General features: G+C 37.4%; 2 protein-coding genes across 4 annotated transcripts; one reads left to right on the top strand and one right to left on the bottom strand.

Annotated features, from left to right (window-relative positions):
* Nucleotides 1-26,160: 26,160 nt before the first annotated feature.
* Nucleotides 26,161-45,253, top strand: LOC121295021 (PC4 and SFRS1-interacting protein-like). Of its 2 annotated transcripts, XM_041219298.1 has the most exons (17): nt 26,161-26,360; nt 26,672-26,677; nt 27,281-27,375; nt 31,306-31,382; nt 31,701-31,839; nt 32,229-32,345; nt 36,637-36,699; nt 37,897-37,963; nt 38,186-38,279; nt 38,772-38,991; nt 39,481-39,590; nt 39,849-39,904; nt 40,284-40,354; nt 40,679-40,780; nt 41,107-41,308; nt 41,565-41,661; nt 43,439-45,253. In XM_041219298.1, the coding sequence occupies exons 3-17, from the start codon at nt 27,304-27,306 to the stop codon at nt 43,509-43,511; spliced, it is 1,560 nt and encodes a 519-aa protein (XP_041075232.1). In that variant the 5' UTR covers nt 26,161-26,360; nt 26,672-26,677; nt 27,281-27,303; the 3' UTR covers nt 43,512-45,253. The 2 variants fall into 2 exon arrangements, with proteins under 2 accessions (XP_041075232.1, XP_041075239.1); XM_041219305.1 differs by lacking the exon at nt 26,672-26,677 and having other exon boundaries at nt 26,162-26,360.
* Nucleotides 45,254-48,919: 3,666 nt separating this feature from the next.
* Nucleotides 48,920-70,829, bottom strand: snapc3 (small nuclear RNA activating complex, polypeptide 3). 2 transcript variants are annotated; one of them, XM_041219278.1, is made up of 9 exons: nt 70,488-70,829; nt 68,119-68,202; nt 63,770-63,854; nt 61,831-61,935; nt 61,059-61,208; nt 57,183-57,265; nt 55,446-55,610; nt 50,614-50,721; nt 48,920-49,509 (listed from the first exon to the last, which is right to left on the bottom strand). In XM_041219278.1, exons 1-9 carry the CDS (start codon nt 70,736-70,738, stop codon nt 49,362-49,364), a joined length of 1,179 nt encoding a protein of 392 aa, XP_041075212.1. In that variant the 5' UTR covers nt 70,739-70,829; the 3' UTR covers nt 48,920-49,361. The 2 variants fall into 2 exon arrangements, with proteins under 2 accessions (XP_041075212.1, XP_041075219.1); XM_041219285.1 differs by lacking the exon at nt 68,119-68,202 and having other exon boundaries at nt 70,488-70,828.
* Between the last annotated feature and the right edge of the window lie 1,260 nt (nt 70,830-72,089).

Here is a 72,089-nt window from a genome sequence, read left to right as displayed (position 1 = left end):
CCATATATTCTGAGAAGCAGTTCTCTAGATGTAAAACATACAGTCTCATACTCACCACTATACTCCCAACATTTTTAAAGTATTCAGTGAACACCCCTTGATTTTTAAAACACTTTCAGTTGCTGCCTTGGTCCACTACATGTTTTTTTGAAAATAACTATTTTTTAGTTATTTTCCCCATGTCCTGAGCTGTTAAAGACATTGAAGCTAGTAAAATATGTCACACATCATCATTATTATTATTACACCGTGTAACAATATTATTTTTATTTTTTTTTGGTTCCTGGGTACTAAGTGTTATTTCCTAATTGCTTATGCCTCAGAAGTATAGAAAATGGCTATTATTCCCCACAAACTTTGCTTTTGTGACCAGGACAGTGATATTTTGAAATGTACCTATTTCCAATGAGAAAACGAGCGAATTTGTGTCTTTTTGTTCACATAAAGTCAGAAAAAAACAACATATGAATCCAAATTAACATGTATTTATACTAAAGTAATATAAAGATGACTACAAAAGATTTAGAAGTGAGTAGTTTTTCGAGATTTACGATTGTACTGTAAATTTACAGTATAATCTTTTGTAGTCATCTTTGTATTACTTTAGTATAAATATATGTTAATTTGGATTCATATGTTGTTTTGTTTCTGACTTTATGTGAACGAAAAGACACAAATTCGCCCATGAGCAAGTAAAGAATGTGAAAAAAAGAACGGATGCCTTTTTCTATATTAGTTTTGCTATTTTACAAACAAAATTGCATTTTCTTTGTCTTTTTTTTACTTGCAATTTTATTATTTTTTTTTGTTTTAGACTCTTAATTTTTGAATTTCTACAAACTAGCTTTTTATCTTAGTTTTTCAAATTTTACAATTAAAACTACATTTTATACCACTTAATTTCAAATTCTGTATTAGATTGTTTTTAATTGAATAGTTTAATTGTTTGTGTGTGTGTGTGTGTGAAGCCCTTTGGGATCCTTGTGATGAAAGGCGCTATGTGAATCGTTGTTGTTGATGATTAAAATGAACAGATTTCCAAATGTGGATCTATAAAAAGTGTGATTAGTGGTGGTAGCCTCACTAAGAGGGAGTTTCATAGAAATAGACATCACAAAACCAAAACTGCAGTTATCAAAACAATCAATCTACCACAAGCATAAAATGCATCACATAACTTCTGTTGGAATAATTGTCAAACACAACTTCCCAAATGGTTGGCATAAGGTTTTAATATCATTACAGGAGACAAATGATAAACACTGTAAATCAAATACTTCCCTTAATTCAAAAAGGAATTTCAGCTTTTCCATTCAAATCCCTCTTAACAAGCTGAGTGAGTGCCAAAAGTAAAAGGGGAAAGATGCCAATTGACAGGGTCTCCATTAGAAGCACAACTGCCAGGCTCAGCCTGAACCCTCCCAGCTGCTGAAGGACACCATCACTCATTGAACCGTGGGAAGGTGCCCTTCACTGAATTTCAAGAACCGATAAGCCTTAATGAGGCAATCATTCCCACAGTACATGTACTTCAGGGAGCGAAGCAATGTGCCTCACTGAACCGGAGCTACCACTGTCTGCATAGGAGAAATTTTCACTGCAAGCATTCTTAAAGAAGTGTTTTCTTTCACTCTTCCAAGGTATATGGAAATGTACAGTCAACATAATAATCATTATCAAATTCTCAGTGAGAATGTCAACACTAAACTAATTGTATCTTTTGCTCTGTTAAAAAAAATGCAACATAACAAAAGTTAAAGGATCTTGAATCTGTCTTTCCTGTCCATTGCTAATAACAAAAAGTTGTGACATACGTTTGCCAGAGTGCCTGCTACAGCTTCTTTTTTTAATGTATGTTACAGGTGGCTAATAATTCAGCAGTTACAAAAAATAGACCATGTTTTGTAAAGCTTTAAAGTGGAATCTCCTTTGGGCTTAAATCAGTGTACAACATATCCAGCTGAAATCATAGATAAAATAGGTGAAATATGTGTAATTTGCCCAAACATCAATATTTTTCAACAAAACTTTCAGGAAGTTTTTATAAGGTCACTAAGGTGTATTGTATACATGTATCTCTAAGTAGAATACATAATAAATAGACAATACTTAACTTTAAAAAAAATAATAATAACCTGAACTGCCAGGCATTATTACGGCTCCCAAGCCCCAGTATCAGTACCTGTCTAAGCGTGTTTAGTTCTCAGTGTGCCAAGTTTAAAATCAGCAACTTCAACAGTTCCACAGAAGAAGATTTTGAAAGTTTTTTTTTTTTTTCAAAAATGCGTCAGGCAGCCATCTTGTTTAAAGCGAGTTTCTTAAAAGTCAGTTGTATTGATACAGTATCCGGGAAGATGCTTGTGAAGTTTGGAGTTAGTCAAGTAAATCATTTGTCAACTGATGTAGGTTTAAATTTCAAATGTAAACGTATAACTGGCAGCCAAGTTTGGAGTTTGTTGAACAAACGGTTTTCAAACAGCAGCAGTTTGTTGTTAGGGGCACGTTTCGATAAGATTTGTGGCAGCCATTTTGACATTAAAATTTATCACAGCAACTTCTGCTTTTGTAAACTTGATTCAGGTTTGGATGCTGATGATATATGTCAATTGTTAGATCAATCACTTGACCGGTTCCCAAGAAAATTATTTCAAAAGGTTTTATCGAAAAATGCGTCACGGCGTCAACTGCAAGGACGCAGCAGCAAAATTTATTCAACATCTGACAGCCAATGTATCCAGCTTGCTACCTGCCAAGTCAGAAACTGATCAGTCACACAGCCTTGAAGCAGCAGCAGTTTAAAGTTTTGGGAAGAAAAGAAAAGAAAACTTTAACAATAATAGGCTTCCCAGCCTTTGGCTTGGAAGCCTAACACATTGTGTTGAAAAAAAAGACAAAGCGAAAAATTTGTATGGTTTCTAAAGTACTTTATAATGTTCCCCAGCATGCTAAGTAAAAGGATAACATTTCCAAGATGTACAAATGAAGATTTTTAGTGAATTTTTATAGCAAGAGTCAAAGACAACCAAAAAAACGTCTGGTCCTGGGGAGCATCCCACTGAAAAATGCTTGATCCTGAAAGGGTTAAAATGCTGAATTATTTACAAATGCAGTAAATGTAATAAATATTTGCAAGTAAAAAATCCTTATTTGGTTAATTATGAATATTTTAAAATCTGAATTACATTAATTTGTTCTCTAGGTTGCCTCATTGCCCTCAAGGATAATCAAGTTATATTACCAAAACTCACATTGTGCTCACTAAGCTGTGCTTTTAGAGATGTCATATTTTGAATCAGACTGCAAACAAAGTTCTTGTCTGCTCTACAATGGACATTAATGACCCTGTTGTGTTAGCCATGCTGTCTTGGCTAAACTCCAACTAACAGGTCAAACACTCTGGTCTGACAAAATTAGTTACAAAAACCTTCAGTTCCCCACCAACATCAAAGGGGCCATAGCATTTCTCTCAGTGGAGATATTAGAAGTGTTTGTGCAAACAACCACTGGAGCGCAACTGTTATTTAGAGCCCAGTTATATTGTTCAATTTGTTTCTATAAAATCTGCTTTATTATTATTATTATTTATACATTGAACACAAGAGCTATAAGAAATGCATCAAATTATTTCAATTGGCTCCATAAAGGATATCCTGCTCAATATAAGTTTTAAGTCAATTGTTTCTTTTGAATATTATTAGGTAATTGGCTGCACCTGCAAAATGCCTTTTATCATATCTGGCTAAACTCATAGGGATGTACCTGATTTATATTTTACACATAATGATCTAGAAATGTTTGTGTCACACAACACCTGCCCATTACAGTATAAACCAGGTATCAACACCACAGCAAGGGCAATAATACCTCACAAGTCACTTTACATTGGGCAAGCCTTTCACTGGAAACTGGGCCACATTTTAAAGCACACGCAAGGGCAAATTGTCAGAGAAGAATTTTTTTTAATGGAAATGAATGTATCTTCTCCTTTTTGCAACCAAGTTATTTCAGTTTTACACTGTAAAAATTGTGCCCATACATTCCAATAGTTAATCGCGTGTCTTTAAAAGGTAGTGTAGGTCATCTTGACCTATATATAAATTAGGTAAGATAGCCCATGTTTCAGTTCAATCCATTCAGCCACAGAACGACCGGGCAAATCACACTGTTCCAAGTTTAGATGAGTTGCTATCAGAGGCGGAGATTGATCTACGGAAAGTAATTCTCACAAACCACCTGTTAAATATATGTAATGCTGTTAAATAAAGGTTTAAAGAGGATATCCTTATTCATGGAATAACTACCGTATTCTATGAACTATGATGGTTTATACTTTATGCCCAAGCAAAGTCAACATAACTATTTCCGCCTCCACTATATCACATGTGATGTGGTTCCTGCGTTGGCAAAAAGGAATCTGTAACAGCTTAGGTGTTTAAGATAAGGCTGGAAACTGGCTGTATAATTGTATGTTAAAGCAAGTTTAAAAATTATAGCAAGTTCCTGACCCCAGTATGATTTTGGCTTTCAGTGGGAAAAACAGCATCAGAAGAAAGGAGCACAGACTGGCAGTATTATTTTTATTTTTTCTTAAGAGATGGTTTGATGGTGACATCACAATGAAGAGTTTAAACAATATTGCAATTAATGGATTGAGGTGATGTTTCTTTATACAACACCCATCACAAGGCTCTTCATACGTTTATATAATACTGTAGTTTTATGCTAAAACATCATTTCCATTCTTTACAAAAGGCTTGTTGTATTTTAAAACAATCAATTTCTAATTTAAATCTATTTTAATATGTTTCATTTCCCTTGGACTACATTGATGCCAATTCTTTCTGCTACCAAATTGGCATACTAAGCCAATCTCAGAGACTGCAATAATACTCCAAAAAAATAATGAAACAAGATTTTTTTAACATCACATGTGTCAGTGCCTGTCACAAAGACTGCCGCAGTGGGTGACAACAGACCAGAAACAGGAACTGACTCAGAACACAGGTTTTGGAATGGTGAAGGTGCTGATGCGCAGTTTAATAATTAAACAGACAGAAAATAAAAGGTTTGTAACAAAAACAGCACACAGCACGTAAGGCCAAAATAAATAGACAAACAAAACGAATAGACACTGACAAAAAACAGAGTGGACGAACGCTACACAAAACAATTGATATTTATAATTATGCTTCTCTCTCTCTCTCTTCCCCATTCTCCACTCCCGAACACACAACCCCAAGTATGTGAAAACATGCTGCTTTTATACAGCTGTACCGAGACTCGACTGCTAATCAATCATTCAACTGGAGTCGCGGTACAACTGCACGTGAATTAATAAAGTGCAATTCCCCGTACTCACATATTACATTTTACTTGCACGTGAAGTGCTGTGCAATCCTCGTGCCTAAATACAAATATACATTTTAAACACTCATGTTACACAGACCTGTTTTTATCCTGTGTACTAATGACTATACACCAACATTTACCACACCACACGCAACATATAACAGAAAATATAGACGGGAAGGGCACTTCGTCACAGTGCCTTATCCACAGCATGCAGAATACCATGTCCTATCAAAAGCCAATGCATCAAAATATCACAATCTGTTTCCAAACCTCGAGGACAGTACCATGAAAAAAGTGACAGTGACCAACACTCAAGACATGGGACAACTTTCATAACTCTAGGGCCAGAGGATTGCGATGGAAAGAAGGCTGCCACTTTTTATGTGCAACCATTCCAGGTTTTACTGAGCTTGATTAGACAGGCATACACTTAGAAATATACTTTGAGGTTCATCAGCTCTTAAGTAAGACTTATAGTGACTCAGCCTGATGTCAATTGGACAGATTTGAGATAAGAACAGTTTCATCAGAACTCTATAAGTGAATTAACAATATCATGGTTGCCAGGGAATAATAAAAGGAGCTGGACTATTTAAAATACTAAATTGATTAAACATTTAGTTATTTTTGTCACCCATTACCAAGACATGAAATATCATTTTATTATTTCTGCTCTCTGAATCTGAACAGATCTCCACACATTGTTTTTTTTTTTTTTATGTTATAAATATTTTATATTAAATACAATATGCTGTTCCCAACGTGTTTTTTAAAACATTACCAGTTTTTTTGTTTTGTTTTGTTTTGTTTTTTTCTGTAAATATCTTCAGTAATCAATATCAAAATTGAAATCCACTTTTAAAAAATGTTCCTCCTTCTAAGTTTAACCTTCCACTGTTGCATGTAGTAACAGGGGTTACAAGAATTATGAATTTGCCTGTATTAACATCCAGTGCTGTTTGGTTCATATCTATGAATGTTGTAACAGACACAAATGAATTTTATTTCAGTGGTAAATTGAACAGGATTGTTGCTGCTTTATATCCATGGATATTTCTGGTATTCTAATCTAGAGGGTCATATAAAACATGTAAAATGTTATGTTTATTTTGAAAAGCTGCAAGACGTCTTAGTCAGCCCCACACATGCACCAAAAAAGAAATAAATAAGACACTTGCAATACTAACCATCTCAAGTTCGGCTGATTTTCTTTCTCATGGCTCTGGCCCATGGCAAGTCCACAAATACTTTATTGTACTCTTCTATTTCTTGGCTCATTTCTGTTTTTAAAGATGAACTGTCATTTTCAAACCAGGAAAAGAACAAATACATTCCTAGTTTGTTTTTAATAAACTGTAATATTAGTTTTGTGTACTTATATGCTTACCTTTTACCAGGTGTAATAATAAAATGTAAATGTTGAACAAAATGTAGTTTCCTTTAAGCCTATGTTGAAATTATTGTAGCACAAACAAGTGGAGCGGCCATTTTCATGGCTGGCTATGGCCCTGAATACCAATTTAAATATAAAAATACCAGTTTTTGACTCTATTAAGTGTTTAAAGGTGCAATTGATTTCCTGTTAGCAGCACCTTGAATAAGCAGCAGAATTCACCACTGAGTGTGTAGATTTTGGTGACCCAACAAATACAAAAGGTTTTAATCAGGAAGTGTATAGGAGAACAAAAGATGTGGCAGCAAAAATTTCGGTCTGGCTAGCAGCCTTGATACTGAATAAATTGAGAACGGTGCGTAAACAAGACAAAACAAAGAAGGACATATCTCTAGAATGCTCAGTGCAGTATTCGTACTAAAGTGTGTGCTTCCCTTTGTAGTTTTTCTATGGATTGTTGGGTCTTTTCTTTCTCTTGCTTGTATGCTTTCTCCACCTCCCTGGACTGTTCTTTAATCATTTCGAAACTGGACACAGCTTCAGCCTGGCTTGATTGTTCAACCTGCAGTGCAGCTTCAAGGTCACAGATTAGAAATAATAACCAGAGTATTTTTAATCAACATCTCTAGAAATCAATAAACTTTGTGGACAGATCTTGTCATTTGACACTAATAAAAACAGCAGGCTGGAAAGGCTGATGCATTTTTTGCACATATTTTCTCTATTTAATTCAGTAGAATGCAAACTCAACATTCCTACTTTAAAGGAAATGGCGGTTTTAAATTTGAATGTATTCATATTAAAGGGATAATAAGGCTTCAAAAACATTTTGTCAGCTATCGTTAGCATTAACACTTGCTTATAAAATTGCTTATTTTGCCACAGTTTTTCACACATTGACCCTTGTGAAGATTATTTAGCTTGCCATCCCATTAGATTTACTGTGCAACAAGTAGGATCCCATCTGAAACATTAATTTCTAGGCTCACTTCTTTTATTACATTTATAGCACTGTGAAGTTCTATAACAGAAGTTGAGCTGAAGGCAAAATGTGGGAAGGTCATTATTTATGAAAATATAAAGAAAATTTGAACTCTTGGTACACCTTTCGGACTTACTGACATGTAAATAGTTTTAAAAAATTGAGAAAGGCTGATTCAGCTACCATTTCTAGGTGTATCTAATTAATTTGGTTTTGATCTCCTGACTAAATTTGCATAGACATTGATTACGTAAACAAATATGTGTCATCTTATATAATAGCCAAAACAGCAAGAAAACTAAAGGGAAAAAAGCCAAATGTCTTAAAATAAATATCCCTGATCCAGAATTTTGGGTAAATGACATGCCTGCTGGAATAATCTGTAAACATGAAGATAAGATACAGCCAGTGGTTAAAACAATGTGGCTTTGAAACATTTAATTCTTACGTGACATAAGTAAATGGGTGCCTTTAGATCAGGGCTTCTCAGATTCAGTCCTGGGGTCCCCTGTGTCTGCTGGTTTACATTCCAACCAAGCCCTTAATTGCTTAACTATACCCTGAATTGAACTGATAATTTGCTTAATTAGACCTTTTTACATGTTTTCAGCTCTTAAACAGCTGCAGGTTTCTAGTTAGCTATAACATTTTATAAGTAACTTAAACCAACTGTTTAAGAGCTGAAAACAAGTAATAAAGGTCTAATGATTAGTTCAATTAAGGGTCTAGTTATGTGATTGAGAGCTTGGTTGGAATGAAAACCAGCAGACACAGGGGGTCCCCGGGACCAAGTTTGAGAAGCCCTGCTTTAGATGTTGCTCGAGTAGTTTGCATCTGAAATCGTTTGAGATATTAGCAGTTGAAGTCGTGCAGGTAGAGGTATGGCAATTGCATTTAATCTTCTCACAGGGATGCTTAATTAAACCTGGTAGAGGACATAGAGTTTACCTGAATGATTTCAGAGTTGAATTTAGATTCTAAGTGGGCTGCTCTTTCCAACATAGTAGTTTCATCCACGTTCTTCACCCTCTGCAAAGCTGTCTGAATACCAAATATGCAGCTTTTTTTAGTTTACAGAATCAACCAGAATGTTACTTTTATAATCTACAGTAGATTATTACAAATATATTGTATTTTGCATCATCATTCCTCGTTATTAAAAAAATAAGCAAGAATTAAGTTTACCATAAATTCCTGTCATGGTCTTCCATTGACAATGTAAGTCTCACATGTGCAATCATGAATACATATTTGCTGTAACACGTGAAATGGAGAATTGAAGACAGAAATCAGGCCTCTGTGGTATACTTTCAAAATACTTATACACAATCTACACAGGCTTAGTAATTGCATTACTCCTTCATCCCACAAGAGGGCACGAATGCACATAAAATCAGTTGAATAACATTTGATGTCATAGCAGCATTTCTCTCTGAAGGGCACTGCACTGGAAGTTCATATTAATTCTCTGTGATTAATTCTAAGTCTTTCTTTGATCTCTCCTGGCATTCAGCACTGTACTCCAGCTCGCTTGTTTGACGTCTCAGTGCAACTGCATCTTTGTTTCGCTCCATTGCCAGCTCTGTCAGCTTTTTATGTACGTCCATGAATGTATCTTCCTGGCCCTATTAAATGATTGTTATAGAGACCTCTTTATTACTGATTTCACATCTCCACCATGTGGCCAAATATATACATTTGTGGACTTAATATCATACCATGCTCCCAGAGCCAGACTGCAAATATAGTGTTCCCTAGAACCAGACACAGCTATGAAGTAAATTTAAAGGTGATTGTTCATCGGTGTATATTTTAGGATACCAAGTGATGATCAGCACTTTCATTGTCCTGGAAAAGGTGTTGGGCCAACTCTGCTGGTTTGTGAACCCCCGAAAATGGGTTTCTGCAGTGTGACTGCCAAGACTGACAATTTGAAGTAAATGGATAATATCTGTGGCACCACTGGATTTTGATGTCTTGCTTATTTGAGGGGACCATTATTTATTCATGCATGTGTCTATGTTGTGTAAAAAGGGCAACAAATACAGTACCTCACCACAAACCAGCAGGGGTACACAACATTTTTTCTAGGACATAAAAAAAAAAAAGAAATTGCCTTGCATGTAACCAAATTAGCGACTGGAATTCTCAAGCATAAAATCCAAATTGTTGAAATGAGCTATATATGCCAGTATAGTAATTATATTAGGAATTCTGCACATGAATGCTTAAGACTGCCATATACATAGCACACAAACTCCAAAGCCATTCTGCATACCTCTTAGGTTTGGTACCCCTGCTAATTACATAAAATTACATAATATAAACACGGGTTTACAAACATAACCTTTTTCAAATACTGTATTTACGCTATTTTAAAGACAAGGCACTATATCTTTAGTGGAATTGGGCTCAAAATGCAGAATTACTGTTAAAAAAAAAATGTATTCATACATGACAAATATAATTTATAATCAGTTAAAAAAAACAGGTTATATATCTGATCTAAAAAAAAAAAAAATTCTATTAAATAAACCTGCTGAACAAAGTGTTTAACTTTAGTATTCTTCTACATTAACTAATTTTGACTTATGCGAGCATTACTGTTTTTAATATCATCTAGCATGCACACATTAATCTTCAGGAGCTCAATATTGAAACGTTTTGCATTCTAACATTTCAGTTTGGCGAGAATAGTTTTTTTGTGCTTCTCAAGATCTACAAAATGCAGTGTATGTTTACACAAGATATATATATACATATAGATCTATATATATATATATATATATATATATATATATATATATATATATATATTATATATATAAATATATATATATATATTAGCAATTCCTCCATAGCCCAGCAGAGGTCAGGCTTGCATTAGGGATATAATTTGAATTCTTAAACCAAAAATTGTTTGTCACATTCTATACTTTGACATAATTATACACACTTACAGGCACACACACACACACACACACACACACACACACACATACTATATTTTTAAAAACCATTCATATAAATCAATGTGTGTAAGAAAAGTGTTCCTTTGATTTTAGCATCACAAAGCTCTAGCAGTAAATAACTAAACAAGCAGTAAATAAGTATTCAAAGCTACAACTGATCAAAGCTTTTTAGATCCAGAATCATCCTCTAGAAGATTTCTTATGGAATACTCCCAAAGGGGTTAACACTGGCGAATTCAACTACCAGTTGTCCCTGAATGATATACAGCATATTAATGATTTGTGAGTGTGGAAATGAATGTAGAGATACAGCAGACTTCATTTTAAAATATTTTTTCAGGGAGCAACCAGGATTTGCCTGTGGACCACAAGTGAGTCCAGAAAACAGGTCAGAAACCTTGGTTATAAACTCCACTCCTCATTAGAAATTGGTAATGCAACAAAAAAGATCTAAACAGAAACCAAGAGAGTTTATAGTTATAAAAACAGTCAGACAACTATCAGAAGCTATCCTTTTAACTGGAGGGTGACAAAATCTCTATAGAATTCTATTGAGTTTTATGGAGGTTGAGGAAATCTATGGAGCATAATATAATTTCTATGTTCTATAGAGAATGGCAAGATTATCTCCACAAACATCTCTTTGGATATGTATAGATTGTAATTGGGTTAAAAGTTAATGAAAGGAGGTTTTGACGACATTCACAAAAGTAGGGAATACGAGTACGGTGGCTTGCAGGCTAAACCCTTGTAGGATATTGAAGTGTTGGGGGAAGGGGGGCACAGTTATTTTTTATTTTTATTTATTTTATTTTTTGGGGAGGGGAGCTTGTTTCTGACCGGAAACGTTCTGTCCTATTGAGCTCGCCACTTAACTCCTCTAATTAGGGGTGCCCGCTATTTCTAAGCAAAGCCTCGACCGACCTCTTACAAATTAAGAGTAACCATAAAATCAAAAAAAAGTGGGCGACTGTCAGAAATTGAAGGTCTGTAATATTTTTAAATGCTGCCAAAGACGTTGCTAAATTGTCTAATTAAATGCAAGGGCGTACTGATGAGAGGGATACATATACATATAGCACATTCTAGATCAGATCAACAAAAATGCAAGACTTAACTTTCAGTTAACTGTTTATAAAGTAAAAAAAAAAAAAAAAAAAAAAAGTTAAAGAAACCCCACATTAAACCACAAACATACCATTAATATCTGTAGATAGATAATTATTCACTCTGTGATAAACATGTTGTATTGCGTGAGACCTGCGATTCATAGGAGCAATTACAACGATTGGTATTTTGTTATTTTATTGAAACAGTAGATCTTCAATGGCTGAGCCTAGGAAGCGTAGCCACTACAGTAATCTACACAAAGCCCCAAATATACAAACATGATAGTATATTGCCTAACTGGGTTGGTTTGAAAGTGAATATTTTCTAAATTTTGATGTATTAAATAGAGAACATTATAAAACTAATTATTGCCCCATACAGCAGTGAACATGTCAGATTAATTAATCATTACAGACTAGGAAGCTATATTGGAAATCAACAGTGTAATGGATAAACCATGGAAATATAGTATTACCAAAAGTATATTTACATATTTTCAAAGCAAAATTATTTAACATTCAAATCAGTCAATCAATCAATCTTTAGTTTATATAGCACCTTTCATAGTGGACCAAAGCACTTTACAAGATGCAGTAACAACAAGACAATCCATAATACTTCAAATATAGAGAAATGCATGATACATGATATACAGAAAAAAAATGCATAATACATTAAATACAGCAGAAAGTGCATAATACATGATAGTAGCATAATACTGTTTTGAAAGTTTAGCACCAGAGAGGCTAAATCATTAAATTATTAAAAACCGCCCCATGTACCTGATACATTTAGTTCATGAAATAGTATATGCTTATATTCACTAGTTTCTTGATATTTATAAATATTGTAAAAACATATATATTAAAAACAAGAGTGATTTCAGTGGCATAATACACATTTATTCTCAGGGTCTTTATATGCAATAATGGACACTACTCTGTTCAAATGACCGTTTACTTACTATTCAGTTGTGTAGATACTTTATATGATGTTCCTGAATAAAGCTATGGCTTACATTCAATGGTTTATCCTTTCATTATAATATTTATGTTGTTTTTAATAAGCCGTCAAATTGACTGCTCATGGTTGTTCTAGGTATGCCTATAAATATGGTCGTTCTAGTGTTAATCAACTTTTAGCTAGCAAGAATTTTTTTTTTTCATGATGTGACTCTCTATGAAATTTTCCCCCTGGCAAGATATTCATCCCTGGAATGTCCCACCCCAGCGCAGGGACATTTCTTGCAACAGCAAGACCTACTGACTAACATGTATTGTGTCGCTTAATATGAAATATCTAAGGAATGACTTAGCTTCACAATCCCTGCTCTTCTTTTACATTTAGGGATTTGGTGGACAGTTGGCACTTCCAGACCAATTCTCTGTTCCATTAAAAACGGATGCGCAATGCATTCTATCAACTCAGTCACAATTTTTTGCACGCAAAAAAGTGTAAACTAAAATGAATCCCATATAGGGGTAGACCTAATTATATAATTTACCGCTTCATTGTACTTGGTTGTGACTTCCAGCTTCTCAAATTTCCATCTCAAATCTGCCTCCGTATCAAAACTTCTTCCTTCAGATTTCTGTGAGTGCTCACGTTCATTCTGTAGGTGAACAACACTATCTTGCATCCTGTTGAAGAACAGGGGAAAATTATCATTAAAAGGAGTGATTATCAAGGTTTTAAAACCTTTAGTAAATTGATTTCATTCATTTCGCGGACAGTTTTGTGATTTTTGCAATTGTTCAAAATGGTTTAGATTTCTGTTGCTCCAACATTTGTTTTTATTGTTTTTCCTCTGGATCTGCCTTAATCTTGCTCGGAGCTTGAGCTTGGTGGTAGAGATGGGAAATTCTGTATAGTTTAATAATCAAATAAATTGCAATACTATTCGATGATGCTTCACTAAGTAGCCTGTGTCAGGGTGAAAGCTCCAATCACAGGGTATAAAAGGGTGTTGATGGTGTTGGGTAGAGAGTTGATGTTGGAGAAGGTAAGAGGAGAGTTTGGGGGGTTGCTGTGGTGTTTAGGGGAGTACAGTGCCATGTTTTATGGGAAGCGGCTGCTCGACTTAAAACAACACAAAATATTTAAAGTGTTTGTGTTGTATTGTTTTGGTAAACTGTTTGTTTTGGCCACCGTGCCTCTGTTGTTTTGTTGGTTTTATTATTATTATTATTATTATTATTATTATTATTATTATTATTATTATTATTATTATTAATATTGTTGTTGTTGTTGTTGTTGTTGTTAAATGTGCGCAAAAGCACTTAAATCTGCAGCTTCTGTCTCTGGGTCTACTTCCTGACATTCACCAGCCTGGGCTGTAATGCTACCCTTACCACATAGCCCTTTTTATTAACGGGAAGCATAATACACGTACTGTGTGCATAAAGCCCAAGTTATGGATCATTTCCAAACAGCAATTAAATGCAACACAGTAACATACAGATTATAATGAATCAATAAATTATGTATTCACTGGAAACTATAAAATACAAATACATGTTTACATTTAAGTAACATATGGTAACAAAGGGCTGAAGCAGGAACTTCGTTATGTGCATCAGTGCTTGAACTGTGTGTGCTGACTGCGCTGGACTGTACTACTGCAGTAACTGACTGCATGACCCCGCAGCTGTGCTGTGTGCATTGGGGAATTGTTCTGTCTGCAGCCTTATGTTTTACTGTTTGGAACTATGCAAGCAACTCTGCACCAGCAATGACCCTTACAAAGCGCGGGGATTTTTGGACACACCTGGCAGGAGCTAGGGGAAGGATGTGCTGTATGCTTATTACTGCATGATATTGTTGCAATGTTGTGGAGTCTGGGGGTGGGGGTTAAAAAAAATGGCAGCCTGCATGCTAGCTGGGGGGAGTGTTAGAGAAGTACTGTTTTTAGTTGCTGTGAAGAACCTGCTGAATTGCTGTAAGCTGATAGACAATACATTTTTATTGTTTGGAAGATTCCTGCTGCCAGTTTGTTACAATATCATATTATATACTGTACATACCTCCCGGCCCTGGTATACGTTCTGCTACATGAAGCCCTTTAAATAATGTTGTACAGAGTAGACATTAAATCATTGAATGTAAAACTAAAAGTTACACATTCAGAGAAAAAAGGCACTTTACAGAGCGTTTAAAAGGGACCAAGAGTAAAGTACACAGAACGAGTATTTGGAACTGCAAACACAAGTCAAAAACGAAGTTAGAAAATCCAAGAGAGAGATAGAAAGCTAAAACCAATTCCAGTATGTTTTTCCAATATTATAACAGCAAGAGAACACACAAAGAGGAGGTAAAAGTCTAAAATACAAATGGCAAAATCATAGACTAAGAGAAAAAAATATCAAATAGATTAAATGATTACTTTTCACAAGTTTTTACAAAGGAGGATATGGACAACATTCCCTACATGCTGACCTGTTCCTATCCAGTTTTAATTAGCTTTAGCATAACAGAGGCAGAATTGTTAAAGGGACTAGGAGCTCTTAAAATAAACAAATCCCCTGGGCTGGATGATATTCTCCCAATAGTATTCAAAGAAAGGAAAGAAGTTATTTACAAACCGCTAACCAAGATCTCTTGACACGGGTTGTACCGACAAACTGGAGAATTGCAAACATAATACTGATCCACGAAAAGGGAGACAAAACCAAACCAGGTAACTACAGATCAATAAGCCTGACTTTTATTATATGTAAACATATGGAAACTATAATAAGATACAAAATGGAAATATTGTATAGTGTTCCATATACAGTGCTGTGAAAAAGTATTTGCCCCCTGTCTGATTTTCTGAATTTTTGCACATTTTTTTTCACATTGAATTTGGTCAGATCTTTTTGTAGGTTGTAGTAGTATATAGAGGGAGTCTTAGAGAAGAAATGACACCAAAGTTTGGTGCTTCTTTCATTTGTTTCGTGTGCAAGGTAATCAAACATGCAATCTTCAGGCATGAAAAAGTTATTGCCCCCCTAGTTAACACAACCCAATTAAAGGGATAATTAGGGTCAGCTGTTTGAATACTTTGGTTAACAATCAGGCCTGATTTGGGCCAGCCCTGCCCAATATAAATCTGACTAACTTTGGCCCTTACCATCAGAGTGAAGTTGTCAGTACACAGGTTCTAGAGGCACATCATGCCACGATCAAAGGAAATTCCTGAAGACCCCAGGTAAAAAAAAAATGTTGTTGATGCCTATCAGTCTGGAAAGGGTTACAAAACCATTTCTAAGGCTCTGGCACTTCACCAACCCACAGTCAGAGCCATATTGTCCAAATGGAAAAAGTTTGGGACAGTAGTGGCAGGAGTGGCAGTCCTGCCAAAATCTATCCAATAGCTAGGCGTAAAATTGTCCAGGAAGTCACAAAGAACCCTAGAACAACATCCAGGGATCTGAAGGCCTCTCTCGCCTTGGCTAAGGTCAGTGTTCATGACTCCACCATCAGAAAGACATTGGGCAAAAATGGGATTCATGGCAGAGTAGCAAGGCGGAAACCACTGCTCACTAAGAAGAACATGAATGCTCGTCTCAAGTTTGCCAAAAAGCACCTGGATGATCCTCAAGAGTTCTGGAACAATGTTCTATGGACAGATGAATCAAAAGTGGAACTTTTTGGCCAACATGGGCCCCGTTATGTCTGGCGAAAACCAAACACTGCATTCCACAGTAAGAACCTCATATCAACAGTCAAGCATGATGATGGTGCTTTGCTGCATCAGGACCTGGACAACTTGCCATCATTGAAGGAACTATAAATTCTGCTCTGTATCAGATAATTTTACAGGAGAATTTAAGGCCATCTGTCCATGAGCCGAAGCTGAAGCAAAGCTGGGTCATGCAGCAAGACAATGATCTGAAACACACAAGCATGTCTACATCAGAATGGTTGAAGAACAAGAAATCGAATGTTTTGGAATGGCCTAGTCAAAGTCCAGACCTAAAGTCCATTGAGATGTTGTGGCAGGACCTGAAACAAGCAGTTTATTCTCAAAAACCCACAAATGTCACTGAGTTGAAGCAGTTTTCCATGAAGGAGTGGGCCAAAATTCCTCCACGGCGCTGTGAGAGACTGATCAATAACTATAGGAAGCGTTTGGTTGCAGTTATTGCTGCTAAAGGTGTCGTAACCAGTTACTGAGTCTAAGGGGCCGATTGCTTTTTCACACAGGGGCATGTTGCATAACTTTCTTTAATAAATAAATGAAATAAGTATCAAAATGTTATTCTATTTGTTCACTCAGGGTCCCCTTTTCACGTTTTGACAGAATCATTGATAAAAAAACAACATTGTAAGCCTTGCAACTAAATTTCTGATAAATTTTCACATGAAAAGCCCATGCTGTTATCTCGCATATAAACCACTCCCTTGATATATGTGCACCTATTTGCACGATTATATGGTATATGCATGTAGTAGGTGGGGCTTGCAGGATTGAAAGGTCATATTTTCATATGACTTGAATGGCATGAGGGAGGCCGGGCACTTGGGATCTCCAATGAATGTCCATAACAGGTAAAGGCAGATTACAAGAAAAATCATAATTGGATCATCAGTCAACAGAACCAAGCACCACTCATAATGATTGCAAACATCATAAAACTGTGAGTAAAATTATGAATATATGTTGCACTATATAAAATACTGACATAAAACCAAGAACATATCTTCAGCAGAATAAAAGGGGAACCAATAATGTTGCTAATGCAAATGGGAGAAAAAAAAAAAAGTTTGGTTATCACTTCTTTATGTGGGGTTCCCCACACATTTTTCTTTTCACAATTAGGATAGTTTCCTTCTGTTGAAGATTATATAGGTGATTCCTCTAAAATTATCTGTTTAATATCACACAATTGTTTTTTCAATTTCTGTTTGAGCAACTGTAACAGAGATCTATTTGAGCAAAAACTATAATGACAACATGGACTGATTAAGTAGTGGACTATAAATAAAAAATATAAATCATGGACAGCTAATGTAAATAGCGTTTTAAAATAAATTACATACTGTACAAGCTGTGAGTTTAACATTCTGTAATTTAATTTTGAATACTTTACCTTGCAATCTCAACAGCAGAGCTCTTTCCAGATGTAGCTGTATTTTTTTTTTTTTTTTTTTTGTGACACCCTCATACTGTGCTTTAGAATCTCTGTGCTTGTTAACCTCTGAAGATCTTGTTTTGCTAAAGTTGTTCGGGATTCTATAGCGTACATGGCCTTCATTATTCAGGCGAGCATTCCTTCAGAAGGGGGTGACTAAGAAGTAGACTACAAATTTGTTTTACATATAAATATTACATTTTCCGTAGTCTACATCAAGTTTTAATCAGCCTATACCCAGCTAGCTATCTTGAAACACGCTTGGTGTCACAGATGTCCCGGTGAAATAATTTTTTATCTATTTAAACTTTTTCCAAACTACTTTTACAAGCTGATATACAATACCGTATTTTCTATACAAGAATGTTTGAACATGCTAAGACACAGAAAAATGTAAAGGTCTATTTTTGTTTGTTTGCTTATACTTTGTTATCAAACGTTAATAGAAAAAGCCAAAGAGGATTATGCTTTCCATATATCAATTATCTGAAACTTCCAGGGAAATGATTTAACTTGCTTCTTACAGTATGTATATTACCAAAAACAACAACTGATTCTCAGAATTTGTGTTACTTTGCATTGATATGTAACGTTATGAAAGCATTTGAAAAATACCCTTTTGTTTCAAGATACATAAACGACAACTTTACAAAACTGAAAGTGGTTCTATTTTTACCAAATGCACGTACCATTATTCATTCCTAAAAATTTAAATGACAGTAGTTCTTGATATTACTGTACACTATTCTGTTCACAATGAATATAATCTCTGTACTGTGTGTACCACACATATTAACACAGTCAGAATGAAATGAAATTGTCATTTACAAAAACTGCACACCCAAAGATACTGAATGTACAGGGGCATGGTATGCAGACATAGACGCTACATACACCTTCAATGTGGAATTTGACCTACCAGCATCAAGCAGTTCTTGCAGAAACTGTAAGATAACTGGCATGGGGCAAGGGACTGGGTCATGACTTCTAGTCAGACACCAGTTCTGAAAATACTTCCACTTGTAGGCGTACAACGACCTAGTGGAGTCTGCCCTAGCATTCTGCAACGTACCCACAGCCGTGTCTAATAGCCTTACAGTTGACTAGCAGTCCCGTTCAGGGGCCAGACCCATAGATGGCACATGCCTGGTTCCGGGTGCAAGAGCGTAGAGATCCTGACTGAGGAGATCCAGGCAAAGGGGAATCTCCCAGGACTGGCCTTGTAAGAGCTGGCACAGGGTCGAAAATCAGATTCTCCTGGACCACCTGGGGGCCACTAGGAGAACTGTCTAAACAAACCTTTTCCAGAAAGTCCTGGAGCAACGAGATCGGTGAGAACGCATATAGGAACACTCTGGGCCACTTGTGGGCTAGGGAGTCGATGCCGAGTAGATCGTCTAAGCGGTGGAGGGAGTACCACAGGTGGCAGGTGTCATCTCCGCCGAGGCGAAGAGATCGACTTGCGCCTTCCTGAATCGTTCCCAAATGCGCTCCATCACCTGAGGGTGGAGCCGCTACGGATGGGCACCTTCCCTCGAGAGGAGATCCACTGGCCAGTTCACCACTCCAAGAATATGCATCACCCGTAGGGACAATAGGTTTCTTTGAGCCCATGTCAAAAGCCAGAAGGCAAAGCGATGCAACCCAGGGGACCATAGGCCACCCTGGTGGTTGACATATGCCACCACTGCTGTGCTGGCATCCGAACCAACACATGTGTTAGCCTGCAGCACCAGGAGGAAGTGCTGGAGGGCAAGGAAAACAGCCTGCAACTCCAGCATGTTTATGTGCAGGGACATCCAGCAGCCCGACCAGGATCCATGTACTCCTTTGCTTTCCCAGACCGCACCCCAACTCAAGTTGGAGGCATCTGTCGTCACCACTTGCCGGTTTAACTCCACTCCCATCCGCACACCTTTGCACAGGTGAGAGGTCGTCCTCCACCAACACAGGGCTGCCGAGTACGTGTGTAACACTGTCAGTCTGTCGCACTTGGGATGTTGGCTCAATGCATTGAGCCACGCTTGCAGCGGGTGCATACAGAATAAACCCAGCTCATACCCAGAAAATACCCTGAGTAGAACCCCTCTCTGTGGGAGGTGGGGTCTATGAGACGGATGGCTCGTTTGCACAACAAGGCTGACTCTTCCTTCTGGTGAGACCTGGAAAGGGTCTGTCACAAAAGTATTCGTGGCTCCTCGGAAGGGAGGAGGTCCCGAACAGAACTGAAGCACATAACCGTTGTGCACAGTTGTGAACACCCAGGTGTCTGAGGTGCAAGCACGCCAGTAATGCAGCTGGTGTGCAGAAAAGGGGTGAATCTGAGGCCGCAGGCATTCATGGGCACTGCTGGGGCTGCTGAAATGGGGCGGGGCCGTTTGAGGCGGCTGCCTAGAGCAGCGGCTGTGGAATCGCCTCCTGGATCGCTGCTGCCTGGACTCGCCACATCCTGCCTTCCCCTTGTCTTGCAGGAGGGAATGGTTGCTCATTGTTGCTGTGGCCTGTAGGCGGCGCCTCAGGTCACCCAGCGGAGCCATAGGAACCGGAACTGTCCTGGTGACCGGAGGAGCCTGCCAATGGTTCGATTTGCCCCAAACTGGAGCGTGGGGAGGGAGTAGCACGACCACTTGCTGAGACGCCATGCGTTCTCTGTGGGATCATTGCAGGATCTCCTCTATGGCTGGCTTAAAAGTATGCCCCGGGGATATCGGCACGTCTAGCAGCACAGCCTTATCAACATCGGGGACTCTCGTATGCGACAGCCACAGCTGTCTGCAAGCCACTATAAGACTTACCAGGCTCTGGCCCAGGGCTTGCCCTTGAAGACCAGAGATCAGGAGCTGCATGCCAGGGAGGATGCGTAATTCGGTAGCCACCAGCTCCTGGACCTGGAGCGATGCCATCCAGGTAGGCCATCGGTAAACACACCATGTTTGCCAGGTGGGTTACCTGTGCCTCCTCTGCATACGCCCTTCTCAGGTGTGTCTCCGTAACCCTGCATTACAGGTTCGGGCACACTGGGTCTTTGGGTAATCCCCCCACCGGCAGAGCCTTGAGCAAGGCCGCGATGGTGGAGTCTACTAGGGGAAATACCGCCAGGTCCAGTTTCTCCATGCCTTCCAAAGAGGCAAGCTACTGCATACTTGGAGCCGAGGCCGGACGATCCCAGGAGGAACATAACTCCTCTATGAAGTCCGGGAAGGCTGGCAAAGGCTGAGGGTCAAGAAGCCACAACCTGCATCCGGAACACAGACTAGCGTGGTTCGGGGTGATTGGGAGGGAGTGTATGCGCATAACCATAACTTTACATCCTTCCGCCAAAAGAAAGATGTTTTCTAGTACATGGCTCAGACTAGAACTCAGAAAATACACTAGCTCAAAAAGATGCCTGAGTATGAAGGCCGTATTCATAAAGTGTCTTTACAAGGTATTTAATCATTGAAGGGACTAAGAGTTACATAATGTACATGCAAATCAGAGGTAAGCTCGTATGGCTAAAATGGTTTGCAATGAAACTTCAATGGTATTCTTATAACACCTTAAACAGCATTTTAGCGATGCACGACAAAATGTGTAACATAGAAACGTTTTAACTTAGCTCATGGAAATACAAACAGGCTATGCATGCATTAAGAGTTGCCTGCTCCCATAGTCACATTGCTAAAGATAGCTCCTTGCTTTATTTTGTCTTTCAGAAAGATATTAACCTCTGTTCTTTTTCATTATTTAATACCCCTTCACAGAGACATTGTGCATGCAAATCAATTTTGTCCCTGGTCTGAATTTAAGGCAAATCAGTTACATAAATCTTTGACTCAATATGTCACCAGGAGAACTTATTCACACTCTTCAGCCATGTGATCAAACTCTACAGATGAATTACTCTATTAAGGTAGATAAGGTAGTTCATGTTCTAAGAATTTAATTAAAATTAACGAGTGATAATACTAGTAGCTCAGTACTGACTTCCCTCTCTGGGAAATAAATCTCTCCTAATCAACAATTTTATTTTGGAATCAAAACTAAATATCTTAACTTCAGCTGAGACTTGGCTGAAACAGGACAAGACTGTATCGCTAGCAGAGGCCTGTCCTACAGGTTTCTCTTTCTATCAGAAGGCATGTCCTGTAGAGACAATAGACCTAACTGTCTTTATCTTACTGAAATTTGTATCTAGAATGATTGTCAAGCATGATAGGATAATAATGTTAGGTGGCTTTAACATACATGTTGGTGGATCGAGACAGACACCAAATTGTACATCTTCTCACTCGCCTAGAAAGATAATATCTTGAAATATAAGGCTGCTCTGTCTTCAGTTAGATCAGCCTCTTACTCAAATCTTATAGAGACAAATAAAGATAATCTTCTATTTATTTTTAAAACAATAGCTAAATTAACAAACCGGCAGAAAGAGCCCTCCTTGGGGGCATTGTCGCCAGCAAGCAGTGATGATTTTATGAGCCAGTTTAGTAAAAAAAATAAATCATTGATATAAAAAAGCTGATATCTAATACTACAGGCAATTTAAACAAGCTGTCCGACAACACTGACAAAACTACTTCTCTGGGTCCCGCTACACCAGACCAAACCTTTGATTCTTTGAAGTGTTGTTTTCCGTTACACTCATTGAGATGGCTCTGCTATGAAAGTTGCTATATAAATAAAGTTTGACAGGTGAGTACAGCACATAAAGGAGGGGTAGAGCAAGAGACCTACAAGTGCAGTCTAGGGTGTTGTGACAGAGAGCGAATGAATCAGAATCAACGATCTCCCTCTTGAACAAGGGTCCAATGCCCTCAGGAGAAATCTTAGAATACCATCAAGTCACAAATAGGTTTAATCCTGAAAGTACAGGACCAAGAAACAATATGCTAATTTAGACTCCGTGCCAGGTACCACTCAAGGAAAAGGAAAATACCACAAATATTTCATAATCCTGTTACTCAGCGTTTCTGGTATGTTACAATGGAACTGTGATGGCATTGGTTCATACCATTGTACTGTAATATCACTGGTATACCCAAATATTTTACCAATAACATTGTAACTGCTATTGTGCTACCAATAAATTGCCCCCATTGAATTGCCATTGAAGATATACAGTAATCCGTTGCATATCCGACTGGTGGGACCAGAGTAAGGGAGGGTATGTATAAAGTCAGATGAATGAATCCTGTTTTAAACACCATTATACACAGCTATAACAACTATTATATTCACACAATTATTGTTTTGAGATTCAACTTTTATTAGGGAGCTCCCCTAAATCCCTTGTTTATATTTATATTTAGAAAGATACAGGGTAATAATGCATGTGACAGAGTAGCCTTCTGCCTGTGGGTGCATGCATTCGCTGCTGAGTGACAGGCAGGAGATCAACACTGAGATAAAAGTTGATACACCCCGCAGGTGAACAGGATTTATTTACATATCAACACACTGAACAGCTCACATGAAATTACCAGCAGTGGCAGCGCACAGACCACATACAACACAGTGTACGAAAACTTTGGTAGGATCTACAATCTCTGAACTAATCTTCTCACTGATGATAATGCTCATGGTGGATAAACGGTTAGGGTGGATATGTGACAGGCAGATACACAATAGATTACTGTATTTCGAATAGGCATGTTTTGAATCACTACCATGCTTGTTCAAATTTCTGATGCTTGAGTTATTTTGTTGAGCATTTCCTTTCAGTTAATCAAAAGTGCAGGGTTAACAGAAATGTACAAATGCAGTTGATTTTTACTCATCTGGTAAAACCACTTACAGTTTCTTCCATCCTTGTGGTTACCGTACAACACTTTTGTGTGAAGTCCCCAATAAAAGATACAAGTAGTTAAAACCACAACACTCATCATTATTGCTGCTACAAAAGCAAGCATGACTGGAGCTGTATTTATTTGAGGAGGGTTAATCTGTCAATAGCAGGTGTTTTTAAGATATTAATCTCTTGCCAATATAAGTGCAGGTTTTTATTTGCAGATAAAGGACTTTTTCACACATACATAAATTCACTATTATTTACATATATGGGCATGCTACAATTACTCTCGTGAAACATACCGGTATATAAGATTTAGGTTCAACTGTCCCTCACATTGCTACCTGTGTCTTTGCTCACAAGCACACCCTTAAAGTGGCTATAGCAAACAAAATAATTTCATAAACCTCACCTGCCATTAGATTCCCTATAGGTCTGAAAAGTGTAGTTTTGGAAGAAAAACATTATATCACAAACTTTTTTTTTTTTTTTTTTTTTTTAAATGACATCTGGTACTACACTGTGTAAAATAACGTTCTCAGTTTGCTTGCCTTGCCTTTCAGGAAATCTATTACTGCTTCATTTCACCTCAGCAGTGTCTTCAGGGTCAGCCATCTTATCGGATGCAAAGTCAGTCATAAATGGGAAGCTGCTAGTTGGTTACTGACTATCAAGACCCCAAAAGGGGTCTCCAGGTGAAATGGCTACTAAAGTGCAACACTATCAGAAAGCAAGGCCTACAAACAGATATTTCTGTTACCTGGTGTAGAACCAAATATCCCATTTTATTTATTTTATTTTATTTAATTTTTTTAAATAATATGTTTGCTAATACATAGCTTTCTTTGAAAATTACACATTTGAGAATTAAATGTGTATGGCATGTAAAATTTAGGGATTTTTTTTTTTTTTTTTACATTCACTTTAAATACAGGTTCATCTATTTTTCTGTTGTTACCATGTTTTTAATAGTACATTGCCATTAGATTCTAATACATATGTTTTGAATTCCAAGTCTTTATACAAAATAGTGTTTACTGTTTGGTTGCAGCTTCAGTACAGTAGATTCAGGTCCCTATTTTGAGATAAGTGTTAAGGCAAACATGTACAACCAGCAAGAAACAGCTTGGTTACACAATGGAGCAGTACAATTATGCTGAAAGAAAACAATTGTTGGATAAACAAAACCTACAATAACACTGTCAATGGGGTATAGGATCATCATGGGCAGCCGGATAGTACTGATTCAACTTGACAAGTCTGGAAGGTGTTTTATGTTCTTATCTGTACCATTCCTCAATGATTACTACTTCTATTTCCTTCTGAGAAATTGGGCGAGGAAACCTTGAGCAAAGCTTGTTCTCCAGAATAGCCCATTGTTATCACTTTTGAAACCCCTGTTAAAACATCAGCCATTTATGCATTATGGATATAGAAGACAAACTAGTGTAAGAACAAGCAATATTGGGGAAGGTACTTTCAACAAGTGATCTGTTACATTTACTGTCCAGTTGCTTGAGCAAAATTGTAACTAGTTACATTAACTTACTTTAAAGAAAAATGTGACTAATTAGTTACAAAGAGTCACTTCTCAGGCACAGCTTACATTTTACAGATGTATTGTTTTCAGTTTGGTCAGGCTGCAGCTTGAAATATTTTTTTAAAAGCCCCTGATCACAGCTTCAATCTGTCCAATCAGGTGTTTATCAGTGGCACTGGAACAATTTTTAAAGTAGGGGTGCTGAAAGCCATTGGACATAACCTTAACCCCTGTATATGAGGGTCTGGAGCCAATACCCCAGTAATGTTATTGAAGCTGACACCCTGGGATCCTTCAAGAAGCTGCTTGATGAGATTCTGGGATCAATAAGCTACTAACAACCAAACAAGCAAGATAGGCCGAATGGCCTCCTCTCATTTGTAAACTTTCTTATGTTCTTAGGTTCTTATATGGTAGAAGCCATGCAAAGCCAAGGGGGTGCTACTGCACCCCCAGCACCCCTAGTTCCAGTGCCCTTGGTGTTTATTGTTTTTCTCCCTCTATACTTATACTGACTTGCAACAGTGAGATGAATTTTCAAATTTTCATGAATAAATAATAAGGCCAGTCCATTAACCCCAGATCCCTCAGCTAAATTTCCACTTTTATGCCCAGTCCCTCACAACTTTCCCAGACTGAAGTTTTATATACAAGAACATACACTAATATAGTTGTTGTGCATTTGTCAGCCAGAAAAAATACAAGGTTTTTCTACTGGACCAGTGTGGCCATAACATTTGGCATACAGAATTTGCCTTATTGAGATCAATGCCTTCTGTTATTTAAAACAGGCTGCCATTTAAACTCTGCAGCGCCCCATCTGTCTTCCTGCGCATTTCTCAACAAAATGAGGTTTGCGGAAAAACCAAATAAACAAGGGGGTACATACAATTTGAAGACAATTTTCACCTCGCATGTTGCCAGTGTTTCGTTGTTTACCTACCAAAAAAAAAAAAAAAACATTTAAATTTTGTATTTTTAAACAAAAAAAAAAAAATTGGGGAGCCCCCCCGGCCTTAATTACAGTGGTATTTCCCGGCGCAGAGCGGCGCGGGAGTGCAGACTGGTCTAGATTGTGGAGGCACGGTAGTGCTGAAGTGTTTAAGTCTGTTGTTGTTGTTGGTAAGCTTGAATTTTTGGGTTGTTTTGTATTGAGCTTTTCCCTTGTATGGGTTTCAGTGTTAGGAATATTTAAAAATACTAAAAGCTCAATAATCAATTCGTGAGGGAATTGATAACATGCACATTTTGAAAAAGCCGTAGTTCAATTAACAGTGTTTTCTCCTCGCCCTGGGGGTGGTGCGGTGAAATTGATTATATCTGTCTGCATGGCTTTATTTTCATGTTGTCGAGTTGCATTTAAATTGTGTGATGGTTGTATTTTATTTTGTTTTTGTCAGAAAATGGCTGGTTATGTACGCGTGAGAAGTAGCTTGTTGGTTTTAGTAATGTTTGTGTTCAAGATTGGGGGAGGGGTTGACATTAAATGTATCCATTATTTTGAGCCATTACCAAAGAACATCATTATCTATATAATGGAAGCTAACGTTGTTTTCATTCATAGCTCAAGTAACAAACTTTACGTATTAGGCCATATAGGAAATGCAAAATGTTTGCATGCAATATTGTACTGTTTGTAACTACAGTTTCGTACTGCGTAGGTCCCTGTTCGTTTAATAAATAAATAAATACCCCCCCCCCCCCATTAAGCAGACCCTGTTATGAACGATTGGTATTTTTAAATATGGTGAGACTCTATCGTTCTCATACTGAGGACACAGGTCGAAGCTGGACTGTGTTTGGCATGCTGCCCTGGAATGCTTGCGGTTTAAGGGGAAAGTAGTGAAACTGAAAATAGTAGTTACCGGTATTGAGGCGTCGTTGGCATTCGTGTGTGTAAAATTATATATGTTTTCATTTGCTGTTACTGTTTTAATGTGTGCACTGCGAGTAGATCAGTAGCCCCTGTCGATCCGCTGCTTTTACTGTCTGGTGTGTTTTTGTTTAAAGGAACCCGTTCATTCTGTGGATTTATTTTTAAGGTGACTGCGTGAATCAAGCAAACATGACTCGAGATTACAAACCAGGGGATCTGATTTTTGCCAAAATGAAGGGCTACCCTCACTGGCCAGCCAGGGTAAGTTACTGTGCTGTACAAATACATATTTCCAAATTCTCTTTAAAACTGAAGTGTCCTCCACAGTCCTGTGCCATTTGGCATTTAAGTTAATTATATATCTGTTATATGAGCCTACTTCTGTTTAAAACTTGTCAAGCACTACCAGAAAATAGATTTTTTTTTCTTTCCTAAAATGTATTTGCACCTTGACCTTAGTCAAAATAGCCACATTTCTACTAGGCCGCAGCAGGTGGTTAGACTTCTCAAACCGATAGATCAGGGAGCAAAACATAAATTAAAGGATGTTGCTATTGTGTGAGATTATCGGTTTATGAAAGATTGGTTTCATGAAGTGGACTAATAACTAATCAAAAGGTTTAAAGATTATACGCAATGTTACTTTTATCAAAACCTCTATTATTCCTATGGATGTTAATTATTTTGCTTTTTCACAATGCAATTTGATTGCCCTAAAACGGATATTACTACATAATATTGCGGAATTGTGTTGTCCACATGTCTCTAGTTTCTAAGACTCCGTGTAGCTTTTTTTTCAGATTGACAGTAGCAACTATGTGTGTGTTATGAAGTTAAAACAAAAACACATGGATGTGTTCCTGTAATGTTCATTTCATAAGCTACTTTTGAAGCAAAGTGGAGTTGGTAATTGATTAACTCAATTTAAAACAGAGAAAAGGCATGTTTTGTGTTTTGGGTAGTCAGTAAATCAGCTCTGCAGGTGAACACCAGCAGGATTTATATCCAACATTGCTTTAGGTTATTAAAACAGATGCCAGTGCAGCAGTACCTGAACCATTTTGTTAAATTGTAAAAAAGGGTTTTGTTATCTTAAATTTAGGTCATTAAATACATTTGTGGTAGCATTGTGGTTTTTCAAATGTCCTGTTTGCTTTAAATGGTACTGGTCTTTTTAATGGGACCCTTGTTAATTACACCTATTAAACCAGCTTTAATTTGAGTATTTTGGAGCTCTTGATCAATATATCTCTGAATTGAATCTTATGCATCAGCTTCAATGTGTTCACTTTTGTTAGGGTTTTTTTTTTTTTTTTTTTTAATGGCCATAATGCGTACAAAAATTGGGTACTTTCATGCCATAGAAACAACTTTTAAAAACCACAATAAAAAAGCAATTGCAATTACTCTGAAGGCACAAATTATGACAGATGTATAAAAACCTGAAGCTGAGTTCTGAGGGAAATGGAATCGTAATGCATGGGGTGCAAAGTGTTTTGCCAACCAGATCCCTACTGGAAGTGGTTCATATTAGGGATGCAAGTCAGTTATGATCACTTCAGATTTTTATTCTTTCAACTTTTTTTGACGTCAAGTCGGTTTTCACTAAAAAACAAAATTGATATGTGCAGCTAAGGGAACAGAACATACCATTATTACGCAAGACATGGTTGTTTTCTTTAATTTAATTTGTTAAACTGACAAATAGACAGCCCGAGTCTTCTGGAACTTCCAGGAGTCTCCTTGATCCACAAAACACCCTCCCCTGAAAACCTCACAGAAATACAAGCATGGGTGAAAGTCAAAATAACCTCTCCCAGGTCCATTCCCATGATTAGTGTAGAAATGCAAGCATTATACCTTATATATGCTAGAAGTCTGACATTGATTGTTTAAATAAAAAAAAAATAAAAAAAACCCATACACAAACATTGGTTTGACCCACCATAGTCCGCACTGCACTATTTACAACAGCTAATGTTAGCAGTGGTGTGATGGCAACAGAAGATGCTGGACAGTTTGTGGAGACTACAAAAAATGGTTAATTAAATATAGGCTAGGTAGTTTGTTTTGTGTTCACTATTAATTAAATTAATAAATTGAACAAAAGTTGCTGCAGGGCCATGAATGGGTTTAAGTTAAACGTCAACTCTAAATAAAATGTTACTGTTATTAAGCACTTGTAGCAATCTGAAGTAGTCCTGTTTTGCTTTAGTGAAGTTGGCTAGAATGTGTGTGGGTTTTTTCCCCATTAAAAACATGTGCTACTCATTCAATCAAACCAAGTAGGAATTTGTGACGTTTTTCAGAAATCAGCAATATTTTAATTGCCTTATGATTTCATGTACAGTACGTGCCTTTTAAAGTAAGATGACACTGGCTGCTAAAGTAGGACTACGACTCTATTGTAGGTTTTGATAGTCAACCCGAGGTTGAGTGAAAAGACTTGGTTTCTGTGCAATGCAAGTGTAGAATTAAGCGTGCATCTGTGAGTATTAAATTGTTGTGATTCCAAAACTTAGTTGCAGCTTGTGACAAATACAATGAGTTCTGTTGGTAAATCTCCCTCTCGACCTGTGAGGGTGCTAAATAGCGAAAGGAGCTGTCTCTGGACGGGCTGACCTGACAGTTAGTTTCCGAGGTCGGGAAGTCGGTCAGCCTGGAAGGAAGCGAGACTCTGTTACAGGAGTGTATTGACCTTGAAGGTAAAAGAGGTAGCAGCTGCAAGCAATAGACGCAGCTGCAATCGTTTACCAAGGGATTGTGCGGGATAGTGTTCTGTTTTTTTTTTTTTTTTTTTTTTTTTTTTTTTGTCCGTGTCTGTTTAGTAACTGTCTGTGTTTTCTGATATGTTGTGTATTGCAAGCTCATTATTTACTGTCTGGTCATCAGACCCTTGGATTATAAAAAATAATAAAGAAACCATTTCACTTGTACTTTGTTGTCTGGTTTCTTTGGATTATTGCACCAGCACTGCACCTGCTATACACATGTTCACTGTCAGCAGCCACTTTGCCACACAGCTTCAGCAAAGATATTTTTATTAACATAGTAATGGTGCTGGGAACTCCCCTCCGCAAACATTGAAGGGTTGAAGGGAGTCCACAAGACAGTACAGTATTTGAATTAATATTGGCTTCCCTTATGACATCACCCCTTTCTCTTAACCATCAGAAAAGACAATTACATACTGATGCAAGTTTTACAAGCCTCCTATAAACCAGTAATATTGTTGATCACGTGGGGACCACTTATCTTTCTCCATGGGAACACCACTTAAAAACATCCTTAGATGTTTCACTCAAGGCACGGGAGGAAGAGAGAAGGAGTAAGCCTTTTCCATATGTTTAAACTGTGGGAAAGGAATTTTTAGCCAAAGGTATCAGTTCCCTAAGAATACAGTGCAATCACCTTTGAAGTTGTCATAACATTTAGGGTACACTAAAGCTTTCTTGCCATCTGGCTGCTTCCAAGTTGCCATCATACTAGCAGTCTGTAATCTAGCTAATTTTTAAACTGTCTAGTTTCTATGAAGTATATGTTCCTCCATAAGCAAGTTTGATGGAAAGCCTTGTTGCTAAGGTTGCATTGATTTGTTTACAGAACCAGAAGGATGGACATCTGCTTTGCTTCTGTCAATCCTAATAATCCTTTTGAGATTTTTATTAAAAAATAAACTACATAAAAATATTAAAGCACAGAGAAACCAGAAGCGCAACCCAGGTGTGGATTAAATGTTTACGACCACTTGTCACTTGACTGGTCAGTGTTGTGACCTACTTCCACCTGTTCTGCTTTGGTAAAGGGTCTGAAAAATCAGCAGTGCTTGTTGGTTAAATTTATTAACCTGAAACCGCAGAATCGGGCAGTATGGTTTTCAACCCGAGTTGAGTGGCGCATGAAAATGAGGTATAATTTAGCTTGTCAGGCAAGTAATTTATTAAATATTATTGTTACCAGGAATGGCTGGCAACCTGGTGTTTTAATTAATGTTTCTGTTTGAATACTGCAGTGGTTTCCTAATACATTTTTTATTAAATGTATTCACAAACATTTGACAAATTACATCTGAGCACCCCAATCTTTTTATTTGCATAAGGTGTTAAATCTTCAAAGGCTAGTGGGCTTTGTCATGTCAGTAGAAGACATGGCCTTGGCTCACTTTTCCTTATTTGTGCTTTTATTTTTTAGGTTGATGACGTTCCAGATGGAGCAGTAAAACCTTCCAATGCTAAATTGCCAATTTTCTTCTTTGGCACTCACGAGACGTAAGTAAGAAAGATAATGTGTGGTGTTAAGTCCCGATGGTATTGCTAATCTGATTTACTTCAGCCACTGTCGGTTACTATTGTAGTTCTAATGTATTTTTAATTAATAATTACCAACTTGAAGTCTTCCTACCAAGTATCAGTTAAGTTAATACAGATACCCAAGTTTAAAGGAAAGGACTTATTTATGAAATTATAAACTATGCAGATTCAGCCATGAAACTTTACAGCACACAATTTATTGATGGACCTTGGCTTTGCCTGAATAATATTACTGTGGCTTTTGTTGACGATAAAAATCATTATTTTATTTTGCAGTGCATTTCTAGGCCCCAAAGACATCTTCCCTTATGCAGAAAACAAAGACAAGTATGGCAAGCCCAACAAAAGGAAGGGTTTTAATGAAGGCCTTTGGGAAATTGAAAATAACCCAAAAGTCGAGCTTTCTGACCAAGAGGTAAGTTCTTCATTTCAAATCTAGAAGTAATGCTTTTAAAGTGGTGGTGGGTTTTTTTTTTTTTTCCTTAGTAAAGACATTGATGTTATACTGTGCAAACATAAAACAAAGTCATAGGGTAAGTTCAACAAATACAGTGGAAGCTGAAGCTCTAGAATAGGAAGGCAGGAAAGTTCTACAAAGTATATGTAGCCTGTGCTTTGTAGTTTAGTATAGACTGCCATGCAAGTCTTTAAAGGTGGCTGTATTATTTTGTGTGCACAAGAAAACTTGCTTTACACATGAGCTTTTCCTCCAAAGCTAATATCCTTTTGAAGAAAATTGAGTTAATTGTCATTTTGTGCAAGTAGATATTGGTGTTGATACTGCAGGCTTCGTTTCCTGTGTAGATGCTGCCGGTGGAGAGTGTGGCAGGCAAAGACCTTGTATCGGACAGCAGCCAAGAACATGAGGAGGAAGAGGAAGGAAAGGCTGGAGATAAAAGAAGAAAATCCACAAGTGCCAAAGTAAGGAGAAAGGGCCTGAAGTCAGACAGCAGTAGCTCCTTGGATCTCACATGCTGTCTGGCACCTTCTTTAATGATGAAATATTTGCTCCCAACATAATTTCTATGTATTTTGTGAATAGGTGTACGATTACTATGGGTAGATTCCTACTATTTCTGTATTATAAAGATTAATTGGGACTAAGTGTTGCATTTTGGTTTCTTTAATGTGGAGTAAATGGTCAAATACAATGTAGAATTAAATGATGAGAGTCTTCGTATAAGGGGGCAAAATCTGGCTGCCCTAACCCTATGCTTGCTTCAGTGCTGACAAGAGCTTGGTTTTGCCTCAGGTACCTGCTAAACGCATTCGCTTGGCTACTGCTGGTTCTGAGGGAGTTCAGAAGGTGCAAACAAGGATACTGAGTACTTGCCAGTTTCTGATTATGTACGTATGCTGATGCTAGCTCTTGATTCCACTACCATGTGGGCACATAAGTTGTACTGAGATGGAGCTTCACATTTATTTATTTAGAGGTCATCAGATGTTCAGTTGCTGAATATCTCATTGATCTACTGTACTAAGCCTCCTTCAGGTCATGCATTGTACCTCCAAGGGCCATTCTATGATGATGTGCTACCAAAGTGTGACACAAGTATAACAATTTCAATAGACCTGAATCCTAATTCCATTATTAACAATAACAAGAGTAACAAGTAGATTCATAATTGCCAGAATCTGGGAGATGAGCATAATTCACACAGGACTAAAAACCAGGTGTCCTCAGAGTTGGTTAAAAGCGGAGAACGTATAGTAACCTCCCAGGTGTGGACTAGTGTTTTTTAAAGGAAAGTCGGTAAACTCAAAGTGAAATGCGATGTTGTGGCCATACACACTTTTGTTTTAAGCGTAACCTACTATATATTTGCCATCAATTTTAAGAATATGCAAATTTGGTGCTGTTTCTGCAACTGCTAATATCTCATCTCATAAACCATTTCAGCTTGCAGCTGCTTCATTGAATGGAAAATAAACTGTTTATGAGAGAAAAAAAAAAGCCCAACGTAAGCATCGGTCATTTAACACATATTGCCTTGGTGTTCATACTGCGTGAAAGTTTATATATACAGTGCTACCCCATTTTATAATGTGGTTTTCGGGGTGCATAATTGGGAACCTAATTTTAAATGGAACTACTGCACACCACAAGCGATTCAAGCTACGTATCTTAATTCTGTAGGTAGGCTTTTTTTATTTTTTTATTTATTCCTTAGTCATCGTGTGTGCATTGCACTTAGGCAAAAAAGACCTTTCAGACAAATAACATTTAAAAAAAAAAAAAAAACTCAAAGCAGTTAACTTGTTTACTGTTCATGTGACGACAGTGTTTAAATCAGCATGTCGATGCATCTGTACCTGCATTTCTGTGACCTGTACAGAACAGTAGGAGGTGGGACAAAGCCATTGTTATTTTGATAGAAGTTGTTACAATCTAGTTTTTAGCATTGGAGGTTAAATACTAAAAATGGACAACAAAGCAAAAAAAAAGCAAAGTATTTCGGTTGTGGATCGTGTCGAGAAATTTCCCAAAGAAACTTTACGTGCAGATGGAGGTAAAATGTTTTGCACATCTTGTAATGTGACTTTGGAGAAAATACGATCGATCAGCTTCAGAATCGCACATAACGAAAGGCTACTACAGGCTGTTGCACAAAACTTAAAACAAATGACTTTTCCGAAAACAAACTTGGAAGTCCGCACAGATGAAAGATGTTCTTGTCGATTGTAGCCAAGTTAAATCAATACTACAGGTATGATCTAGCACAACCACCTCGCTTCAAACAACCTGATGCTTACTTTTTAACCCTTTTTAAGGACAGGGGATTGTGTTAACACGGTCATAGTGAAGTGGGCTTCTAGGACCGCGACTGTGTAAACAATTAAAAAGCACTTATTTTTGATGACTGACTTACTGGGCCACCGTACTTTGCAGTACAGGCTTGAACACACATCGATGGATATAGATTTTTTTTTCGTGTGACGTCACGAGAGGGGCATTTAGTGTGTAAAGGGTGGAGACAGTTTACAGCAGCACGGCAGAGCAAAACATCACAGGAACTTGTTTAGAGCTGATAAAAAAGGGGAAACACTAATTCTGATGTATTTGATTTATAATTATATTATGACATTTATTCTGTCTTGTGTTTAATGGTATGTTTTTACAATATTTCTGTGAACTAAATATCAGGTAGGTTTTTTTTTATTACTGAATGGAATGGATAACTTTTTTTTATAAATATTTATTTTGAAAAATGAAATCAAGAGTAGTGCCCATTATTGCTCAAAGACCTTGAAAATAAACATCAATGTTTTTCATCAAAACTTTCAGGAAGTATTGTAAGGTCCCATGGGTCATAGACTGGTATTATTTATGAAGTGAAATTTTAAAAAAAATATATATATATATATATATATATATATATATATATATATGTGTGTGTGTGTGTGTGTGTGTGTGGTGTGTATATATATATATATATATATATATATATGTATATATATATATGTATATTCTATGACCCAAGGGACCTTACAAAAGCTTGCAAGCGAAAAGTTTGTATGGTTTCTGAAGTTCATAATGTTCCCTAGTGACCATTTCTGAGATGCTACTGTAAAAAAATTGATTTTCAGGCTATTTCTTTGCCGACCGAGGAAGGGAGCTCTCATAGGGCAGCGCACAATTGGCCACAATGTAGGGGGGGGGCTAGATCGGCCAGGGTGTCCTCAGCTCACCGCGACCCCTGTGGTCTCGCCGGGCACCTGCGGGCTTGCCTGTAAGCTGACCAGAGCTGCGTTGTCCTCAGACGCTGTAACTCTGGGTGGCTGCATGGTGAGTCTGCAGTGTGAAAAAAAAAAAAAAAAAGCTGACAGCACACGCTTCAGAGCACACGACCGGAAGCACTATCGGTGTTTCAACATCTTAAACCCCCCGATCGAGTGCCGGTCTCACGTGAGCCAGGTGCACCTGTAACAACCAGACGGACATTGCTGGAACTCTGGTGTGGCTGACCCCCCACCCCGAATGCGTGAGGTAGTGCCGCTGGTTGCCTGTAAAAGGCTGTGTTGTCCTCCAACACTGTAGCCCTGAGGTGGCTGCATGGTGAGTCTGCAGTGTGTTAGAAAAAAAAAAAAAAGTGGCCAGCTAACAGCACACGCTTCAGAGGACAGCCTGTTTTTTACTTGCTGGTCCTGAAAGGGATAAACGTAGTTGGAATTTTATACCCAAAATAGGCACTTTTTTTTTTTTTTTTTTTTTTAATGGCTTGGTACTAATAAAATAAATTCCTGGGTGGGACAAATGACAATAAACATGCAGCATATATGGCCTTTGTCAAAGAATGCCAGATGCCATTGGGTAACCAAATTCTGGTTTCTAATCTATTTCTGCATCTGTATAACTTGACAAAGCTTTGCCTTGCACTTCAAACCAGTTCAGTGGATGCAGAACATGCACTCTCGGTGTATGGGCAAGTCTTCACACCACAGAGAATGTCAGCAGCAACTGCTAGGGGATGTTGCATGCTTGCTTTTAACAAATAGAAACACTGTTTTAGTAAGGAAGCAAGTACCACTATTTTTAGGCTTTTATAGTGCTATGAAATATTATCTACATAGGTTTAACGTTTAAACAGGTCAGCGAAATGTCTGTGAAATCCAGATTTTATTCCATAACCTATCCAGGAAAACTATGTAAAGTCACCGCGATTTAAGTAGACCCTCTTATAATGAAAATGGGCTTTTTTTGTTCCCGAAATGGATTTACAGTGCCTCCAAGCCAAATTAATATTGTAGCGTACAGTGGAAAATGAAGGAGACCAACAATTTGCAGGTACACAAATCCAGAGTTTAAAGGGAAGAAACCAGTTAGCCTGAGCCACAAGATTTCTGTTTTTTGCAGTCTGCCATGCTTCACACTGTATATCTGGAATGTTCACCGAGTGTTTGAGTCAGACTGCATTATGGGGGAAATGGAGCCACAACCTTGCCATGTTATAACTGATTCCATGCTAACAGGTTGCGTTATAACAGGGAAGCACTATTTAAGTATTTCATAGATTTACATATACTGTTGTAGACATGCATGGAACAGTTTTAGTACTGTAATTTACAATTGCAAACAGCCTTTCTTTATAAACTTGGATAGGAAGTATAATTTATAATTGCTTTCTTGAGTTGATATTTTTTCTATGTTTACAATGTTCAAACCTGGTACAAGAAGCATTATGTTAACTTGTAATTTCTGTTCATTAAGGACACTGCTAAGAAAGGTGCACCTGAGACTCCAGTGAAAGCCAAAAGAGGAAGAAAGAAAAAGGTGAATAAATCACCAAGTTCTATTTCATCAGTTTCAATGCCTTTTTTGTTTTAACTTGGCTGACTATATAAGAAAATAGAGTTTACAAATGAGAGGAGGCCATTCGGCCCGTCTTGCTCGTTTGGTTGTTAGTAGCTTATTGATCCTAGAATCTCATCTAGCAGCTTCTTGAAGGATCCGAGGGTGTTGGCTTCACAACATTACTGGGGAGTTGGTTCCAGACCCTGAATTCCCTGTGTAGGGCCTCCAATCTTCTGTTCTGAATGCCCCTTTTATCTAATCTCTATTTGTGACCCCTGGTCCTTGTTTCTTTTTTCTGGTCTAAAAAGTCAGTTGGGTCGACATTGTCAATACCTTTCAGAATTTTCAATGCTTGTATCAGATCGCCGCGTAGTCTTCTTTGTTCAAGACAGACTAGATTAAACTCTTTAAGCCTGTCTGCGTATGACTTGCCTTTTAAACCCGGAATAATTCTGGTTGCTCTTCTTTGCACTTTTTCTAGAGCAGCAGTATCTTTTTCGTAGCGAGGTGACCAGAACTGAACACAGTATTCAAGATGAGGTCTTACTAATGCATTGTAAAGTTTTCACAATATATCCGAGCATCTTGTTGGCCTTTTTTATAGCTTCCCCACATTGTCTAGATGAAGACATTTCTGAGTCAACATAAACCACCAGGTCTTTTTCAGAGATTTTATCTTCAATTTCATTATCTCCCATATGATATTTATAATGCACATTTCTATTCCCTGCCTGTAGTACTTTACAGTTTTCTCTATTAAATATCATTTGCCATGTGTCTGCCCAGTTCTGAGTGCTGTCTAGATCATTTTGAATAACCTTTGCTGCTGCAGCTGTGTTTGCCACTATTATGTTTTTGTGTTGTCTGCAAATTTAACAAGTTGGCTTACTATACCAGAGTCTAAGTCATTAATGTAGATTAGGAATAGCAGAGGAACGTTTGTAAGTTCCTTCTGTATAGAGACAATCGTTATTGTCTTGATGTTTGGTAAATGGATGTATTTTTTTGATTTCATTAAAACAATTGGAAACTTGACACAAGAATCTAGACCCTCATAGGAGTCCTAGCCACATATTTACCAACTGTGAATCCTGAAGAATGAATGGATGGCAAAAATTCAGTCGATGTTGTCGCAACCATTTTACTTTATTTTTTCTTTTTAATTGTGCTGTTTAGATTTTGGAAGTAGAACCAGAATCTGAAAAGGATGAAGTAATTACCAGCCCTGTATTGAGCCCACCAGGTAAAACGTGGTGACTGACAGATTTGCTTTACTTAATTTATTTTGTTTCATTTCCCTGTTGGCAGTGTGGTTTGTTTGTCAACCATCCAAATCAACCATACAATCTTTCTTTATACTAAACTGGTTTCATGCTTAGTTATGGTAATTCTCCTAAGCTGCAACAAATTGTGTACATTAAGCATTGTTTAGTAACTCGCACCGAAATTATATTTCATTTTGTAGTCGCTGAGGTCGTGACTCCCAAACGACGAGGCAGGAAACCTAAAGCAGAAAAGCTGCTGTCTTCTCCTCTTCCTCCTACTTCTGGGAGTGAGATGTAAGTATGTGTAGTATTTTTGTTGAGTACCTTCAGCACATGGAGAACAATGTGTGCAAAACATTGAATTTTGATTACCATTGTGCCAAGCATGCGATTCCTTGCTTGTGGCAGATGCCGTGTAACATGACAAATTGTCCCTTTCTGTTAAATATGTACATTAATAAGCATCTGTGCAGGGGAAGATCTGAGAGGAGGCATAACCACAATATTAGTACAATGCTGTTTTTCCAGATGGCTTGTTCTCTAAAGCATAAGGGAATATTTAGAATTGGTGAAAGGATATATATTCGTAAAATCTACATTTTAAAGTAATTGATCCCATAATTCCAATAAGCCAAAAATGATTTCTGATTCGTAGTTTAAGCATTACAATACCTGCACAATTGTTCATTCCAGTGCTAATTTAGTTGGTGGGCCAAGATGTTTCTTCCCTTTCATATTTCCTGAAAGAAAACGGTTGTAAGGATTTAATTCATTGTTTTACTGAAGGGATTTAAGTGAACCAGAGAAGAGGAGGAAGCGAGGGTTGGAGGAGAAACCTACAAAGGCACAGAAATCTGAGGAGGAAGACAAAAAGGACGGGAGGAAGAGAAAGGATGGAGAAAAGCCAGTAGAGACTGAGGAAAAAGAAAGCATTAAAGAACCAGAGGTCAAACGGAGAAAAAATGCCAAGGGAGGATCCTCTTCCGACTCGGAAGACGACGGAGAGGTAGTGGCATTGTGGCGTTTACAAATGAGTAACAGGTCATATGTTAACTCCTCTCAGGAAATGTGTAGAAAGACTTGTCATAACTGGCTGGTTTCACAGACCTTGATTAGCACAAATCTTGTATTACCCTACCTCAGATAACAGTAGGTAAGTGCTAATTGGGTCTGTGAAACCAGTGGTCCAATAGTAACCAACTGTTCCAATGAAAATAGTATTATAGGCACAATTTTAATATTAGTTTACTAGTCTGTTTGAGTGCCATATGTGTTTCCTGTACAGCTAGAAGTGTCTGCAGAGAGACTATAAGTTGAGCGTATAGCTTCTGTGTATATAGGATTTGAATGCATTCATATTGCATATTTTTAACTTGTACGTCTGTAGAAGACCTTTTTGACGGTAAATAGTTATACGTTATTTATAACAGACAGATGGGAATGGACTAATCTTATTACTGTAGGTAACTAACCTTCCTTTTCTTAAATGTAACAGAAAAACAAGAATGATGCCAAAAGGCGCAACATCTTGAAAGCACAGCAAGATATGTTGGAGTTGGAAAGGGATGAAAGGAGGCGTAAAATGGAAGAGCAAAAGGCTTCAGAGTGAGTGTTCCTCCACAAGCCTTGATGAAATGCAGTTTAGCGTATTAAAGCAAGTTGTATATGAAAGGCAGGTAGTTTATGTAAATGGACATATATTTTCCTTGAAATACTGTGTAAATGGTGTTCTGCCGCTAAGTGGTAATAGTATTGGTGTAACATTACAATAAAACCAAGGTAAACTTACTTTCTACTGTACTAAGTCTTTTGCAGTTTGTATTGTTGACTAGCTAATAATATATTTTAATTCCTTTTTAAAAGGCAAAGCAAAGAGGATGGAAAGAAGCCAGAAGAAAAGAAAGTGGAAAAGAAAAAAGGTGAGGTTTGCTACATAGTCCTTGGTATGTTGGTTGATTAAGTTGTTTCTTTTGGTTGTACATACTGATATTTAACCAGTGTGTCGGTCATAGTGATGCTATTGCTGAAGGAATTTTCAAAAAACTGAAAAGTATATCATTTCCCAAGGAAATTCAGCAATAACCCCCTAGATTAGAATATTCTAATATTTAGTTTAATCCAGGAATCTTGATCCCTGTTTCCTCTTATTCATTTATCTCGCTTTTTTTTTCTTAGCAGTAGCAAGTTGGTGTGGCTGATTTAATTTTCTCATCTATTGTTCAATAAATTATGTCTAATGAATCTGATGTTCGGAACCGTTTTTAATATCTTTTTAATAATATATTTAACCCCCTCTAGATTTATCAACAGAATCAAGGCTTCAGAGGTTACATGGAGAAATCAAAATATCACTGAAGATAGACAGCCCAGTAAGTTGTTGCCTGATTAACAGTGATGACTGAAACCTGCACATGGAATTTTGGAAGACTTGTTTGCACACATCTCTTTGAAACATTGAAGCCTATATATGTCAACTGAACTCTTTACTGACCAGCTTGTTTTAGTGCATCTTGGATACAGCACTGATTCTTCAATCTTAAAGCTGCTGCTGGGGAATTTTTCACTAGTAATTCTTCTGGGTATGGACATGACCATATTATATGGTTACTGCCTCCAGTGGCATCACAATTGTTTATGTTTAGTAGCAGTGTACAGCTGTAGGTGGTTGTGGAATGAATGTCTTTTAATTTCAGGATGTGAAAAAGTGCATTGAGGCATTGGATGAGCTTGGAACACTCCAGGTTACAACTCAACATCTGCAAAAGCACAGCGAACTTATTGCAACTCTCAAAAAGGTTTGGCTTTAGATGGGACTGCTCAAATGTACCACTAGGTGACATTTTAAAACCAAGATATTTTACTAAGAGGTAGTCATTACAAAAACTTCACTGCTAATTTTAATGTGAAAGCATTCCTGTATAAGTAGTAAAATTACTATAAAAATGAAGATGCTGAACTATGAATTGAAATCTTAAACCATTTAAGACTGTTTAATGAAATGAATCCTGTTCATTTAAAAAATAAGCTGGTGAGGGTTAGGTAGATTGCATTAAGAAAATTCATGCATGGCATGTCTGTGTCTAAAACTAAATTTGTTCTGGTGTCCACCTGTATCTGATAGATCCGTAGGTTCAAAGCCAGTCAGGATATCATGGACAAAGCTACTATGCTGTACAACAAGTTTAAAACCATGTTCCTTGTTGGGGAGGGTGATTCTGTCATCACTCAAGTGCTGAACAAGTCCCTTGCAGAGCAGAGGCAGCATGAGGAAGCCAAGAAAGGGGCCATCAAGAAAGCAGAGCAAGCCAAAGAACTAAGCACAGGTACTTAAAGGTTATCCAGCCTGTGTGTACAAAATAACATCAAGGCGACACCCCCAGTATACCGAGTTCAATGTAGAATGGGGTTAATTGAGATATAAAACAACTTCTATTGTTACAGGAGTTTAAAACAACAAAAAAATTCTAGTGCTAAAAACTTAGTGACTGCCAACCTCACACTATTCCCATTTCCTTACTGTAACGTCTTGTGATTTATTTTTTTTATTATGTATTCATTTTTGAAATCCCTGTTTTTAAGACACTAAGGGGATGAATGGAGATGTTTGTGCTGGAGAGAGAAATCTGTCCCAGCAAGACCAAGATAAAGAGACCACCGGCAATGCAGAACAGAGCAGGTGAGACGCCAGGTTTGCTCCACTTGCCTGTTTTATATACAGTTAGACAAAAGGTATTTAGGCAGTTAAAAGAAATGAAAAATCACAGTGATTTCTATAATTTAATTGTTTTATTGAAATGTATCAATTAGAGGTTTAGCTTTATAATAAAACAGATTATTACATAACATGCATAACGTGAAAAAACGAATTTCATTCATTGACAAGTATTTGGGTAATCAACGTATTTCGTATGAAACGCATTTGTTGCTAATTACTGATATCATGACTGAAAACCAGCACCAGGTAATTGTGGAATTAATACATAATCAAGTGCTGAAAAATAAATTGGAAATTTGTTATTCAGAAAAGTAGCAAAAATGGTTAGAGTACAGCAACGATCTCAAACTGGCAGCAGTATAACTAAATGAAAAAGGAAAAGGAGACACTACCAGAAACATATCAAAGACTGTTTACTGAAAAGCACTGTGTGGGCTATTGACAAACACAGGAGTACAGGAACTACTGGTAACTAGCTCCAGGAATGGAATACCAAGAAAGTATTCTGCAAAATGTGGAAGAATCATTAATTAAGGAGACCTGGCAAAAGCCTTGGATTACTGCAAAAGATTTGACAAGAATTGAGAGAAGATGGTCAACAAATTCATGGGCGAACAATTCAACGATAGTTGTACAAGAAGAATGTCCGTGGGTGAAAACCAAGATACAAACCTTTGTTAAAAACAATACACAAAAGAAAGCGTTTGGAGTTTTCCATTGAATACTTGAAGCTTGATTTTTTTTTTTTTTTCTTCAACCAAATTTTATGGTCAGACAGATTTTAAAATAACTAACTTTTTTTTTTTTTTTACCAAGAAGGCAAAAATGTTTGGAGCAAGCGGAGAAGAATTTAAAGAATTTAATTATGTCCAGTGTTAAACATGATGGAGGTTGTGCAAGGGTATGGGCTTGCTTTTCTTTCTCAGGCACTGGTGACCCTTTATAGTGTAGAAGGATCAATGAATGCTGCAAAATATCAATACATTTTGCAATCATTTGTTACTCGGTGCTAGAAGGCTTTTTGGATGGAAGTTTGTATTCCAGCAGGATAATAACTGAGTATTCTGCAAAGTCTACAGTGGAATTTCTGGGGAAAAAAAAAAAAAAAAGATTAGTTATGGATTGGCCACCTGTCTCTAGACTTGAGTCCTATAGAGATGTTTTGGATTGACTTGAAGGCTCCTGTTGCAAAAAGGAAACCAAAGTCTATTGCAGAACTCAAATCTGTATTTGTTGGAGAATGGGCAAAAATATCTCTGGAAAAATGCCAGGAACTGGTTTCAAAATACAGAAAGACTGAAAGCTATAAAGAAAGCAAAAGGTGAGCGCACAAAATACTAATGTAAGGGTACCCAAATACTTCTGTCAAAGCATGGACTTTTAGTTTTGCCAGAGGTGATGAACCTCATATTGACCAACCAGATTAAAGGAAACTTCTGACTCCATTTTTTATTTTTCATTTACATATGGTGGATGGCCAAAACCTTACAGGCCCATCACCCTCTTTGTCAGACATCACTCCATCTTACAGGCGCAAAAACCTATACCAAAAAACTATTTACTGCTAGACTGAATAGGAGCTGTTGCATGACCCTATATCTTATTTGGTTTTCCACTACAACAGTGAGAAGCAGCCAATTGATTTGTATGGCATCTATAGATAAAGACCTAGGGTTTTATCCAAAGTGTTTTAGCACAACCACCCTGTAACATTGAGTCTCACTTTGTGTATTACCAGTGCTGGAAAAGAACAAACTGAAGAGAAATCTGAAAAGCAGCAGAAAAGTGGTGAAACTTTGCCTGAAAACTAGACTGAAACTTGTTTGAAAAAGCAGAGGAAAATGTCACCGCTGTTGAATATCTCAGCAACAGAAATGTGTGTTTTTTAGTTTTTTTAGTTTTGTTTTTTTAATTGCAGCTTTTATTTTAAGTCCTTTTGACTGTTGTGGTTGCCCATATTTGACATTCAAAACAAAATAGATATTTTGAAAGTTTTAAACCAAGTCTATTTTATATTAAAATGTGATCGTTTTAAAACTGTGTCACACCTGTGCAGGGTTAGAAACTAACAATATTGCTGCTACTAGTCCAAAAGATTAGTACCTTTTTGAAACTTGCTAGTCCTGATGTGACGTGCCTAAGTTGGAATCAACAACAGTTATTGACCCTAAAAATAGGCTTAGATTTTATTTTGCTAATAACATAAACACCGTTAAATGTAGAGTTTAGATTTATTTATTTATTTTTTTTAAACAAAGCACCTTCGTAAACGCTCATACAGATCGATCAGTCACCTGTTTGCACCTCATTACTGAGTGACTACTGTACTGTGTGCTAAGAAACTGACACTGACGGCACCAGGCGGGGTGACAGGAAAAAATTATCAGCTGTCATCTTGCCGACCATGAAGCTTCGCCTGGAATTGACACCGATGAGACAAATAAAATGTTTTATTTTATTGTATGTTACATGTTTACAAAAATGGCTGGCTATGAATTACTATCTACATTAATTAATGTACTCATGTATACATGCGGTCTTCACTAAAGTCCCAGTTTAAAGACCGTATGTTTCACTGTAGCCCTCGGGAGGACTATTGAGACACACGTCAACTAGTCCTCATCAGATTTAATTTGCCTCTGGCAAGCGTGAGTTTCTAACCCTGCTTGTGTAACCCTTTTAAGCGTGAGTTTCTAACCCTGCTTGTGTAACCCTTTCTCCAAAGCCTTGCATATACAGCAATACAGGTTTTGGTACATATGGTTGAAAGACTAGAAAACCAATGGCTGTATTTTTAAACTTTTTTTTTCTTTTTTTTTTTTTGCATACAGGCCAGCTGCTGTCATAGTCTATTTTACAGTTTAAAAAAAAAAAACATTTGATTTCAGGAAATAGATTCCATGGTTTTATTCATAAATCTGGCTTTTTCAAACTATGTGCAGTATTTTTTTAGTAAGTTCTTTTGTGACTACTCCTGATTTGAAGAATACGCCATTCAGAGTTGGATTCATCTGCTTTCCCTTTCTGTAAAGCTGTTTCTCAGTCTACCCCTTATTTTCTGGCACATCAAAACTGTAAACTTGAGGCACACCTAACTTTGAGAACTTAACTTTAAATTTAGGCCAGTAACTTTTGCTTGGGATACAAATACTAGTATGGTGAAATGTGAGTTGATTTCTAAGAAGTAATGTCACTTTTTGTTTTTTTAAACCATGATCTGTATCTAAACAGAACTAATAGAGTCCATGCTAATTTGCAGTTAGTACATCTGTGGGCTAGTCTTTTTAGTAGGAGCAGTAATGTTTTGTTCTCTTGTTGTACATATTTCCTAAATACTGCTAACTTGGAACTTTCCTTTTTTTTTTTTTTTTTTTTAGAATTGTGTATTTTTTTTAAGAATGCACCAATAAAACTACAGTAAACTGTGCCAAAGTAGTTTATTCTTTTGCTTAAAATGTATTTCCAGAAACAATGCTGCTGTTATAGTTCTCATTATTAAAGTTGTATTAAATGTTTTGTTCACATGTTGTATTTTGCTGACACATTTTTGTAAATACAAAAACTGTTTCTAACTATTTTTTGTGCTTAAAATTCTTAATTCTATTTTGCCACCAGTAAAGCAGTGGTTCCCTTTCAAGTACAAAATGTAGCCATTACTGAATGGGTATTTACCCTTAAAGACCTGAAACCTGAAAAAATATAGCAAAGCTACCCTATGCCCCAGGGTATAAAGGACTGCATGCACAGATCTCGAAGCCATTTTAACTTTCGAGAACTGACTTGACATTAGAGTGTATTCAGAGAAGTACTTGTTACTTTTCTGTTCCCATTTATTATGTTTTACACATTATGTGATAATACAAATAATTGCTGTATTAGTTTTGCACGTATTTGTACACTACAGCCTGTTTGTTACATCCCTCTGCAGCCTTGTGCCCCACGTGAATCTGCCAGCTTGAGTCATCCCTTCCCAGGGATCAAGCAGTGTAAGTCTGCTGACTTTCTGCTCTCCCCCCATGCTGTAATAGCTCTGGCTGGAGTTATTTTATTCCCGTTTTGACTTGAGCCAATACTGAGAGACTGTTTGTATCATTTAAGTAATTGTAGTATTGTATGAGATCAATATTTCTTTCCTCATTTTTCTGTTTTCACAGATACAATGCCCAGGCGTGTCTGCATTGCATGTTACGGCACATATGTAGTGAGAGCAGCTGCTGGCGCACCAGCACTGCGCAGGACCAATAGGCTTGATCTTGATGCTGTTTTGGCAACAGCTTTCGGATCACCAGTGAGGGCTGTCAGTTTATTACGAGCAGTCTTCCCTCAGTCTCGTATGGCCGCTGACAGTGGTTTTGGCAGTAGCTTGCACAGGTGGTCGTCCCTGTACGTTTCTACCCACAGTAACTGAAAACTGAGCGGACTGGTACCGGGTTACCGCATAGTTACGGTGTTGAATAAACCGTGTCGTTGGTACTGTACTGACCTGATGCTACAGTCATCGAACAGTCCCGGTTCCAGTAAGCTGTTAGTTCATTATGACAAGCAAGCTTCCCTCAGTCTTGTGCGAGTACTGTCCGAGTGGCTTTGCAAGTAGCATACAAACTTTGATAAATGGGCTTTATAGTAACCCATCTGCAGTAGTTCTAACAAATAGACTGATCTCCCACTTTCTCACTAGGTAGGCGCAAAAGGCAGGGCTGCCCTTTATCCCCCCTCTTATTTATACTGGCCTTGGAGCCTTTAGTGGGAGACATAACATCTTGTAAAAACAAACGTTATTTCTGTGGGGGCCCAGGAACACAAAATAATGCTATATGCAGATGATGTATTGATGACTATTAATATTATTTATTTCTTAGGAGACCCCCTTATCCAGGGTGATTTATAACTGTTACAAAATATCACAGTACAAAGTATCGCATTATAAAACATCACATTACAAAAATATCACACTCCAGAATATCAAAAAGGCACAGATTGATGGGGTCCCAGAGGTCGGTTCCTTTGTTTCTTAGCTTAGTGAAATCCTTTTCTGCGATATCTGGATATAAGATAAATTGGTTTAAGTCAAAAGTCAATCTGGGGTAAAAATGTAATAAAAATTGTATGTGCACTACAAGTTAGCTATGTCTATGACCCCTTTACCAACTGAACCTCCTTTTTTCAGTTTATCATGCCTATCCCTCACTAAATTACAAGGTCCAGTTAATAAAGGGGGTCTTAAATTGTCAAATTTGAAATATTATCATTTTCCTTTCTCTAACTCAAACAGCTTATTTGAGATACAGGATGAAAGACCAGATTGGGTAAATATTGATGTGAAGATGCAAATACCCTTTTATCCCCCAAATTGATTACTTGGAACAGGAACAGCCTGAACAAATGCATTCTAATCTTGTAGTTCATTCTGTTTCAGTCTGGGCACAGAGATTCAATTGGAGTGCATCAATACTTTCCTACATGGAAAAATCCTAAAATTACAATAGGAGGTAAAAGCATGAATTGGGGAAGTTGGCAAAAAAAAGGGGTGTACATTACATTAAAGACAAAAGGACATTTTGACACATTTGAATTAATACAAAATAAGTACAGTGTTCTTAGGACTGACTTCTGGAGGTAACTGCAGCTACGTCACTGCCTAAGGGGTTTGTTAGGGAGCAGTCTGAAAATGCCACAGGCTTCATTAATAGTTGCAGGTGAAGAGGTGTGGAACCACTTTTTAGGAGGGGTGCACAGGGTACAGAGAGCACACACAACCTAGACACGCTATAGGTTAGATTACTAGGTACGTATTCTTTTCTACCACTCCAACCAGTTCAAGTTGAATATGGGACTCGCTACCAGTAAACCTAAGAGATAGATTTAAAGATACCATTGCTCTGGGGGGTGGGAGGGTGAAGGTGTTTATTGCTGTGGGGAAGATTGGAGGGGAGACCATACATGTGGAAAATGTAGAGCTGCATGTTCCATTTGTGTTCAACAATAATAAAAAAAGACGATTGCAAAAATCTTGATAACGGTATCATCCTCAGCAATGGGAATTCGGTATCAGTCAGTGGTATTAAAAATAAATAAATAAGAAGGCCAAGAAAGAAATCCAACAGTTTGCAGTGGAGTCAAAAGGCAGCAGCAGTAAAAAAAAAACAAATGTGCCATATGCAAAGCTGCTGCTGATTTTGATAAAGCACTTCTTCATCTTGGAGAAGGCAAATTTATTGTACCACCAAATGTATCCGGACAGAGGTGTGGCAGATTTCAAAGCAAAAACAGGCAATTTTAGTGGGATTATTATTTATTTTTTTTTTTTTAATGACTGAGCAAGCTGTAGGAATGCATTTTGTTATAAATATGCTCTGTTAACCCAGGTTTTCCTGGATGTTCAATTTGTGTTTTTGCTACAGTTCAAATTTGCATTTTACTTTCAAACCATAAAAATATAATTATTGCAATGAGCTGTACTATCCTTGTATTAGTTGTCAGATTTAATGCTGTAGCTAGCAGGTGTACACTTTTATTAAAACCACTGAAAACTAATTTTCACGCTTACGAACAACCTCCATTTCCAAGGTGTTCATAACTGAGGTTCTACTGTAATAAATGTAGCCCCCCTACCCACCTGCTAATGTTCTCTGTGAGCTGTTTCCACAGTTATTGGGTTTGAGCTGCTAGTTGTTAATGTAACTGTAAATGGTCAATCATGTTCACTTTATTGCTGGTTTTAACCAGGTATAGAAAGAGTATATAGAGGGACCCTTTTTATCTGTATGTCACACTTTAAATACAAAATACCTTGAGAGTATCATCCAATTGTGATGAAACTTACCAAAGTCTTACTGACAGTATCACAATCAGGGGGTCACTTACATAAACCTAGAGCAGTGCTATGCAATTTTGCAGTACTGAAAAAAAATTGTATTTGCCTAAGCTGGAAAAAAAAGTAAAACATAGGGAAACCCCAGAAACTTAGTATGACTACTGAAAACCTCAATTATTAACCACATGAAACTGTGAATTCTTTAGAGAAATACATTTATTTTGTCTGGAAATCTTAACGCATACATATGGGCGTGTTAAATATGAAAATAATATTATTATTATTATTATCTGTGACAACCATTCTCTTGTTTCATAAAATATTGTAATTGAAAGTTTTAGTTTTAAATCTATTTTATCTTCAAAAGACTTCCGTTTTGTTATTTTTTTGTATTCAGTCTATTGGGGGGGGGGGGGGGGTTACAGTGCATCAGCACAGTCCTTGGCTGACTGAACACTAAGCCATTTTGGCTAGTTCTTTTGTGTCAGGATTACTCATTGCTGAAGCATTAAGTCTACAAAAGTGCTCTGTTACAGAACAAACCCACAACAGATTTATATTAAAGTTTAGGTACAATGTTGTCATAAGACTTATTTAACTATTTCCCCATCACAACAAAGTAATGTGTGTAAAGCTTTGGAAAATGACTTGTTGCACATCACCAGTCTTTCAGTATAACACAGGACTTAAGCTCTTCACAGTATCTGGTACATCTCTTTATTCTAGCACTGCTTAAAAATACAGGTAAATGAGTTTAGTGGGAACGCTGCCTTATATGTTTCCCCACAGTGGATCTGGGATATGGCTGGATTAGTCTTTCGGTAACATTCTGAAGTCAGCAGATGCATTAGTTGAATATTCCCGGATCCACATAAGGATATGCAAGGAACTCTCCTAGTTTATTGCCATCACTGTCGTAGTGCAGCATTCTGAAGCACAAGTCGCAGAAATAGCAGGGATCTGCTGGAGCGAAGCAGTCGTCATTGGTCACCCACCTAGAGTGTAACGGGCAAAATATATTTATAAGAAACTCATAGACAAACAAATGCAGTACACAACCCTAAAAGCTTTTTACAAATAATAAATATCCAGCATTTAAGCTTCTTTCCTGCTGTAGCCTAGGTGAAATACTAGGCAGCGTGTGCTTTCTTCAGAACATGGCTAACATTAATGGGGTACCTATCACTAACATCAAAGCTTCCCTTTATATAAAGCAAGCCTTTGTGCACTCATAGTCTATTTTCAAAGAGTACACGGGGGTTCACAGATATTTGGACAAGAACTACAGCATCTTTCATATTTACAAAGCATTTGAATTCTCCGATGTACTTTACAGATAAACTGAGCACATTAGCTTTAGTTTTAAAATGTAGTTTTAAAATGTAAACCGTTGGAAGTTAAAGCTATCAATTGTGTCACTATCTATCTTTATTGCAACAAGTCCAGTATATATATTTTTTTTTATTAAAAAAACAGCAAATTACTATTTACACAGAGATTTAAATGTAAATGTACAGTTTTAGATACTTGCCACAAATACACTGATGTAAAATAGCGCTTATATTTTACAGTGCTAGCCAAGTAACAAGGTAATGGAAATTAACTAATGAAGATTATTTACATACATGGTTTATGATTGTGCCTTCTGTCCACAGCTGTTTTCTTATGACTGGGGTCTATATATATATATATATATATATATATATATATATATATATATATATATATAATCTTTGTCTAGTATTCCAACTATCGCCTCAGTAGGAGACTAAGGGATTTTTTCAATTGACCTAAACAGTGGCTGATCTAAATACCATCACAATCTTGATGTTAAATTGTGATCAAACCTGTGTCATTACACAAATACACTTGAGACTCACCCAGATAGAGATGTTTACTTTGTGGTAGTCTCTGTCTTTTAATGATTTAAAATTACAGAAATATTTAGATAAAGTACTCTAAAGACTGGGTAATGGATTGTCGGCTCACTTAAAATGATTAATTCACACTGTGAAGGCTGCGAAGCAGCTTTTATACATATGCGGACAGAAGTAAAAACCCATTTATAAAAAGCAACACTTCAGTATGGATGTACTAACCTTGCGATGTACATTTTGCATACTGCACATTTCCGGCTCAAAATCCAATGCTTTTTCCTCAAAAGTGGGTAGGCTGTTTTATCAAGGCAATCATCCTGATGTATAATTCTGATGCAACAGAGAGAAAAAGAAAATGAATTACCTACCAAAGTATGGAGAAGAACCCATTGGGCTGGATGGTGGTTTTGGTTTGGCACACTGGTCATGAATGCTATGTGAACAGACAGACATATTTTATGCTGTAAAATGTCTATGAATTTTAGGTTATAGCGGTTTGAGAGCAGAAACCTGACGCAGGGTTTCAAATTAGACCCTTTTATAATATGCTTGCTTTGTTTGGTTATTTTATAAAGAGATATTTGTATTTTATAACAGTGGACAAACTTAAATATTACTTTACGGTGTAAGGCCCTGCTACTCAATATGCACCTCAGCTGACCACCTTTAAAATAATATGGGCCCTATTCACAAGACAAAGTCTTGTTTTTTGCATCTTTCAATTTTTTCAAATTCTTTTTGGCTATTTGAACAATCAATTTGACAAGAAATACAAGCACTGATAAATCACAAAGTAGAATACTTAGTTTCAAGTTTTATTTTAAATAACATTTTTCCTACACTATACACTGTGCATTTTCAAGGTAATTAATGTGATTATTAGCTAGATAATCAAGATTTTATTTCTAGAAAAAAGGTGATACAATATATTTATACATGATGAGTGGGAAAGAATAGTATTCCTATACATTTCTTGCAACAGGGCTTTTCAACCAGGGGTACGCAGGAAATTAAAAGAAAATAAATGATCTAGAATTTATTTAACAGTACTTTATATTACAGTATCTCTAAACCACTGTGGATAAATATTTAATTTATGAAGATTACAGTATAGACTAGTTTCAACAGTATCATCCACCTGTAGGCATGAATGACTCAGAATGAGTGCGTTTCCACTCTAATTATCCTGTGCATCATTTCGAGTCAAAAATAGATACATTTATTACTTGAAACAGAAAAACAATGAAAGAAAACATAAGAGCCTTCAAGTGCAAAGCCACGGAAAGTTATTGACCAGTACCTTCGGAAAATACGCTGACTTTAGAAAAGTTTTTCACAGTTTGTTGTGTAACAACCTGAAATCTTGATGCATTTAAATAGGATTTTTTTTTTCCCCCCACAACCAACTCAACAGATTCAATGTGTGAAAAAATATGGGGGGTGGGGGGTGGAGAAATGAATTAAAAGACCTACAGCGTTCCATGGCTGAGATGAGAGAAACTGTCCATGTATCAACAATAGCTGAGGTACTCCACAAATCTGGCCTGTATGGAGGAGTGGCAAGAAGGAAACAATTTCTGAAAAAAACCCATGTCAAATCCTGCTTGCAATTTGCAAAAAGGCATGTGGGAGACTCTGAAAAGATGTGACAAAAGATTCTGTGGTCCGCTGAAACAAAAATGTAACTATCTGGCCTAAATGCAAAGCGTTATGTCTGGTGCAAACCCAACACAGCACATCACCCAGGTAACACTATCCCTACTGTGAAGCATGGTGGTGGCAGCATCATGCTATGGGGATGCTTTTCATCGGCAGGGACTGGGAAGCTTGTCAGGGTAGAGGGCAAAATGGATGCAGATACACTACCGGTCAAAAGTTTTAGAACACCTCAATTTCCAGTTTTTATTGAAATTTACGCAGTTTAATGTCTCAATGTACTCTGAAATTAAAGTATAGAACAAAAACAATTGGAGATAAAGAAATCATGGAATCGTTTTGTTTAACAAAATTTAATCTAAATTTTTTACTTAAAGTAGCCACCTTTTGCAGATATAACAGCCAAATACACTCATGGCATTCTTTCTACAATGGAAATCAAATATTGTTCGGAAAGTTCTTCCCAACACTGTTGTAGAAGTTCCCACAAATGTGTTGCACTTGTAGGTTGCTTTGCTTTCACCCTTCTGTCCAGTTCATCCCAAACCAGCTCAATGGGGTTTAAGTCTGGAGACTGTTCTGGCCATTCCATGATTTGAAGCCTACCGTCTTGTTCTTTTCTTCTAAGGTAGTTCTGACATAGCCTGGAGGTATGTTTTGGGTCATCATCTTGCTGTAGGATGAACCCCTGACCAACTAGGCGTATACCAGAGGGTATTGCACGGCGCTGCAAAATGCTGTGGTAGCCGTTTTGGTTCAGGGTGCCACTCACTCTGTGCAAGTCGCCAGACCATCAAGCTTCCTCCTCCATGTTTGATAGTTGGTGTCACACCGAGGAACCATCCTTTCACCTACTCGACGGCGCACAAAAACCCTGCGTGATGAACCAAAGATTTCAAATTTTCATTCATCGGTCCATAAGACCTTCTTCCAGTCTTCAGTAGTCCACTCGCGGTGCTTCATGGCCCAGGCAAGCCTCTTTCTTATTTTGCCATTTTAGCAATGGCTTTCTTACTGCCACTCGACCTGTCAAACCTGCAGCTCGAAGTCTTCTCTTCACAGTTGAAACTGAGACTTGCTTACTTCGACCAGTGTTAAGCTGTGCTTGAAGCTGTTGTCCTGTGAGCCGCCTATCACGCAAGCTGTTGACTCTCAGAAACTTGTCTTCTGATTTTGTTGTGGCTTTGGGTCTGCCAGACCTCTTCCTGTCAGAGTTTCCTCCAGTTTCCAAGCGCCTTTTGATGGTGTAGGAAACTGTACTCACTGACACCTTGGCTTTCTTTGCAATTTCTCTAAAGGAAAGACCTACACTTTAAGGGTTATAATGGTCTGTCTCTCTTCCTTTGTTAATTGCCTTTTTCTCGCCATTATGATAGCAATATACTACTTCCTGCAGTACAATGCTTTCCCAGTAATGCTTAAGAGGGTGTAGTAACACAGTCTGTTCCAACACTGCTTTTATAAAGACAGAGAATTTGAAAGTAATCAGCAAAAGTTGGGACACCTGTAGGAATTGTTAGCATCAACTTTCAAGGCTTAATTTACTTCCACTGCTCAGAACAGCTGTAAGTTGTTAACCCATTACTTGTTCCCTGAAAAAGTCCTTTTTGTATAACTCTGAAATGTACATTATTTTTCAATTTTTGGTAACCTAAACTTTTTTTTTTTTTTAACCTCTGGCAGTTTACCGCTTACCTTTGTACCATTTCAGGTTATTCACTGGACTTGAACTGCTTAAATTTCAATAAAAACTGGAAAAATGGGGGTGTTCTAAAACTTTTGACCGGTAGTGTAAACATAGACAAATCCTTCAGGTAAACCTGCTTCAGTCTGCAAAAGACCTAAGACTGGGGCAGAGATTCACCTTTCAGCAGAACAATGACCCCAAGCACACAGCCAAAACAACACTGGAGTGGAATTGAATCTGATTGAGAATCTATGGCAAGACTTGAAGATTGCTGTCCACCAACGATCCCCATCCAACTTGACAGAGCTTGAACAATTTTGCCAAGAAGAATGGGTGAATATTGCACGATCCAGATGTGCAAACCTGGTAGAGACTTACCCCAAAAGACTCTCAACTGTAATTGCTGCCAAAGGTGGTTCTACCAAGTATTGACTCAGGGAAGTGAATACTTATCTACCAAGTCATTTATGTTTTTTTTTTTTTTTTTTTTCATTAACTGTTGTTTCACAATAAAAAAATTCCCTTGCCTCTTCAAAAGGAAAAAAAAAAATTAAATGCATCAAGATTTCAGGTTCTAACACAACAAACTGTGAAAACGTCCAAGGGGGGTGAATACTTCCTATAGGCACTGTAAATGGTATTGTGATAAACATTTACAGTGCAGAGTATTTTGGATTCTTTTTAATAACTTTGCCCAATAAAATGCAAATATGTGCATTTTCCAAAGAGATTCCCAAATACTGTCTTTTGATTCTGTGCAGCCAAAGACTTGTAATTAAAAGTTTTAAGAATTACTGTTTGGTATTCTGTCCCAAACCAGCAATTGTCAATCCTAAACTAGTGACATAAATTATATATTAAATAAACGGAGGGGATTTTTCTAAACTTGTTAATCAGATTATTATGCCTTTTATTAAAACCGTGGTACCATTCAGTAAAGCGGAAATTGTAAAGGGGTACTTGAACTGAATTTTCAGACACAAGGGATACAGTTTTAAAAAACAAAATATTGAAAACCACTTATATTGATAAGATTTGTTCCATTTATGGTGTTTGCCAATACTGTTTTTCAGAAAAAACATAAAAATGTATAAAGAAGATTTGTTGTATATGCATGATTTACTTGCATGGGACAAACGAGACACGTTTTGTTCAGTAGATTGTGCAAGGCATTTGTTCAGCATGAATGTAGGATATGGGGTTTAAACATGAAGGATGTGCACTCATGTGTCTTTATAGTTTTATAGTGTCTTGTTTGGTGGGGTGGTGGCAAGTATGTATAGTACAGGTTTGCATATATATGCACAAAAACACTTTATTAAAAACCATCCGAGCCTATTTGACATGTTGTGGTATTAAAAAGAAAACCTGCAATGTGTGGTCTCTTCATTTTATATGTTCATTTATGGCCATTTGTAATTGAAATTGGAAGCCATGGAAGTTCATAGAAACTTCACTCAAACACTTTAACTGAACACATTACCCTGACACTGTGTTCAAATAACACTCCCCCGTTACAAACACACTGCTGCTCAGCATGGTTGTAAGTGGTAGCTTTGGGAGTAAACCAGAAATACATGACTTCAGTTTAGGTTGAGGGTGTTCCCAGTGAAAAGTGCTTCTGCTTGGACTGCAGGGTGATACCAGGACCCACAAGGATAACAGCTGTTGTTCACAGTTTAGCATGCAGTTGCCAGGTACAGAAGCTCACCTGATGTCTGTTATAATCACAACATGTTCGCAGTCTCCTTGATGACAGTACAGGTAAGGATACCCAATTTTTATACGCAAATCATTGAATGTTGTGTCTTCCATTTTAGCTGTCTGGAAGCGGTCATAGCCTCTCTCACGGGATTCTACCCACTCCAAGATGGTCCTAATGCAACACAATGAGAAGATGCTGGTCTTTAGTCTGAATGACAAAAATGTTCCAATAAACTTAACAATTCACCTAAAATAAAACAAGACTCATACAACTCCTGCCTTAGAATAATGGGTGGAGCCACTACACTGACTCTGTACAAGACAACTGCATTGTTTAAATGCCATTTTACAGTACTTGTGTAGAGATCTAGACACACACAACCTTTTACTAGCTGTTGAAATATTAGGAGAATAAGCAGTCAACATGTGTTTTTATTCTCCTTGCAAAAGGTAGTAAATACATACTTAAAGGGATTGAGTTGAACTTGGGAATGTTGGTATTTAGATACAAAAAAACATTTTTTTTTTAAATTAAATGTTAATTAGCACCATATACACCAAGGGGTTGTCAAGTTTAGATATACAAATTATATATTTGCATGTATCTCATTTTCATTTTAAAGTAATTTGTACCTGCATCTAAAATCAAAAGCAGTCTACTCCATTTTTTGTGAAAGGAAAACTAAATTTGATTAACTACAATTCTAGATTTGTCTTTTTATCTGGAAGGAACTCAAGTCTGTAAAGGAATGGCAAAAAGTCTACTTATTCAATACTACATAGCATCAAGTGCTATAATTGTGAAGAACTGTGATGCTTCTGACTGTTACTCCATACATCAGTGGGAGCACAAGCAGTGGCAAGAGGAGCCTGGGGCTTATTTTGGAGGCTGTTGTTTTTAATATGTCTGCTGGGTTACACAAAAATCCAGTATTTCTTTAACTTAGAGTACACAATTATTTTAGCCCCCAATTCTCCCCCAATTTAAAATGTCTCACCGCAGCAATTCCCCACACAGCTCAGAGGGACTGAAGGTCCAATGGGCATCCTCCGATCCCACGACCAAGCGTCTTGAGAACGGATGTCAGTGAGCTGCCGGCCCCTGAAGGACAAAGGCCAGCCAAATCCTCAGCAAGGACAGATGACTGCGCATAGCCGGGATGCACACCTGTGCTTCCCCAATTGCAAGGGCTCCTGGATTCAGTTCAATGCTAATATTTGTATTTATTTTTTAAACATGTTTCCTACAAGCCTTTACTTATTTATTTATTATTTATTTAATCAGGCTCGATACTGTACCTTTAGGTATATGCAAATGAATCACAATATATACATTCAGGAATAGTCAACTTGGGTCTGTGAGGGCCATTCCAGACCAGGTTTGACAGATATTATAGAATAAGAAACTACTTAAGGATCTGGAAAGCAGTTTAATTGGTTCAAGTAAACCATTAATAACATGGTTGGAACATAGACCTGGTGTGAAAGGCCAAAATTGCTCTTCCCTGCACTAAAGAAATGTTAACATTACATAATTCCACCCTGTATTGAAATGTCCATTCATAGCTTAATCAAAACCAGAAAAATGGTTCCCAAAATACAACTTTCAATAGCTACAGACATTCAGTACTGGTCACAGTATGGAACACATATATAATGGTGAGGAAACACTGCAGCTTTTAGTCAACATATAGCAAACATGGACTGTATACTTTGCTTGTACCAGCACCCAAAATGCACTTACTTGCTAAGGTCTTTGCACTCAGGGTATCTCATATCATTGTAGATCACGCCCTCAAAGTAAAAATAAGCCGACTTAAAGTGATCCTTAAAAACAATGAGAAAAAACAGGTTTTTTAGTCAGATTTACTGTCAATCCCACATTCAAAAAAGAGAAACGATGCGGAGTATTCTGTAACATAACGTTAAACACCAATTTCTCCCTCTTTTTTTAAGTTCAGGTCACAATTGAACCAGAAACTTTGAGTTATCCAAAGGAATGCAATTTAAAAAAACAACATACAACCAGCCATCCAAGAAAAAGTCAGAGAAACAGGAAAGGAATTAACTGGATGGTGAGGTCACAGATCACCCATTTCCCCACAATCTGTTTTTACTTCTGGTAACGATTGGTTTATGGCGCGTGTCGGAAGACCACCGCAGAGAGTTGCAGTAGTCGATTCGAGAGGAGATGAAAGCATTATAGAGTATCTCTGCATCCGGGAGGGAAAGGTAGGGATGGCCTTTTGAGATATTTGAGGTGGTAGAAGGAGGATTTGACTACAGAGGAGATTTGGGCATCAAAGGCAAGGTTACTATCCACAAGTACACCAAGGGTGGGGGAAGGCAGCAGCAGACTCCTGAGCTGAGTTTTCAATCCTACTAGAAGTTGTTCAGATTTATTGGTGTTGAGCTGAAGCAAAATGGCAGACATCCAGGCCTCAATGTCTTGGGGTTTGTGGCAGGACAGCGTAGAATAAATGGTGTCGATTTTGTTCTAAAAGAAAGAGAAATCATGGCAGGTACAGAGGAGGATGAATGGGAGGTGGATTCACATGGGAGAAGTACAGGCGTGGAAAAGTGCAGAGCAGTTTTAGTTTGAAAGCAGGTTGACGGCTGCATAAGAAACTAAACTTCAAAAAAAAAAAAAACCCTCAACATGGTCTTCAAGCCAGTAATCTGTGACACCTGCTTGATGTGCAGAAATCCGAGAGAACCCAGTGGAGCTAAACCAAGTGTGCTTAAAGTGCTGCGTGATCCAGGATTTGCATAAATTAGTAAGCATGCTAGAAATGGAGCTGGTAGAAGTGAGTTTTGGAAGGAAAAAACGCAACGAAGATCTTGAGGACTGTCCACAACCCAAATTCATAGAAGTCTGCATCACCCTAACAGACCTGAAGCCACCAGGGAGATGAAGTCAGAACGCTGGGTCTTCAGTAGGCAAAGCAGGGAAAAAAGAAACTCTTCACACAACCACCATAAATCAACAACCAACAGATTTGAGCTCAAAGGAACCAAACCAACATCATCCAGGATCCCATTGACAGTGGTGGCCAGACAGCAAAAAGAAGGGAGTCATGATTGTTGGGGACTCCATATTGAAACACAGCAAGTTCAATTGCAGTTTGGACCAGCCTTACTAGGTAACAGTGTGCAGCCTTCCGGGAGCCTCGGTCAAGCACATCACTGAAAACACAGGCTCCTAGAACGAACGCGTGGTAGTTTCCACATCGGTACAAGCAGCATTGACCAAAATTCCTGCAAAACAAATTCAGAATAGATAGGAAGGAAATTAAAAGAGAAACCCAAAACTATTTTCTGGTATACACCGGCACTTGCAAAGGACCATAGACAGCTGGAAATAATTAATCTAAACGCATGGCTGAAGATGGTGCACACGGGAAGGCTCATCTTTAGTTTCTTTCGTTCAAATGCAGCGACACTTCGCACACAGTTTAAATGGTAAGTTATTTTTTTTCTAGCAATTAAAAAGAAAACTCACCTTCTGCCAGTACTGCAAACGATTTTGTGTCAAAAAAAAACCATCTGATGGGGTTTGTGGCAGGAGAGCGTAGAATAAATGGTGTCGATTTTGTTCCGAAAAAGAAAGAGAAGAATTCATTTAGGGATGAATGGCTGGATGCAGGATTTGATCAATGGATTAACCAAGATTAATGTGTGTCATTTAGTTCAATGTAAGGTGATGGCCATCCCAATTGTATCTTATCTTTAGCTTTGTCCTTCTCCCATGCACTTGACACAGACACTTTTCAAGTTCAAAGCAGAAAATGTTGAACTGACACTTTGGTTAATCCATTTTAATGGATAAAAGAATCAGATATGATCAAGCGTGTGTCACCTTTACCATTAATCCAGTAAATGTTTTCTTTCTTTTTTCGGACACCAGGAAGAGGACTAAGATTGACTGTTTGCTTAAAACAACGCTGCCATGTTTGTTTCTGAATTGATCAGTTATGGATGCTGTGTTAGCTCTGAACAACTGAGTCCAGGTGTCTCAGATGTGCAGGCCTGTGCAGGTGGAGGCTCTATAGCTCCACCCCTTTACGCTAATAGGGTACAGGTGCTTACATACACATTCCATTGGTCCTCAGCCGCACACGAGGACAGATGGGCACAGACAAACAGCCAATAAGGACAGACAAGCAACAACGAATCATATGGGAAACACAAAAGGCACCACACGCTGGCAAGGACCACACAGACACAGACAGAGGCAAACACACCAGTGATAGGGAACACAATTACAGCGGGAATTACACCACAAAAACACAAGTGCACAGATCGCGACAATATCATGATTGCCGTACAGGCATGATTCATGATATAAAGCAGGTCATATACAAACCAGGTTTCACATTTGCCTATGACAGCACATTACAAGTAGCGAGAAAGAAAACTAACAGTGAATTAAAGAGCAGTGTTTTAATACTGTACATTTAATCGTTCTTTACATTTAAACAAATGCATTTAGTTTACTACAGAACAAATATGTTTTGTATCACTAACTGGAATGAAACAGTTTGTGTCATCTTAAAAGAAAAAGGCATGAATTGACGATTGATGAGAGCTATGAATTAGGCATTGCACTTGGTGTTTTTTTGGGGGGTTTTTTTGCGCATTTGTAGAAGACTGACTGTTAAAACTTTGGTGACGTTAGTGTTTTGCAACTGAATTGTATCCTGTTAAAACTGCCCACGCAGCATTTGACAGGCTGCACAAAAATTCAGTTTATCAGCTCAGATGATTATTGGTTGTTAGTTGTGCTGGAAATTAATTATATCCTGTGGTTACTTAGTAAAGCCCAGCCACATAGCATTTGACAGGCTGCACAAAACAAATAAGTGAGGTACAATAAGAGGTAATTCCTCAAAAAAACCTATGGGGTGCATTGCAAGTGTTTTTTCAACAATCGTGAAGCAGGAATCACTTGCACACAGAGGAAGAAAAAAAATACTTAAAATTAAAAACACCACAATCCACTCACTGATAACACTAACCCGACCTGAGCCAAGTACAAACCATAATATAAAAAACTACACCAGACCCAACTATTGTCAGGTCCTGCCAAGCCTGGGACAGGTAGCAAGGCTCTAGAGAAGCCCCATCTGGTGGGGGTACATCATTTGAGGATACACCGATTAGGCCATCTGAAAACTTCCCACGAGGAGACAACAGTGTTCAGGATCTCAGGGAGAAGCTGACATTCTTTTCTTTTAAAATGCTGCATGAACACCTTTGAATTTAGTCTATTATCACCTGGCATTGGGCCCCTTGTAAAATGGTGTTAGCTGTAATGAGTTATAGGTAAAACAAAAACACCACATTGTCCTTTTTTTGAGAACAGAACTGCAGCTAAGCTTGCACATTATAGTATAGAGTACACTGGTATTTAAGTTACATGGACAATGCAAAAATTAGCTAAAATGAGTGGCACACTGAGAAACGGTACAGTAAACCTTTTCAAAGTTGGATGCCCATGGTGGCCCAAAACCAAACATGACAGTGTTATGGCAAGTAATTCTAATTTGTTTGTCCAAACTCTGCGGTTTGGTGTTCTGCAGTGCAGTGAAGCAGGTTTCCAGAACAGAAGGAACCTTACCTTGCTGACATGCTCCACAGCTAAGTCGGGGGTGTTGCTGAACTCTCCACTAATCTGAAGGTCGCTCACACAGCAGAGAGCATCCCTTAGCTGTGTCAGTTTCTGACTGCCCAGAACCTGTATCGTCTGAAGGGGTTTGCTCTCCTTGTACTAAAAGGAAGGAGAAAGGAATAGTTAGGTTTGTAAAAATATCTACAATGGAGACTCTGTAATAGCTGGTGCAGCACAATTTAAACTCCAAATAGAACAAAAATGGGTGAAACAATGCCTTGTTACAACTCAGTCAACAGATCGTTTTCATGGCAACGGTAATTACATAATCCATAAATTACAGCATCACGCACCGTCCCTTCTGTTTGTGAATTCACCTCCTTGGTCGGCCCGTAAAACTTAACTCCTTCACTTATTCCAGACCCCAATTACTACCTTGTTCTTGATCAGCCATTGTATTTGAAAAAAATGAAAGCGTTTAACACCAACGACAAAAATACCCAACACGTCCGTTATACATGCAAGTCACGTGGGAGGTTCACTTTCTGCTAAAGCGAATCAATGCACAGCCTTTCACACAGGAGTAAAGGCAGTTCAGTGCCGTCTCTGAACCACCTCACAAAGTGGTTCTGTGACGGCACAGGCAATTCACACACACCAAAATGCCACTAGTATATACTAGTTACACATGTCTTAAATAAACAGACCACAGAGGAAGAAAAAAAATGACATATTGAAACAATATGAAATATTGTTTGTTGAACATGTTGATTTAGTTTACCTGGTGTGATATGATCGGATACAGGATGTTCATAGTTAGGATGATCTCCCCCTCCTCCACCTGATCCTCTGGGTCCGCAGGTGTCTTGTCTAATCCTAGACAATGCTGAAAGGAACATGCAAAGTGAAATGACTGGAGACACCTCTTTGCAGCAGTGAACGTGTGAATCAAACAGCTATTTATAGGAATGTATTTACTTATTTTCTTAATATAGGTTCGATGCAGGTATAGTGGACCTGTGCTGTGGAAGTGGTAGCCAACCCCCCCCACACCAGACTGTTAGGAAATCTGGAGATCACGGAGACTTCACTTGTACAGCCCTAACAGTTCTCAAGATGCTGTTCTCAATGTGGCTTGTAAGATGAAAGTAAGGTTGGGTCAAGCATTAGTAATGTAAAGTGTTTGCCATCTATCAACAGTGTTCAATCGGTCAAATTAAACCTGTATTTTGCCAGTATGTAAAAGAGTAATAGAGGCCTCTTGATCTGCTTTGTTTCAAAGAGTTCACAAAGCCACAGCATCCAACATCAAGGGAGCACTGGCAGCCACTGAAAAATGGAAACTCACAGCTTCTGATAATCTCTGTTCATATACAATCTATTTCATGGATCCATAGTACTCGTGACATAAAAAAAAACACAACAGACTAACTCCTGCATGTAGGCCAACAGCAGCATTAATAAACTATAAAGGCAAAGTGGCATTTTTTGTACAAGACTCCTCCAATAGTCTTTATATAGACCACTGAGTGCTCTTTAAATACTTCATTAACACATATTTCACACACCCAGATTAGAACTAAATTTGGGCAGCCTAATGTTACCTTAAGTAAGGGAGTCCATGGTTTCTATTAATCAGGATCTGTACAACAGGAAATGTACACAGTACTGCAAATTCATCTTTCATGCTCGTTGTCACAGTTCTCAATATGTTTTAAAAAATAAACTGCAGCAACAATTTCCGCTTTCTCACGCAAAACTCTTTTAACCAATTCCACGTGCTGCAGTGAAACAACCCACATCTTTCCCGCTTGTCAGCTAAAGCAGGAAACAAATTTGTTACAGAAACGTAGATAATTTTGTCTCAAATCATCTAAAATTGAATTGTGTTCCAGTAAGACTACTGAAGAATTGTTCAATGTTTGAGGTAAAAAAAAAAATATACAGAAAGACCAACAGAAATTAAGGGAATTGATTACCATACTGATTAAAAAAAAGGTGATTATCTCAGTGGCCTGAAATACAAACAACAACAACAACTAGATATGAGATTTGTTGTGAAATAAAAGCAAAGATAAATCAAAAGGGCTGTGTCATATCAGTTGGAATGATTTGTAAATGAAGAAAATGGAAATGTTAAAAAAATTGTATCATGGATATACCGAGGTTGAAAATGATTAGTGCAACCAGCTACCGGAGAACTTCCAAGACTGTTCCCTCTCCTGCCTTCCGTTACCTCAAGACTCACCTGTTTAGACTGCACTTGTAGATCTCCCTACCCCTCCTCTATGTGCTGTACTCGCCTGTCCTAAGCACCGTGTTACTGGATTCTCAGCTGAAGCACTACCATGCACTACTATTATGTCTGTATATACAAATGGTTTTAATCCTAACTTGTTGCATTTTATGTTATATTTTAGTAGTATAATTTGCACTTACTGTAAACTATACTGTATTTAAATATTGTTTTGCATTGTAACCTTGTAAGCCGCCTTAGATAGATGTCTGCCAAATAAACGAATGAATGAATGAATAAATACATATACATGAATAAATAAATAAATAAAATAAAATCTGACTGCTGTACTATGGTGCTTATCTTGGCAATAGCAGAGTTCAAATCAGCATGAAGTTTAACATCTACTCTCATGTAATGGAAATCTTAATCCCCTAAGTGCCCTAACAGGGTAAGAGACAGCACAGTCCTCCTCCAGACTTACCACCTCATTGGCGTAGGTTTCATTCCTGCAGATCCGATCTATAATAAGAGTTTCTTCCCGATAATCCAGTCTCTTTTTCCTCTTTCTAGTAGAGTAAGAAAAATGTTCAGAGGGTATTTTCAGAGATTAATTTTAAAAAGCTAATCCCACTTTGCACACATTTACCAACATAGCATTACTCTTAGGATCACAAAATAATTCAAGTACATCTAACCTAATATGTACTACCACCATTTTGTAGCATTTCTATGTATGAAAGACACATACTTTGTATATTTTTTGTAGCAAATTAGACAGAAATTGACTGATGGCTCCTTGCATGTATTTCAGTTCATATACCAGTCTTTCCATTTCAGAAGGAACTTTCCAAACACACTGAAAGCATGCAAGTTATAGGAGGACCACAGGCAGACAATCAGACAAATTAAATTAAATTTGGAAGTGCAAGACGGACCGTTTTACACCAACTGCTATGACAAAAATACAACTACCACAATCTTTCAAATGTTAAGTAATATCTACTTTGTTTCATTAGCTCTATGTACTTTAACTGAGCAAAATATGTTGAAATACAACAATCAAAAGTAAACTTTTGAAAATGATAAAACATACATTTAGTAGTACATTTACTAACATTATTGCCAATTTCTATTGATAAAATATTTAGGAAACCATTTTCGTTACTAAAGTTACAGTATTTTGGAAAACAAAATATCAGAACAAAACACTTGTAAATGTGTCTTTTCAATCTCATCCCTTTAAGCTGTAAATCATACATCTATGTATTTATTTATGTATGATCTATTTTGAAGTGAAAATCTATTGCAAATCCAATTTAAAGGCTAACGTTTTTTTTTTTTTTTTTTTTACTAACGTTACTGTCACAACCATGCTTGTGCACAGTAAAGCACATTAAGTTAGGTTTTATTTTTATACTAATCTTTAACTGAGGGGTGCATATACTCTGACAAAGGTGCATGGGCTTATATATGAAACAAAGGAGCAATTGCATTCTCACAAAACAGTGCATTCCCTAATAAGCCCACGTGCCTATCTGGGTGATTATGCAGATTGCCAGATACCTCTGACTAACTGCTTCACAAATGAATCAAACTGTTCAATTAAAGTTATAAATCAGATTTCTAGGCTTGCTAGAGAGTCAGGGTAAGCAATTCTTTCTGATTACATTCTTACAACATGAATATGCCAATACTAGATTTACACCATATTATTTACGGTACTTCGCTCTTAAACACAAACTGTTCCAACACTATAAAGCTTGCTCATTAATTCTAATAGCAGCTCTGTCTTGTACTAGCACAATTAATCTTGACTGGTCTGCCAGTCAACCCAGAACATTTATTTAGAAAAATATTTAAACAAGGCCACTGATTTTTATTTTTTTTAATTTTATTTATTATTTTCTTTTTTTAAAATACTCAAGCCGATTTGAAATTTAATGAGTAAGCCAACTCACAAGTTCAGAGCTACCCCTCAAAAGATTACCATTTACTACCCATGTAAAATGACTGCAACGTGATTTGTTTATCGATTTTTGGCATCTAGTGATACCAAGATACTTAAAGGATAACGAAACAAGCAGACATGTTTTTAATAAAATTCCTAACTATGATCTTTTCAGTTCGGTATCGGGTGTATGGTTAAACTTGTGTTGAAACCGTGTTAAATATTCTGCTATTTTAGCACAAAATAGACAGTTTAGAAACTCTGACGCAATTCATAAATAAAACGTATTTGTTCTCTGTATCAAATGCATTATATTAATCTTGCTGTACAATAAATAAACACTACTGTAGTACATTTAAAAGCAAAATAACAGGTAATGTTTTAGAGCCCTGCAAGTTTCTTCAAAAACATATTTTTTAAACACTCTCCTTTTTTTTTTTTTAAAAAAAATGCCTATTTGTACAGTAAACCACGGTCACAGAACAAAGCTTATAAATAAATAAAATGTATATGAAAAATTAGCTTTAATGACAAATGAAAACAAAACAACTTTTTATGAAGGCAATATTTATTTCTGTTGTACTGACCATCTAATTTCCTAAGCAAGTTACATTCAGCCAGGCGGTGCAATCTACACACAGGCTACACCTATGTATAGATAGATATCTGATCATGCTTACTGCAAGCAGGTGACACCCACACCGCTCATCAGATACACCGGGGGTTCCCAAACTGACAGTCTATGTATTTGTATTAATAGTGAACAGCAGGCACTGGCGGCAGCTGTAACTGCAGTAAAATAGTGTAGCAAGGGAGTATTAGCGAACTGTCAATCAAAGCAGAAATTCACAAATAGGAGCGAACAGATTGCCTTCTTTTGTAGACACGTTCTCATACTAACTTTTGTACTCTATATCATTCATTTAAAAATTAAACTGATGCTTATGAAATGCGTTTTTGTGACTATTAACATTTAAAATAGAGTACTTTGATATATGTTTCAGTATAACTTAATCAAGTTATTCATCAAACTGATAAATCTTGTTACACACCGGTAACTGGTTTATTAAAATGTTTGGATATGCTGCTATTTTACTGATTACTGGCTCACTCACAGTCATCTTAAAATAATGCTAGAATATGTTTGTTGGAAAATAATAATAATAATGTTAATAATATTATTATTATTATTATTATTATTATTATTATTATTATTATTAATAATAATAATAATAATAATAATAATAATATTTTTGACTGATTCAAATTTCGCTGCAGATGGATTTATTTTCAGAAGTTTTCTTTTGGTTAAGCGGCGTACCTGCACTCCATGATTTTTTACATTTATTTTGGCGGGGGGTGGGGGGGGTTGCAAGTCAACTGAATGTGATTTTGCAAGTTGTATTTGGTTGTGCAGAGTAGTGGTGAAAAAAGTAACTTAAGCAAAGCTCTTGATTCCCTGTGTTATGCGCATTTGTCTTATTTGTGCATGACAGTTCAGTGTGAGCTGTAACTGCTAGACATTTTAGTTACACAGTGTTCAGAAATTAGGATTTAAGAGTTATGTTTTTGTGCATGTTGTACTGGCTTTACTCTAAAGTGATTCCTGTTCAGGCATTTATGAATGGGAATAATAATATACATGCACTTATTTCTTATTTTATGACCAACAAAAATAACTGCATTTCTAAAATTTCAATTATACAAAGGTATCTAATTTAAAGCTTTGATAAAAACATCTGTTTAGTTTTTGTAATTTCTTTTATTTACTAACATTAGAACATAAGAACATAAGAAAGTTTACAAACGAGAGGAGGCCATTCGGCCCATCTTGCTCGTTTGGTTGTTAGTAGCTTATTGATCCCAAAATCTCATCAAGCAGCTTCTTGAAGGATCCCAGGGTGTCAGCTTCAACAACATTACTGGGGAGTTGATTCCAGACCCTCACAATTCTCTGTGTAAAAAAGTGTCTCCTATTTTCTGTTCTGAATGCCCCTTTTTCTAAACTCCATTTGTGACCCCTGGTCCTTGTTTCTTTTTTCAGGCTGAAAAAGTCCCTTGGGTCGACACTGTCAATACCTTTTAGAATTTTGAATGTCTTTAAAAAAAATGTATTTTCATTCAGTGCATATTCTGTGAAATTTCCATCTTTCACAATATTTATTCAGAGGAATAAGACAGTTTAGACTAGGTTTATTTATAATGTTACAGGTTTAAACATATCAAATGTTTTTTATTTGACATTTTCCCAAGGAGTGCCAGTGGGCCGCAGTGCCTAATGCAGATGAACCACTTAAATACACGATAAGCTCATTAATGCTCAGAGGCAGAGTTCATGAGTAAGTAAATGTCATTTTATTATATTATATATATATATATATATATATATATATATATATATATATATATATATATATATATATATATATATTCTAATATACGTTAATTATATCTAAAAGAAGATGGTGTTTGCAATTATTCAGAGGGTTCTGTAGTACCAATACTGAGTTACTGCCTTTACCTGGCTTTGAATCTGGAGAATCATCCTCTGCTGGGACCAATAGCCGTCCTCATTCCATTCACATAATGTGATTTGGTAACCATTCAACTGTCAGCCCTACCAGCTCCGTGTAGAAATGTCACACTGTCACATGACTTGAATGAAATGAGGTAGGCTGATTAACTCCAATACTTTCTCTAGAAAATCTCAAAAGCAGCTCCGCGCAAGGGCAGTAACAGAACCCAGCAGCTCTCAGATTGATGGCAAGCATTTGTTTAAAAGTGTACTCGCCAGTCACTGTTGCTGGGACATTTAGGAAGCAAATAACTTGGCATCCCTCTACAAGCTTTATTAAATGAAAGACTGAAAAAATGCACCTTACTTTAAAGAAGCCAGACTTGTATCATCTGGTATCAACTCCAGATCAGGAGTCTCTTCTTCTGAATTGCACTTCAGTGTGTCCAGGCTGTTAGGAAATCAGTCATAAGCAAACAACAAATTACAAATCTGGACATTAACCATGCAAGCAGTCATCAAGGAGTGACACAGCTTTCCTTTCCTGTTTGAACATTCTTCCAAATTTAAACAAATATTGAATTAGTGCAACAAAAATGCATCACAGAGCCCCACTGTGAAGCACGCCTGTTTTAGGACCTGGACCTGGGACAGCTGTGTCTTCACACAGAAACAAAAAGACCCAAAACTCCTCAAAGCATCCCTGTAGCCTCTGTATACTGGTGCTCTCAATAATGTCTTATTCTTAAATACAGCTGGAATGCCAGAGTGTAATCATTAACCACATGGGGCAATTTGTTTACTGTGTTGCATTTAAGAGCTAAAACTAATTTCAATAGCAATACAACTAGTGGCTGGGGTAATGGCTTTTGAAAACATATATAGGCTGTTCCGTGAGACCACCAAACTCATTTGTCTAAACATGAATGAGCCCAGTGCTTACCCAAAGTGTCACATTTTGTTTTCTGGACAGCTTCACTGCACAGTACCTCCCTGTATGGTTCCTAATGATGTAAAGGTAAAACGTACAACACGAGAAACTAAGGGGACAATTTAATTAAATAATAACCTACACCAGGGGAGGCTACCACTAGATTTTATTTACGCATTTTACAATTCACCCCTTTGGATTACATCAGCCATCTACACATGTTGTATTCCACTGTCTCACTATACAATCCAGGAATGGCGCTTATCCCAGCTGGGTAGAAATTGTTCAAATCAATCCCTAAATCAAGTGAACAAAGTTTTGACTTACACCTTCATTCTCAAAATTAGAATCACCTCACTAAAGACGGAGCACTTAACTCAACCTGCTGACCCGCTATGCCCCTGCACGCAAGCTGAGGTCCTCTGACTCCAGCCTGCTTGTTATCACCAAGCAAAAGCGCACGCCACTTGGAGAACGCTTGTTTAGCTTCATGGCTCCGACTCTTTGAAACTCTCTCCCAGATTTGGTGCTTGACGCACCCACCGCCACTCGCTTTAAGACCCTTTAACTCTCAAGACCCACCTGTTCTCTCTTGCTTTCCGTTGCTGCTACAATTTCATGTATTATATTACTATCATGTATTATGCACTTTCCACTGTATTAAATGTACCATTTCATGTATTATGTACTTCCCTCTGTATTTAATGTATTATGCTTATATATCATGTATTATGTTTTTTTTCTGTATTTGAAGTATTATGGATTTTCTTGTTACTGCATCTTGCGAAGCGCTTTTTTATTAAGCTTTAACATGTCATTTAAAAAAATAAAATTAGGAAAATAAAAAAGAATTAATTTATTAAATATTGGTGAAAATGTTACCGCGTATTAAAGTTCAGTTCGGGGCGGTGAGAGTGGGTGTAGCGGCCGCAAAACACTTTATACACCATGGCAAACCCGCTTAGTTCTTCTCAACACTCATTTCCCGTCAACAGTTTTTCACTGGGCTCCGCACCTTCCTTCTCAGCATTCAGAAGAATTTCTGTCTTCCTTATCCAACAGAACTAATTGAACTAAACGCCACATTGCGCATTCATTCACCTTACCTCATTTACCGTTACTAACACCATTTATTTGTCAACGTGCAACTTCATTCCGCGCCACAACATATGCAACTTACACCTAACCCCTAAACCTAACCTCTACCCCCAACACATAAAACTGTCACTATCAAACTTTTACTATTGTTTCAACCCCGTTTCTTTTGCACCCTCTAGCGGCCTCTACAGGCTACTACTGTCGACGCTCACCAACCTGAACTGAAAGGTAATACGCAGTATACATATCATAAATAGATTAATCATTTCTGTTTTTCCCTCACTTTATTTTTTGTTAAAATTACCCATTAAAGCTTAACTACAAAAAATGAGCAGAATTTTCTACTTTGAGTGTGGGTTAAGTGTACCGTAACCAAAATCTGCTGTTTAAATAATAAAGCGGGAAACATATTTTGCAAAAAACAAAAACAATCATGTAAACTAGTTCTGATTAAAAGTTTAGAGACAGTTTACCGCAGAGTCGTAATAGTACAGTCTCGCCATTACGAATTGGAATCACGTTCTTAACAATTGTTTAGATCAATAAACACATAATATAACTTGGGCCCACTTGTTGTACTAATTTAACTTTCTGTAGAAATACGAATGCGCTGGCCCGGCAGCACAGAGAAACTAAACAGAATGGCAGACAGTAAATACTGTTTGTATTAAGAACAATCTACTACTGTTGCACCGCTTGTTACCGACCTGCAAATCATTTTGATTTCATCCGTTGTTTCTGCAGAAATGCCCATCTCTTCTCCAAACGCAGCATCCTCTTCTGTAGATTTGTCGATCTCTCTGTCGTGAAAAGAAAAATATTTCCTGTCCAGCCTTTCTCTCCATAATCCTGCAATTGAGCCGACGTGAATAACATTACTGTTTATATCTCTAACTTCGTATGTCGGTATGTTTCTGTCAGTTTCATATTTTGCTTCTGCACTGCTGCACGCCGCCATGTCTGTTATTGTAAAGTGACAGCACAGAGGCCGGATACATTAATGTAACGGAATCCTGGGAGTTGTAGTTTTCAGCTCCCAGGTCGCTTATATGAAATAATAACCTATCGATTATTTTTGCATAGTATTCAGTTTTACATTATAAAATCGCTTTATAATTGCACGCGTTAGCATGGCAGAGAGATTTCACCTGTCACTTAAACATCTCTGTTTTGTAATCCTGTATTAAGTCATCAAATTGGGCCAAGGTGTGTCAGTGAATCACTGGAATTTTATTACAGCTGATGTTGGAGACCATTTTCTTTGCCTCATCGTGACCAAAATATACTGAGAATTGTTTTTAGTATTAAAGACTTCAATGGCCTTAGTCAGTGGCACACCAATTGTTAAACAGTTGACATTTATGTTAATCCCTTGCCACGTCTCTAAATTCTCTCAATAGCTTGTCCTGAAGCATTTTATTGACTCAGCAATTTTCTAAATACATGGACATGTAGGGGGTTTGAGTGGTGTGGACAAACCTTTGCCTGTTTTTTTTTTGGGTTTTTTTTGCATCATCAATGCTGATGCTCATGTAAAAATTCTGGTAAAGTACAAAAGACAACTTAATTTTCTCTGTTGGTTTGCTGTGTAACATGGTTTTGGAGGTTGAATAGTAAATACCAAGCAGTCATATAAATACTGCCAGCTATAGCTTGAAACCATAGTTTTACCTGGGTAGAATGTCAGTTCTGGTTATGGCCCTGTCTGCACCTGTTCTAGTTTAGAAAGACATCGGATTCAAAATCTCTGTGTCACAGTGTAAGATTTTTGGATGGTTTTTTGCATGCTCTTGACATTCATTGACCCACTTCTGCAGTAGTTTCTTTTTACTTTTACTCCAAAAAAAAGTCTGGTGGTGAGACCAATCACAACATTTCAGTATCATACTGTAACTCAAGAGTAAACTTCTTCAATAGCTCCTCTTGAAAAGGCAGAACACTGAAAGAAGGAAATACATAGGTTCTCATTCAGTTAGTTCACTGACACTAGGAGGTGACAAAGCCTGAAATAAAACTGGGCTTCATTTCTTTTCATTTCACCAGTCCTAAATCTAAGATGACAAGCATTAATGTGCTGTTTCATCAGAGTGTGTACTGTCAGCTTGCATTTTCAAACACTGCTTTCTTGGATATAACTCTTTATTATATCCCTTATTGGTTTGCAGTTGATTTTTTGTTTTCTCTTTTATCCTTCTATGACATTATTAGTTCACTTCTGGTGAAGAATGCATTAGGAATCCACACTCATTTCTTAATACTTCTTATTTTACAATCTCTTTCTGTGCTGTGCTGTGTAACAGGGCGGAGGC

The sequence above is a fragment of the Polyodon spathula genome, chromosome 2, assembly GCF_017654505.1.
Source record: "Polyodon spathula isolate WHYD16114869_AA chromosome 2, ASM1765450v1, whole genome shotgun sequence".
Classification (NCBI taxonomy): Eukaryota; Metazoa; Chordata; class Actinopteri; order Acipenseriformes; family Polyodontidae; genus Polyodon; species Polyodon spathula.
Note: the sequence above shows the minus strand (reverse complement) of the source record. Positions and strands in the feature narration are given on the sequence as shown.

Coding starts and splice junctions, on each gene's coding strand:
- LOC121295021 (XM_041219298.1), top strand. CDS start 27,304: ATGACTCGAGATTACAAACCAGGGGATCTGATTTTTGCCAAAATGAAG. Junction 39,905..40,283: donor GAAAGTGGAAAAGAAAAAAG/GTGAGGTTTGCT, acceptor AACCCCCTCTAG/ATTTATCAACAGAATCAAGG. Junction 41,662..43,438: donor GGCAATGCAGAACAGAGCAG/GTGAGACGCCAG, acceptor GTGTATTACCAG/TGCTGGAAAAGAACAAACTG.
- snapc3 (XM_041219278.1), bottom strand. CDS start 70,738: ATGGCGGCGTGCAGCAGTGCAGAAGCAAAATATGAAACTGACAGAAAC. Junction 63,855..68,118: donor ACAAGTCTGGCTTCTTTAAA/GTAAGGTGCATT, acceptor TTACTCTACTAG/AAAGAGGAAAAAGAGACTGG. Junction 55,611..57,182: donor GAGTGCAAAGACCTTAGCAA/GTAAGTGCATTT, acceptor GTGTTGCATTAG/GACCATCTTGGAGTGGGTAG.